The sequence below is a fragment of the Sceloporus occidentalis genome, unplaced genomic scaffold, assembly GCF_023333645.1.
Source record: "Sceloporus occidentalis isolate IW3139 unplaced genomic scaffold, rSceOcc1.0.p SCAF_3, whole genome shotgun sequence".
Lineage (NCBI taxonomy): Eukaryota > Metazoa > Chordata > Lepidosauria > Squamata > Phrynosomatidae > Sceloporus > Sceloporus occidentalis.
Genome location: NW_028316983.1, coordinates 187814887 through 187886975, shown reverse-complemented (window position 1 = coordinate 187886975; position 72089 = coordinate 187814887). Strand labels below are relative to the sequence as shown.

The 72089-nt window shown below is 40.7% G+C and overlaps 1 protein-coding gene across 1 annotated transcript; it reads right to left on the bottom strand.

Moving 5' to 3' along the window:
* Nucleotides 1-21415: 21415 nt before the first annotated feature.
* On the bottom strand, nucleotides 21416-47263 carry COLEC12 (collectin subfamily member 12). Its single transcript, XM_089518360.1, has 9 exons — nucleotides 47218-47263; nucleotides 45715-45837; nucleotides 42968-43066; nucleotides 40301-41347; nucleotides 36170-36631; nucleotides 32133-32269; nucleotides 28096-28205; nucleotides 24672-24817; nucleotides 21416-22020 (listed from the first exon to the last, which is right to left on the bottom strand). Exons 1-9 carry the CDS (start codon nucleotides 47261-47263, stop codon nucleotides 22001-22003), a joined length of 2190 nt encoding a protein of 729 aa, XP_089374486.1. The 3' UTR covers nucleotides 21416-22000.
* Between the last annotated feature and the right edge of the window lie 24826 nt (nucleotides 47264-72089).

The window sequence follows — 72089 nt, the reverse complement described above, 5'->3', positions numbered from 1 at the left end:
CCATCTCGTGCCATCTTTCCGAGGGCCATTGGCATAACTTCGCCCTCTCTTGCGACGTCGGTGAGGCTCCTTAGCACATATTCGCCCTCTCTTGCGACATCTGCAAGGGCTTTCTGCAAATCTTCGCCCTCTTGTGGAACCCCTGCCAGAGCTGCCCATGGTTTTTTTCCGCCTTCTCCCAGTCTATTTTTCCGTGCCAGCCACATCACCAGGAGTACAGTTAGTACCGACAAAATTAAAGATGTAACTGAAATTATAAGAATGGGTAATTCCATTGGGGATTGGGCAACGACATCATTGTGGCCCCATAAACGGGTAAGTGGGGATATTACCCACAAAATAAACTCTAGGAGAGAGTACCCTTCCATTGATTCAGGTCTTCATGAAGGAGGGACTCTAAAATTCTGTCGGTAAAGCTGCTTCTTCTCAGGACGGGGGACTCCAGGACCAAAAGACAAGCCTGCTTCCAGTCCTGGTAGTATGCAGTGAGCTAAGAGCACTGTTGCTATGATAAACATTCTGTATCTAAAGGCTACCTTCATTATGGTGTCATCACCATGTTATGACCTGGGTTTCAATTTGGAAATATTTTCAAAGCAATGAGGCTTTAAAATACACACACACACACACACACACACACACACACACATATGAAATGGTATTTATGCAATGAGAAGGAACGAAAGCTTAGGCATGAAGGAATGCATAGGGAAACCATATCCAGTGTTGCCAACAAGCCTCGAAGATATTTCCCCACACGTTTGACCAAAACACACCGAATCCCTCCCCCACATCACACCAAATATTCAGTCAAAATTCCCAGAAAATTCCCATAATGTTAATATGGCGGATCTTTTGCAAATAAACGTAACCCTAATTGAATAAAAATAATTGTAACTTATTTCAACTCTCAAAATTACCACTGAACCAAACAAAGAACCTTTCGTTTGTTCTAATACTTTAAAGATATTTCTTTTGGCATAAAGGGGGTCCAGGAAGCTTTGTGCCAAATAGAAAAGTCTTAGGCTGCAACCACACTGCAGAAATAATCCAGTTTGACACCCCTTTAACTGCCCTGGCTCAGTGCTAGGGAATCCTGGGAATTCTAGTTTTGTGAGACATTTAACCTTCTCTCTGGTGTGACAACAAACTACAATTCTCAGGATTTCATAGCACTGGGCCATGGCAGTTAAAACGCTATGAAACTGGATTGTCTCTGGAGTCTGGAGTGAAGATGCAGCCTGAGTTGGGTCCAAGACACACTGCAGAAATAATCCAGTTTAAGACCACTCAGTGCTAGGGAACCCTGGGAATGGTAGTTTTGTGAGACATTGAATTTATTCTATCAGGAAGAGCTCTGGTGCCACAACAAACTACAATTCCCAGGATTCCTTAGCACTAAGCCAGGAGAGTTGGCTGAGCTTTTCCTGAGGGCGGGGGCAACCACTGTCCTCTCTCTGATTGGCTGTTAGTGTGACTCCCAACAGGATTGGTTGCTCTGTAGCCTCGCTCTCAAAGGGAGTCAGGGGCTGAGAGAGAGCTTTTTCTGAGGGCAGGGGCTCGGCCACTCTCCAGTCCTCTCTCTGATTGGCTGAAAACTTAGTGTGTGACACTCCAAAGGATTGGTTGCTCTGTAGCCAGCCTCACTCTCAGGCTGGAGCTGAAATGTGCAAAAGCCACCAAATCTGCACCGAAATAGAGCCAGACACCAAAATCACACCGAAAGCTCTTTAAAACCCTCATTTTCATGTGAATGTCACCACACTGGCAACACTGCCTCTATGAGACCTTGTCATCAACAGCCATGCTCATGTCTTGCAATCTCAGGACCATGGCTTCTTTGATTGAGTCAATCTACCAGTGCATTGGTCCGCCTCTATTCATACTACCTGTTACATTTCACATCTGATGTAGCATACTATTGACAAAAGGTCCTGCAGTAAAGAACAGTCGGCCCTCCGTATCCACAGATTTTTTTATCCATGGATTCAAGCTTCCACATCTTGAAAATATTCCAAAAAAGTATAAATTCCAAATAGCAAACCTTGATTTTCCATAGAGATGCCATTTTGACCTGCCATTATATTTAATGGGACTTGAGCATCCAAAAATTTTGTTATCCATGGGGGATCCTGGAACCAAACCTCAGTGGATAACAAGGTCCCACTGTAATTCTCTCCTTTCCTGAACCTGTGGACTAGACATATTGTGATGGACTGGAAAGCTTGTGCAATGGGAAAAAATGAACTCGGCCTTGGCTGTTTAGTGTTTGTTTTCATGTCAATCCAAAAACCCCACACTCCCTTCCTGTTATTTCAGCTGAGTAGTGATGTGGGGATACTGTGTATGTTTGCTTGTTTAAAGACAGAATGAATGGATCAAAATAACATTTGTCCCTTTCATGGGTATATCTATGGGGAGGACAAAATGAGGTTGTTGACCCTTCTCCAAGTAAGAATTCTGCCCACCAATGAAAATTTCCTCCGTCACCCACATTTCTAGTATTTCAGTAACTTAACATTTCACTTGAACATTTAGAAATATTGTTTAGACAGACAAAGAAAAATAGCAGAGAAAGTTACTAACAGAATTCAAACATAGCAAATATATCATCAATGGTTCTACTCTCCGCTTTGCTACAAAACTGGAGACTAAAGGAAAATTTAATTGAAGGGCAGAATTCTTATTAAGGGGGGCAATGCCATCGTTTTATACACCTCAGGTTCCTTTGGATAACTGTATATCAAAGATGTTTTTACTTTATTTTCCACTTCCCATTACAATAACATTTTGTTAAACTTGTTTCTGAAGTGGTGATCATGCTAGTCTCTAGTGGCAAACACAACAGTGTCCTCTGGCACCGTAAAAGTTCACAGACGTATGACAATATGCTAATGATCACAGAAGATCTGCAAGAATTCATCCTAGATAACAATAAAATTGAAATAATCAAAGATTTCTCTTACCTTGGATCAAACATTGGTCAGAAGGGAAAATGCAGTCATGAAATTAGAAGAAAACTAGGATTGGGAAGGACAGCTATGAAAGAATTGGACAATAGTCTAAAGTGTAAAGATGTAACTCTGAACACGTCCAAGCCATTGTATTCCTCATCACCATGTACAAATGTGAGAACTGGACAGTGAGGAAAGCCGATAGAAATAAAATCAACTCCTTTGAGATATGGTGCTGAAGAAGATAGATGAAGATACTGTGGATGGCCTGGAAGACAAACAAATAGGTTCTAGAACAGGTCAAGCCTGAACTTTCCCTGGAAGCCAGGTTGATGAAACTGAGGCTGTCATACTTTGGCCACATCATTAGAAGAGATGAATCACTGGAAAAGAGAATAATGCTAGGAAAGGTAGAGGGCAGTAAAAAGAGAGGGAGACCACTTGCCATATGATTGTACTTAATCAGGGAGGGCTTGGCCTGAACCTGAAGGACCTGAGCAGAGCAAAGGACAGGGCAGCTTGGAAATGTTTCATCCACAGAGCTGAGGTTGACCTGAGGGCAGTTAACAACAATAACAAGTGGGCTATAGCCCATGAAAGTTGTGTTGTAATGAAACTGTTAGTATTTAAGGTGCCAAAGGATGCTGTTGTTTTTACACTTCTTTCTTGGATAGTGACTGTAAATGGTTATTGTGCCAGTAGGTGTCAGAGTTGACACAGAAGAGAGATGCGTACTTCTTTTTTTGTGGGTTATTTGGGATATGTGGCTGTGTTCTGGAAGAGTTTATTCCTAATGTTTCGCCAGCATCTGTGGCTGGCATCTTCAGAGAGTGTCACAGATGCTGGCAAAATGTTGGGAATAAACTCTTCCAGAACATGGCCACATAGCCCAAAAAACCCACCAAAAAGTATGGATTCTGGCCATGAAAGCCTTTGACTTCACTGAGATGCATACTGCTTGCTTTCTGTTTTCCAGTTTGCATTGAACCTGATGTGCTCTCACATTCTGGGAGATACATTCTGTCTGCATCCTGTGATTTCGTCAGGTCTGTAAAGTAGAGCTCATGCCAGTAGAAACACTGGGTGTGACACTTTATAATAAGTACATCTCAAAAAGTAAAGGAAAAATACAATATTATAAGCTGTATGTGATTTACTCCTGCTTCTAATCCTGTTATTTTTGTTGCTGTTTTGAAACATCTTTAATTCATTTAATAATCTGGAGAAAACCCCACGCAAATCCAGTTGAATAGGTGTTCCCTTCACCCCAGTGTTACAGTGAAGCTTCCTCTCTTTCTACCATTCATCTTATTCTATTTTGACAAAGTAGATTTACTATTCAGATGAAGTCAGAACCTAATTCAGTTAATGCAAGCTAGCTAGTCTTTCCATTCAGTTTATTTCATGATTCATTTCCTGTTTTGCTCCACCCACTTATGAATGATAAACAGGAAAATACAGTCCTTGGTTAGCAAATATGTTTTAAACTTGAAGGCACTGCTACGAAATATGGGCGAACTGAATATCTTCATATGTAAAGTCATTTTATGAAAAATCTAAGGAAAACAGAGTATGTACATCATGGATTGCTCCATTGCCAAAGACACTAAAGAGAGCCCTTTAAAAACATCTTATGTTTAGTTTGGCTAAAGGCAGATAGGATGGCAGTGCTTGCGTAGTTTAAAAAAAGGTTAGTATAGAAAGTCTACAAAGGCACTCTTTCCAAGGAAAGTGCAAAAACATGTTTCAAATAGAAGTATTTACATTTTCTTATTCATTAAGCTCTGAAGCAAGTAAGCAACTGTAGTAGTTTGTATAAAAGGCAACATGATGAAGACAAGAGGCTTTAACTGTGCCAAGCATGTCTTCAGTCAGTTATACTGAAATGCCAATTGTAGGTCTTCTTGGGTAAGAATGATCTACTCTCATGTCACTATTAATATGAAAACTCCAGCCCTACAGCACTTGTGACTTACCAAGCCCAATACCGCATGTAAGTCATTTGTGGTGGTTCATGAACTAACATAAAAGTGGGCTTGGTTTTAAAATTGGCCAAATACCTTGATTTAAAAAACAACAACACAACAACCCAATTCCTTGACATTGTTTTCTATGAAGGCTTGTGTAATAATGACTTAATTCATGAATCTATTCAGGCTCATAATAAATGGATCTTTTATGTCAATCACTTTTGGAGATCAGAACTCGTATGTTAATAATTACACTAAATTGCATGGGGAGAGGAGTAAGCCATCTTTTTTTTTAATAAAGTGCAATTTTCAGAACATTTTAAAGAAAACTATATAGGATGGGGACATTTCATTAGCTACATTATTCCCCTCCTTGCTATTACCTCTAGCCTTCTCATCTGACTTTCACTTTTTAGGAGCTGTAGGAGGTAAGTGAGAGCCAGTGTGGCTGGCATGGTGGTTTGGATGTTGGACTATGATTCTGAAGACTGGGATTTGATTCTCAGTAGTTTCAGCCATGAAAGCCACTGGATGATCTTGGGCAAGACACATGCTGTCAGCCTCAAGGGAAGGCCATGGCAAACCTCTGAACAAATTTTGCCAAGAAAACCCATGATAGGTTTGCCATAAGTTGGAAATGACTTGAAGGCACACAATCACAACAGGAGGTGAGTGCTAAATGCAACATGGGGGAAAGAATTAGTAGGAAGGAGAAGCAGAAGGAGGAAACCTACAGTGCACTGCCTCACAATGCAGAAGTGCATATGGTAAAAAGAAGCTGCAAAGAGAGAGAGAGAGGTAGGGAAGAAAGAAAGAAAACAGCAGAGAAAGGAATAGTGGAAGAAGAGAAGCCCATCTACCCTGAGGCAAATTTTGGGGATCTGTATCTAGTATTTGATCAGAGACACAATAGGAATATTGCAGATGTACTGTCCCAGAAGTCTCCCTCCCTGAGGCAGGGAATGATCTGAATTGGAGGAGGTCAATAAACCAATTGTCAGACCTGGGGTTCACAGTATTGCTGACAAGTGAAGTTGGGCTTGGTGGTAGTAGACTCTTCCTGAAGGAGTGGAGAACCAATTAAGAAGGATCATCCCAGGAGACTTATGGAATTTGAATTGCTGAATGCTTTTGAGGGATTTCCTAGCTGATAAGGGCTGATTATTCATTTGAGGCCTTGGCTTCACTCTGAACTCATGAGATGAAAAGAACCACAGTAGGATAGTTCCCAATTCTTGTTGGATCCATAAATTCCCCTGATTTACAGAAGATCTATGGGCAATGAAACAGGCTGGATGGTGACTCAACTGCAGGTGGCATAGGTCTTGAAGCAAGTATGATGAAGATTTATAAGGGGCTTTTTGACGTATTTATTATGTAACAAAGAAGTTGGCAAAAAGATTTTATATTGCTTCTTTTGTCTCACCCTTAGTGCATTGTCCAGGAGAATGATGAGGAGCCTAATGGGTTGAAGCTCAGTGAGTATAGGCTTTAGCCCTTGGTTATCTGCTATGCTAAATGTGCTAGCTATTTTGAGGAGAAAATAGTTTGTATCGGTTTAGAACTAAACCCACAATTATTGCAGCATCTGGATATGTGTCAAGTATCCCATCAGGTGAGGTTTGGTGGGATCAGTTTCATCTGTTTTTAGCCTGATGAGATGGACAAGAGAGTTGAATTATCCCATCTCACCACATGCAAGCCTCTCCTTTGCCCTTCCTGGCTGATGAGATCTAGTCAAGATGGACTGACCTGCATCTACACTGCAGAAATAATGCAGTTTGACAACACTTTAAACTGCCTTGGCTCCATCCTAGAGAATCCTGGGATTTGTAGTTTTGTGGGACACCAGGATTCTTTGGCAGAGAAGGCTAAAGACTTTATGAAACTACAAATCGCAGGATTTCATAGGATGGAGCTACAACACTTAAAGTGTTTTCCAACTGCATTATTTCTATGTTATAGATGCACCCAAGGTGGTGGTAAATGCCTCATTATGAAAAAGGAAGTGCCTGCCACTTTAAAAGAAGCCATAGTAGACCCTGTCCTGAAAACTACCCCCCTGAACACAGAAGTATATGAGAACTATCCATCATCAACGTTTACTTTTGGAGCAGAGTGCTTGAGCGTGTGGTGTTTATTCAGGTTCAAATATTCTTGGAAGAAACTGATTGTCTGGACCAATTTCAATCTTGTTACAGGCCAAAGTGCTGAAAAATATATTTTTAGTACTTGATGATTGTGGGTGGGGCTGGGGTAGCCGGCTGCATAATGAGCGTACTTCTTGGGCTCCTCCCTTTTAATAAGCCTATTGGCGGAAACAAACTTACAGGCACGTTGCAGACAAACCAAACTTTTAATAACAGTCTCCAACTTTTTCCCAAACTACATAACCATGGGCTGGGTCCCAGCTTGAAAGAAAACTATAAGTCCAGGTAAGACGCAAGCAGCCGCTTTTCCTCCTTTAGGCGTCCTCCTCGGCCTCTCGGCTCCCTTGTGAGGGTCTTCCTCCGGAATGCTTTTCCAGGGGTTCGAGGTCGGCCTTCTCTTTCTCCCGGGGTTCAGGACCCGTCTGCCACTGCTCTCCCTTGGGGTCCCACCACGCCCCTTCCAGAGGGTCCTCTCTTCCTACACCCCAACTCTCCGCGTCCGGGAAGGGAAACTCCCCTTCTACTCGTGGGTCGCACAGGGAAACTTCCTCATGGGGTCCCTTCCGTCGCCCCCCGGACCTGGTCTGTAATATTGCGGGCCCCCCGTCTCTTATCGGCTTGCGTTTTACCTCTGCTCTCCCTTCTCCGACCGCAACTCCCCGTCCTCCTCTTCCGCCACATGTTCCTCCTCCCGGTCGCCTTGCTCCTGCTCTTATTTCCCCAGGGCTGGCTCCTTCTGCCCCTTGCTCCGCCTCCTCCCTTTCCCGCTCCACCTGACCTTCATTAGCCCCTTCAGCCCTCTCTCTTAAGGGCACCGCCTCGCTACAATGATATTTCCAGTTTCCTTCTTAACAACATTCAACATTAGCTTATTCTGCACAATCTGCCTTACAAACACACTCTCACACACTTGTTTGACTGGAAACTGCACACTGGAGACCACCTAATTAATTTACTATAAGCAGCTTACTCTGTATTTCCAAGGTGGTCATGGAAGACCCATGCAAATGAAAGCTTTTTATCCTTAAAGAAAATTAGAATACAGTCACCCCGCATTTTTCATTCTCCTCCATTCATCCCTCACGCCTAAGCAAGGGACACAAGTCTGAAGACTGTGAGAATGGAGGGAGGACTGTATTTGACGCACAAGTCACACTTTAGAAGCCTGATTTTACCTATGATCCTGCCGGCCTATTTGTACTTTTATTTGCACAACTTATTACAAGAAAAAAAAAAAACCCTCACATCAGCATACATGTAAACTAGATCTGTAAAATAAGCTTTAAATGACAGTATATGTAGTAGAGCAGTGTTTCCCAAACTTTGGTCCTTCAGATGTTTTGGACTTCAGATCCCAGAATTCCTGACTGTTGGCCAAGTTGTCTTGGGCTTCTTGGAGTTGAAGTCCAAAACACCTGGTGGAGCAAAGTTTGGGAATCACTGTAGTAGAGTATTAGATCTGGCCTTTTTTGGTGCTTCAGAGATAACACTCATTTTACAAATGATTGTAATAATAACTCTCTATATCACCGTCTTTCTGTCTATATGGAATTGTGCCAGGCACTGAGTTGATCTTGATGATTCAGTTATGATTTCAAATAAAACAAAAGCATCTTTAATCTTTAACAATTTGTTCCATGCAAAATACAGACAAAGGCCTGAAAAAGACAGGTGTGAAAAGCCAGCTTCTGTGTGGCTTGGGAGCATGGTGTTTAGATGATGTATGCCCCCAACCTATGCAGAAGTTGTGCTGGGCTGCCCAAGACAGGCCAACCCCAACCCCAAAAGGAGCAGATCTTTTCCATACCTTGCTGTGGTCCATTTGGGCCTGTGGCAGGAGCTGGTATTGGGACCATGGCATGGGGTCCAGTAGAGCTCTGGCTGCTCCTTTCTGCCCATCTGTTCCACCCCAAAGTGTCCATTTTCTGGTGGGGAATAGTCGAAGCTGATTATCTGTTGCAAACCCTCAATAAAATGTTTGGAATGTCAGCCTAAGTCTAAATATTAAAAAATGGTAAAAATCAGTCTATAAAGGAATAGTTTAAGTTTTTTTTTTAAAAAAAGTACAGAAACCTGAAATGTATGGAAGCTAACTGAAGTAATTGATGGACCAAGTTTCACAGCTGCCTGTAGTCTTCAGTGTGGCCCGTTACATTAAGTTTAGTGATTCTGTAAGCAACCATGTAGATTTAGGGTGCATCTACACCAGTAGTTTCCAAACTTTGATCCTCCAGGTATTTTGGACTTCAACTCCCAGAAGTGCTAGCCAGCTTGGCCAGCATTCAGGAATTCTGGGAGCTGAAGTCCAAAACATCTGGAGGATCAAAGTTTGGAAACCACTGGTATAGATGCACCCCAAATCTACATGGTTGCTTACAGAATCACCAAACTTAATGTAACGGGCCACACTGAGGACTACAGGCAGCTGTGAAACTGGAGGACCAAAGGTTGGGAACCATTAATCTACACTGTAGAAATAATGCAGTTTGACACCAGTTTAACTGTGATGGCTCTATCCTACAGAATCCAGATACTTGTAGTTTTGTGAGGCACCAACACTCCTTGGCAGAGAAAGATAAATATCTTGTAAAACTACAAATTCCAGGATTCCATAGGAATGATGTCAAACTGCATTATTTCTACAGTGCAGATGCATCCTTGTTTAGTTGCTATATATTTAATAATTGAATTTATATCCCAAATTTATTTAGACCCATTTCAAAATGGATTCAGGGCGGGATATGGAGTTGAGACTGCCATGGTTGCCTTAGTTGATGATCTCCGTCTAGGCATCAACAGGGGAAGTGTGACTCCATTGGTGCTCTTGGACATCTCAGCGGCCTTCGATACCATCGACCATGGTATCCTTCTGGAACGCCTGAGGGAGCTAGGAATTGGAGGCACTGTGCCCCAGTGGCTCCGTTCCTACCTCTCGGGCAGATTTCAGATGATGAGGCCAGGGGACAGCTGCTCTTCTAAAAGAGAGCTGACATCAGGCGTCCTTCAGGGCGTCATTCTGTCCCCCATGCTATTTAACATTTACATGAAGCTGCTGGGCGAGATCATCCAGAGAAATGGAGTGTGGTGTTATCAGTACGCTGATGAAATCCAAGTATATCTCTCTATGTCTCTGACTGGTACAGTGACTAGGGATGGCACCTCTCCTCTGGATGCCTGCCTTGGGTCAGTAATAGGTTGGATGATGGAAAACAAGCTCAAGCTGAATCCAGAAAACGGAGGTACTAGTGATAGGTACTCCAGGCCCGGGGATGGAGATTTGTCAACCAGTCCTGGGTGGGGTCACACTTCCCCTAAAGGACGAAGTCTGCAGTTTGGAAGTACTCCTGGATCCATCACTACAGTTGACATCTCAAGTGGATGCGATGGCTAGGAGTGCTTGGTACCAACTTCGGTTGATACACCAACTGCATCCCTACCTGGGCCAAAAGGACCTTGAAGCAGTGTTACATGCACTGGTAATCTCTCGTTAGATTTCTGTAATGCGCTATACTTGGGGCTACCCTTGTACCAGGTTCGGAAGCTCCAATTGGTTCAAAATGCTGCAGCCAGATTGGTCACTAATACACCTAGGTCTGACCATATAACACCAGTGTTGAAATCCCTTCACTGGCTGCTAATCGGCTTCTGGGCGCAGTACAAGGTGTTGGTTATTACCTTTAAAGCCCTACATGGCTCAGGCCCGAGTTACTAGCGGGAACGCCTCTCCCTACACAATCTGCCCCGCACACTCAGAACATCCAGGAAGAACTTAATGGAACACTATAACACCAGGTTAATAACAACTTCCCATAGAGCATTACAGCCGCAGCCCCTAAATTGTGGAACAGTCTACCAGAAGAGATTTGTCTTATTACCACCTTAGATGCCTTTAAGAAGGCACTTAAGACAGTTCTCTTCCAGTAGGCATATCCACCTGATTCTGTATAAGACTATGATAAATGCTGCACCCTTGATGATGATTGTAGATGATTAGATATTTTAAGGAATTAATAGGAATGTTGTGATTCAGTATTAGTATTTTATAGTTGTGTCTGTACTGTATTGTATTTTTAATTATGTAATCCCACTTTGATCCTTGGGAGAAGCGGGAAATATAAATAAAATTATTATTATTATTATTATTATTATTATTATTATTATTATTATTGGATTGATAGCCAACGTTCAATGTAGAAATAATGCCTGTTTCAAAGGACAGTTTTGGGCAGTGACCTCCTGTTATGATTTATAACCTCAGTCATTCCAGACTCAATAAAATATGTAAAGCAAACATTTCAGAACGCATAAGATTTCAGCTCAACAAGATAGGTAGATTATTAAGATCTCCTTATGAATAGATAACAATTAGATATCTACATATTGTATAAAGAACAAAGTAACGTATTGAAAAAGGGTGTGAGATAAGAATGTATTATCTTTTATGCAGCCTCAACCTTAAATACAACAACTGTTTGTATGTAGCTGAGGCATTAGAAAATTGTCACTTCATTCCCACTTAAAGGTTAAAGGACTGGAAACTGTTCATTTAATTTGTTCTTAGTACCTCATTTAGCAATGTAGATCTTCCATTTGGCAAAGAAACTTGTAATCCTTACAGCAATAAGAGGCAATCATGAATGTTTAGGCACACATTCATATTGCCATTAAACATATAAGCTTAACCATTAGAATTTTATGTTTATAAAATCCAAAAACTTTCTCATAAAATAACAAAAGCTTGGGAAACCGAATCAAGTCCCATGATTGGTGCAAATGCCAATGATAAATTTAGGCATTCACTCTTATTTATATCAGCTTTATCTCCAAACAAATTTGGTGTGGGTTTTAGTACATACTCCAACACACAGAAGGAATGATTGGACATTAGTCTTATTACTAAAAGAGTATGGTTTTTTTTTGTCACATTTAGTTTGCATTGTGAGTGCAGGACAGAAGGAGGAATGGAAGAAAATTTGGTTTGGTCCTCACTTTTAAGAGAAGAATATGAATAATGGAATAGAATAACAGAAGAGACAATGTGCAAATCAGAATATAAATGTATCCTGAGAGGATGGCTGGAGAAGTGTAGCTTCGGTTTTGTGGCCCCAAGCGTGTTTTTGGAGCCAACCCCTCTCCCTCTGCAAATTGCCTCAAATCCTTCCAGGACGATTAACTTTTTAAATGTTGCAACCACTGGCCCACATAAGCATCTCCCCCCAATAAAATGCAAACAGCTGGACTCTTCTGGTTTGAGTTGGTTTCATTTCATTTTGGGGCATTTCTGGCATTCTTTGTGGTCCCTATTGAGGATTGAAACAATGAATGGAGTTGAAGAGGACAGACACTTGTAAGTAATAAGAATAATGTCCAATGACATATACCGTGCAATGGAGTACATGCCAAAAACCACATAAAACAACTGTGTTTGGAGATGAAGCTGGTATTAAGAACTACCATAGATAGAATGAACAGAGATGCTTGTTTTCCTGGACATGTCCTACATTTCAACCTTATGTCTGAAAGTCCAGGGGGAATTCCAAAATGCCCTCTATTTGGAGCCATAAAACCTGCCCTTGTTTCATCCATTGCCTCAGCAAGCAAGCAAGAGCTGAACAGATTTATTACTGCCTTTGCTGCTGCAAAGGGCTTGCAAATTTTCACCAAGCAATAAACAACCAAAATGTTTAGCCTGCAACAACACACCCCAAAGACTTCAGAATAACTGTTGAGTGGCATGATCCCAGTGTATGGGGAGAGAAGAAGGGGTGAGAAGACTGTTGCTGACTATGGGATTGGTGCGTTTGTGTGTGTTTGTGTTTTCTGATGGAGGTATGGAAAGGAAAGGAGGATCAGTGGTGAGGAAACCCATGCCATCAGTATATAGATGGGCATGACTCTGGCCAAGATGGCTGATAGTTACCAGCACATTTTATAGGCTGCTCTGGCTTTACAGGATTTGTCATTGACCTTAAGCATATAAAGATAAGGAAGGATTCCATGAGGGCAAAATTGCAGACTCATGGATAATCCCAATAACCCCCAGTCGGTTTGGGAATTGTCTGGTCAAGATGTGAGCCCTGGAAATTACAACATTCTCTGCTGCAAAGCTGAAGAATCATTAAGGGTTAATTAAGGTTGTCCATGCAGAAGCTTCTCCAAACAACAATATTATTAAAGGACCTTGAATGATCTGTGCTGAACAAGGAAGGAGATTGCCCTCCTCCTTGGCTGGTGATTTATTATGCTTGAGTGAGTACCAACAATTTGCATCGTAAATATTGAAGCCTGTCTCCACTTTAAATATTTGAAAACCCAAACTTAGTTTGGAGGGAGACAGACAGAATAAAGCGTTAAAAGCTGGAAAATAAAATAAGTGACAATTTGAACTGGAAATAAGGAACAGATTCAGCATTTTCAAAATTTAAACATATCAAAGGTTTATACAGAAGCCAAAATATTTAACAAAGAAAAAGAGAAATAAATAATGTCACTGACACTAGAATTTAAGCTATTCCTATTGCCAAGAACCAGTAGAATAAATGTGTAATGTAAAGTAATAAGTACCTAGAGAAGAATACAGAGATGAAACTGGACACCTTTAGATCAAAGATTACAAAACTAGTAAACTATATAAAATAATGTGTTGAAAAAGAGTTCTGAGATCTGAATGTATTTTTTGAATGTATATTATCGGTTTTAATTGAACATTAAATTGTCAGTGTTGAAAGAAAGAAAATTGTGTGTGTGTGGATATGATGGAATAAGGACAATGTAAGTGTCACATCTGGGCTGAAAGCCAGGTAGTAGTCTAGGAAGCCGACTTTGTTTTGATATATCTAATGTTGCCGAGAAGGCTTAATCAGTACAAACACAACTTCTTCCAAAGCAAGAAGATTACAGATGTGGCAAGAGCTGGCTGGACAGAGTTGTATATTAGACTATAATTGGCATACTTGCAAGTTGAAGTTTACATAATCATTACACAAATTTGGCAAAAGAAGGTATTCTGTCTCCAAGTTAAGTTGCCATACAATGTTGGCAAGAGGCAATACTAATGGAATTACTAACAGATTTTTGAAGTCCTTTCAGTACATTCTTTTTGTTACTCAAGAAAGCATAAGATGTTCATGGCTGAATCAACACTGTATTTCAGTTTCTACATTTGATGTCACAAAAAAGTTTATATGACACAAACAAAATCAAAACATCATTTTGAACAATTGTTTTGGAATTTTAAAACATTTTTTATTAGGATGATAATTGACTCCCTTCAAGAAGAGACACTTCATATTGTTTTTGCAACAATGTTGTGCCATTCGTAATGAGCTCACCTCAATGGAATCATCCAAAAATAGTGCAGTGTTGAGAGGCAGAGGGTTACTAGAAGAACAGAGGATCTAAACCCAGTACAACAGGGGAAGAGCCCGTAAGAATCAGTGAGGAGAGTTTGAAGCTGTTTCCCCAAGATCATGATTTGTGTCTCTGCTTTAATCAAGCTAGTTTCTTGGAGTGATTGATACATAAAAATATTGCTCAGGATATAGTGCTATCAGTACTCAGATTGTCACTTTTTACACAACACAGTTATTGCATTTTAACTTCTATGATTTCATCCCATGGCTGAAATTATGGGAGGCACTATAGTTAATTGGCAGCATTCCATATGCTAGAACCATAGCATTTAAAGAGGAATCTTAGGACTATAATTCTATATTGTGAAAGGGCCCCAGATTTAGGGATTTTGTGCTAACTACAACAGGTTTTGCACTAAGAATTTGATAAATGTGTGTTTAAAAAGAGAGCAACAACATCATTATGAATACAGATATGTTTATTAACTCCCTGTTGATTTTCAGTCAGTATTTCCATATGTTCATACCTAGTGGTGGCACTGCTGTCAGTGGGGTGTTAAATCCATCCTGGGTTTTAGTGTGAACTTTAAAGGAGCTGTTAAAGATTTGGACATCTTTCTCCAAAATAAGTTCAGAAGCTTGGACAGCTCCTTTAAAGTTCAAACTGAAACCTGCAATAGATTCAACACCCCCACTGGCATCGGAAATGCCAGCTGCTGCTGTTTGAAAAATCATTGTGGATGCTGATGACATGTGATGAAGTCAGGTTGAATCAGCTTTTAAGAAGCCATCATCACTGCATTGTTGCAGTGCTAGTGGTGGCTGAAGACGTCTGAGAGTTGTTACCCAAAGAAATACATTTTCCATGTAGTGACTTAGTACACTACAGGTCAGATGTGCACCGGATTATATCTGAAAGCAAGCAATTTCTCCCCCTAAAAACACTCCAAGCTCAGCAGGAGGAACCATTCTTAAAAGACAGGACATCATGCAAGTTGTCCAGGATGTCATTCCACACTCTCCAACGTTTCACAGATGAAAACTGGGACAATGTGGCCAAACAACATAAGAGCGTGATAAAGATGACAAAAGTTATTAATGAGCAAGAAAACTCAAGCAAGGATAGGCAGTAGTAGTTTACTTTTGCTAAGTCCCCATCTGCCCCAAGTAATTTTTTAAATGATTAGTTTGGCCTCTGTATCATCAGCATCGGTTCTAGAACTGTTTGTACAAAGCAGCCCAAACATTTTTGGAATGTACACTTATTTCACAGTTGCCCATTGTTTCCTTGTTTAAACTGGTTAGCATGACTCTGGAATGCACAATGTTGTAACCCCTAAAATAAAGAGGAAAGAAAATCTAAATATATCCCTATTTTAAAAAATAGGATTCTAGTGACAGTTGTTGTGGGAAATACATTATACATTTATTGCTTTTATCTAGTGCTCTACAGTTTCGAAATGCAAGGCCTACAGGACTGGAAAACACAAAAAGATGGTTAGCAGAGCCGCTCCTTGCCAGTGATATGTATTTAGGTCTAGCTTGTTTTCAGACCACAGGTAGTGTCCTACTGGGCAAAACCTGGAGTATCTTTGACCTTTGGAAGGCAAAGATCAAAGGCAGAGTAAAATGCGCAGCCAAGTGCTTTATCTTAGCTGCTGGTTAGAACACAAGATTAATCCAAATGCTTTCTTAGCAAAGGGGCTTCCTTTGGGGTTGCCAGATCTCAGGGCCTGACATCTCTTCTTTGTCCTCAAGGTGAAAGAGAGGAATTTCAGGGTGAGAGTGCTGCCTTGAAGAATGTGTTTATATATCTCTTCCTCCTCTGTTAGATTTGGCATTTTTTAGATTGTAAGCCTGAGGGCAGGGAACTGTCCAATTAAAAAGATTGTATGTACAGCGCTGTGTAAATTTACAGCGCTTTATAAATAAAGGTTAATAATAATAATAATAATTGTTTATTTGAGTTTTAAATACTTTGCAATTGTGGTTGATACTTAATGTATCATGCTTAATGGCATCACCAGGAACCTCCCCTGTGACATTGCAAGTGGTTGCCCCTAAGTCTAAGGTTTTGGCATTGAAATCACAGGGCCTGGGCAATCATGGTGTGGTGACTGTATTCTATATATATGACATTATCACTCAAAGATGTTGCACAAATATTTCCCCTTTCCTTTTAAAATGGATTTACTGCAGCAAGCAAATAAGCAGCAGACATGGAAAAACATGGAACTCACGAGAGTTACAAATAGAATATGATTGTATCTGGGTTCAAGATAAAAAGAAACTGTGAAGGAGAAAGGGAGAGTGTATACTAAAGACCTCCTCTGGGAGCACCTTTTGCGATGTGGCTCACATTCCTCCTTTGCTGATTTATAACCTACTTGATCTACATTCTACCTTCTTTCCAGTTTGCCAGAATGGCTTCTTCCTGGCACTTGTGTCTATTTTGTGGCTTCAAGTTGTTTCCAATTTATGGTGATCCCAAGATTTGTTCAGAGGAGCTTTGCCATTGCCTTCCCCTGAGGCTGAGAGCATGTGACTTGCCAGTGGGTTTCATGGCTGAGCTGGGAATCGAACCCTGGTCTCCAGAGTGGTAGTCCAACATTCAAATCACTACACCATGCTGGCTTTAAACAGAAGGAAGGTTCCCAGATTAGATAAGGGATGGTGCTCCTGTAACTTTAATCCTTAATAGATTTTTGAGCAGGACAAGGTACTGTGAAGCTCTGTCAAGCGGGGTGAAGATACCTGTCTTCCTTCAGCTCCCAACCCCCCAATTTTTAGCTATCATTGACCCACTGTAGGAGAGTGGAGGGGATTACAGAGGAGAGCATGACAAGAAGAACAGAACTGGATGCTTGAACCTTGATCTCCAGAGTCAGTGTCCAAAACTAAAACCCGCTGCATCATGCTGGCTCTCATAGTATGGCTACCATACACCAAATGTCACCTGGTCCAGAAATAAATAGACCTATGAAAAACTTAATACATGGGGAGGTTTAGTAATATCACTAGCAAAACTTGGACAACTATCCACATATTGTTTTCTCCTTAGATTCAAGCATCCACGGGTTGAAAAATATTCTTAAAAAGAATAAATCCCAAATAGCAAACCTTGATTTTGCCATTATATATAGAGAACACCATTTTACTATGCCAGTGAATTTAATGGCACTTGAGCATTCATAGATTTTGGTATCCACGGGGGTCCTGTAACCAAACCCAAGTGGATAACAAGTGCTCACTGTACTTTTTAAACTACAGCTATTGATTCCACAAGTCATAGTTCAAAAAGTAACATTTCTAGCTCTTCTAATTAACTGCCATTGCAGTAGTATAATAAAGATTAGAATCTGTTGTAAAATAAGCTATAGTTGCCTGGATCTAAGCACCTTACATATGTGCTCTATGCTAGATCTTTTGGTGATATGATCTGTTGAGGATTTCCCACAAAACTTGAAGAATTAAAATTAAGGTCACACATCAGGAGAAGTTAATGCATCTATCCAAGGGCATCCATCCTCAGGTTAAAAGATAACAAGCATTTAAAGCTAAATAAAGGAAAACACAGTGTGCATGTGTGTGTGTGTGTATAAAAAAGTTACCCAGTAAAGAATAAGGCAAATGCCAGGACCCAAACAAGCTGGGACATTGATGTGGTGTGATACAGAGAAAGAAAGGGAGGAGGAAAGTCACGTTCAGAAAGAAAAACTGTTTTTGTGTCACTGTATATATTTTTATTTGTATGGAAGCCAATGTACGTACACACAAACACACGTCTGTTCCGGAAACTGCATTTTGAAACATTTTTGGCTGTTTCGTACAGCTGCATCATGAGCAACAGTTTATTGCAAAATTTGTGTGGGCGGGAAATAAGTATGACCATAATTGACAAGTTTATTTGGTATGAGTTTCTGCTTTTGCTCTGAAAATGGTTTGTGGTTTAAAGAAGGGATTAGATTCAGATTACAGTACATTGTTTTAAAATGTTTTCAAGAAAGACACTTTTCCCAACACTGAATGTTGCTGTTGAAACATTTCATAAAACACACTACAGATCTTTCATATTCTGTTCTATGTACCCTACCCTGCCTCAGCCTTCAACCTTGTTTTTGAGCCATACTACTCTGAAAACAGGCAAGTGAACAAGCTGGCAGATAAAGGATGGAGATTTCCATTCTTCCTCTGTGTGGCTTGTCTCTATCAGAGATTGGAAAAGTTACATTTGGGGACAAAATCTCCCTGAATCCCCCAGCCAGCATGGTCAAAGAGCATGATGGCTTTGGAATTCTGAGACTCCAAGTCCAACAAAGTGACTTTTCCAAGCTATAGTCTCTTCAGTGCTACATGTATTGGAAGCTGGATTTCTGTAGTGGAAATTTGCCTCAATTTTTGTAGGGTTTTCCCTCACTATGGAGCCCAGGCAAATCTGAGTTCTAAATTGTACAGGGACCCCACAGAAGTAGAACTTGGTCTAGGCAGTAGATGTATCTTTCTAGTGCATGGAGTGCTTTGGGAACAATGTGCAGAAATGAAAGGGAAGTGGGGGGACCAACCTTTACTTTTCCTGTTTACAATCCTAATCTCATGGGGTAAACTCTGGAACAGGACTTGTGTGTGTGTGTGTGCCTCATCCCAACCATTTAAAAACGTCACAGTTCTATGCAATGGTACAAAACAAGCCTTTAAGGGTAATGATGAGGTAGAATGAGTAGCTGGTTGTTTACTATCATTTCTGGATTCTTTGCTCAGCAGTCAGGATGAGATACTTGAAAATATTGAGTTTAGCTAAAATTTGTTTGTTGTTGTTTTTTGTTTTGTCTTTCATTCAGCTGAGGCATAATCATCCAATCCATCCATGGGGCTCCTTCTCATGAACTTTAGGAGCTCCAGCACTTCTGCTTTTGCACTCACATAAGGACTTTCAACTATTTGGTTCAGACTGTGAGGAAATCCCACACTTATATTTCTTTGCATGACCAGAACAGCAACAACCACTACGGTGAGTGGATGAAATCTGTGCCTACAGGAACACTTTATGTGTACTGGAGTGCTCCTTTTTTTGATAGACATTTGAAGGCACACTTCTTCATGCTCAATGGATAAGAAGTGTGGCATCACAAATCCAGGTTCCACCTAGATCTGTAGCTGCAGATAACTGAACACTCCCTAAGTCTTGAGTTGTGTGCGTGGAGCACCCAATCTGAAAGTTCAAGGAAGAGCCATGGATGTTGATTACATATTCAGAAAAGCACCAGTATAACATATAAAAAGTGTTTGCATGTAAAATATGTAAATGAAGTCATGTAAAATGCTCCAGGAGAATGACCATTCCCAAACACCTGGGAAATCATTGCCAGCAGAGGTAGGTATCAGTTGGCCCTCCTGATGTTGTTGGATGGTCACTTCTGCCAGCTTCTGTTAGCCAGCCTGGCCAGTAGCGAAAGGTTATAGGGGTTGCAGCCCAGCAGGGTCTGGAGAATCACTTGTTTACCAACACATAACACTCAGTTTCCCTGTTAACAAGACAGCTGATTACTCATGAGCCATGACAAATACTGAGGGAAACTGGAGGTGAAAGCGAAGAAATAAGTTTTAGCACATGTTATCTAACTGAAATGAGGAGAGGGACAAGTGATACTAATGTTGAGTAAACTGTATTAGAGTTTCCGAGTTTGTCAGAGATGTGGCAGGCGTTTAGTTCTGTACATTCATTTGTTTCCTTCCTGAATGCCAACATTCATTGAGTTGGATTATGTGCCTGGAACCTTTATCAAAACTGATTGCAGACACTTCTGCCAAATGTAAGCGACATGAACACTCATACAGTAAATTCAACACAGAGATTTCACATAACTCTCACATACTCCAAATGTGAGATCTGCTTTTTATTTTGATCATGTTTTTTGGTTTATGCACGATTTGTTATTGAAGATGATACTGGTACAGAAAGTCTTAACTGCCAGTATTTGTGCCAACTGAGCACCAAATAAGACATAATATGTTGATGAGTGTAATTTTCTTCCACTGTCATTTTATCCTGCCCCTCTGCTCTTTTGAACTTTTGAGTGGTTGACAAGAAGGAAAGAAGTAACAATAGCGAGGAGGCGCTTTACCCATGTCACCAATCCATTTTTCCCAGGGAGGGTAAGGGCAACAGCTTAGAGGGACTGATCTGCAGCAGAAAAAAAATGTCTATCAGTTAAAGGATAAAGTATCCTCATGCTGCTCCACTGTCATTCTTCAAAAAAATGAGTCAAAAAACAAAACACCAAAAGATATTGAAGACAACATACACATCTGAATGAAATGTCTATTTCAGTTGCAACCTATTTGTTAGTATTACACAATCCAATCATCAGTTTGGTTTATATGCCAATAGAAACCATCCAAATAGGAAGGATATAATAAAACATAGGTATCTTCTTTATACTAGGTAAGACTGTTGTGGTCCCTCTCACCCCAGTATTTATGCACACTGGCAACAATCCTCCAGGGATCCAGGGAGAAGTCCTTCCCACCACTTGCTACTTTAACTGGAAATAACTGTCTTTGAACCAGTGGCTTTCAGCATGCGAAGCATGTATCCTACCACTGTGTTCAGGTCCTTCCTTTCAAGTGCAATGCCTCTTCCCTGAAGGCAGAGTAATAATCATTGTTCCTGAGGATAGGATAGGATTGCTAGGCTTCCCTCACTTCTCAATAGAGGTTACTCTGCCATACTTTGGAGTCATCCCATTGCAGTCAATTGGACCAACTGATAGGGAAAGGAGATTTGAGGACTGCAGCATATCTTTCACTGGGATCACACCATATTCTATGCTTTTGTGGAATACTGTGAATGGCAATTTTAATCAGCTTCACAAGTTATTAGATGATGGCAATTTATCTGGGAACTATATGAAACCAAAATACATTTTTATAGCTAATGAGACTTATACCTGACAATCATTTCTAATGAATGATAAGTAGTGTCACTGCTATTTTCTTTGGCATCAGTATACTATATTTATATAAAAAAGGCAATTAAAAAGATCAATGTAATAAGCAAATATTTTGTACAAAAATACAAAAAATTAAAAGCTTTAAAAAGTATATTCTATATTACTGATCAGGACTGGACTATATATATTTTTATATAAAATTTATATATATTTATAAATGTATATTTATATAATTTGATGATATTTGGGATTTTAGCAAGTGGCTGTTGCATTTACACAGTAGCTTTGTATTTCCCCCTTCTTCCTACAGTGGAAAAGTCATTATTTATAGTCAGTTTGGCACAGTTCATTGACTAATAGTAAATATCTTCAAGATTTACAAGTAGCATGGCTGAAGAGGATCTACATGTAGTTCACTCCAATTGCAATTTCCAATCAATTCTTTTGTGCAACAAGTTGTAACACCCCTGGAAGATTAGAAGATGTGGAGGACAGATTGTGCTGATGAAGTATGTTTATCATAAAGTTCTCAGTGCTCCCTTTCTAGGGTGGGTGATGATTCAGTCCCAGAGGATATTTCATCATTCAGGTCTCAGTTTCTTGTGTCTCTTAGTTCACAGCCTATTACAATCCTGGAGCCTGAGCTGCAAAGTGAAGTGGAAAAAACTACATTAAGATGCAATACAAGTAAAATCTGGTTTTAAAAGCCTATAAACTAAGAACACCTTCTGCTTTGAACAATTACTTTTTTGAACTATATTGCCCCTGACATTGCCCCATTCCCATACTGATGAGGGATTATGTGAGCTGTAGTTCAAAAGTAACTATTCCAAACACTGATTTGTCACCTTAGCAAGCACTGGTGTCCATGCCAGCTAATATAAAACAAATATTGGGATGAGGAAAGATGAGTAACTGTAGCAAAAATCAGTGGGCAGTAAGTGTGTGTGAGTTTTACTGGGGAGGATTCAAAAGTGAGGACAAGGTGTAAAGTATTTGGTTCCCTGCAAATATCACTCCTGCAATGTCCCACTTTCACTTTATGTTATAAGGGAAAGACAGACTGCTTACTGCAGTTGTTTGTTTAGCTCATAACATTACCACCCCCATCACTATCATAATCACCATCATTTGCACCCAGCCTTTACCTCCCATACTGAGACTCAATGTGGCTTACAAATTAAAATAAGTACAATATAATTAAAACATACAAAAAAGCAAAATTAGAATGGAATTAAACTATTAACAACACTAACAACATATAGGTAAAATGTCAAAAAACAGTTTCAAAAACAGTACCAGTTAAAACACTATACCATGCTCTTAAAAACAAGTTCTCAAAAGCCTGTCAGATTAAAACAATCTTTGCCTGCTGATGAAAGCACAAATGGGGCCATCCAACTAGCCTCCTTTGGTCCGGTACAAACCAGCAGGAAGCGGTGTCCTGGAGGCGATTCTAGTGTTAGGGAGCGCACACCAACAGCATGCTCCCTAACCCTAGCATGTCACTGCAGCAGCATAATGGCGACCTCCCATCCACACGGGGGCCACCAACATGATGTAAGTGATGCATAGTATATAGACATCTCTGTGCATCGCTTGTGATGTCCGCACAGCGTCCCAAGAAGAATCAATTTTTTCGGGTTCTTTTTGGGGCAGAGGGATGCCGTGTGGTTTGGCTGCTGTGGCGTCCCTCCAGAGGAAAACTGGGTGCCTCCAGCCTGCCCTTTTGCGGCAGTCTGGAGAGCCCTTTCGTTCCAAAGCCCAAGGGTATCTGAGAAGGCCCTATCATGTGTCTCCACTAATTGTTAATGTAAAGATATTGGGGTTGAAAGAAGGGCCTCTCCAGAGGGTTTCAAGGACTGTCAGGCTCATGCATGGAGATACCTTCTGTTAGATAGCCTGGAAGTAACCCATATAGGGCTTTATATAGATCATAATTTGCATTTTGAATTGTAGCTGGAAACAGATGGGCAGCCAGTGAAGTGTTGTAGCAAGGGAGTTGGATCTGCATGTCCTGTTGCAGCATGTTGCTGTGGTATGCAGACTTGTGCTATGTAGTTTAGATTCTAAAGGATAGCTGTTCTTATTAACAAGGTTAAATGTTGGTCCATACCAAAGAACCTCTTACCTGCAGAAATATTAATCTGTAATGCATAATGTTAGGAGCCAGTGTGGTGTAGTGGACCTAGCAAAGGTCACAAAGTTGGGATTGCCTTGAAGGCATATAGCAACAACGCTAACAATAAATATTTGCTCTATGAAACTCATAGGAACATTTTATCCTGATGGCAATCTTGTAAGTTAGAAGAGGCTGTGGGGGCTGGGAAAAACAGCAAGCAAGCAAATGAACTACTTATCCAAGACCACCCAATGAACTTCATGGCTGAGTGGGATTCCCCTTATCCAAACTAAAAACACTAGCCAAGTCTTTCCAAACCTGGTGCTTTCCAGATGTCTTAGATTTAGGAGATTATTGCATTCAGTTTAAAGCGTCGTATCCCCGACGGGATAAAGTCACATTTAATTTTAAAAGAGGGTATTATCGCCATGGTCAGGTGAGTGCAACCCATCTGCAGCCCGGATCCCAGCCGTGCTTATCCAGTGGCTTTTCAATCGCATTTAATTTTTAATTCAAAAAGAGGAGCTTATCATTTTTGAAAAGCCACTAGATAAGCACGGCTGGGATCCGAGCTGCAGATGGGTTGCACTTGCCTGGCTGCAGCTGAATGCAATAACACCCGCTTTTAAAATTAAAATTAAATGCGATTTTATCCCATTGGGGATAAGTCGCTTTAAACTGAATGCAATAATCTCCTATGGCTCCTGTATTTGCTAACCACAACAGTTATTAGCCTGCTGATTAGGCATTATGAGTCTGTAGTCCCCCCCCACCCCCACCCCAACACATCTGTAAGGCACCAAGTAGTAACAGCAGCTTAGCTGTCATGGCTATTGTAAGTACATAGAGTTCTAACTAATGACACACACATATGCAAATACACACAGTCCTACAGTATTATTTAATATAATGTTTAAAAGAAGACCAGCATAATCACTGAGTTCTTGCCAGAAGCTTGAAAGTTCCATGACCTGAACAGCACAAACAGAACTAGGAAGAAACTTTGATCTGCACACAGCTTTTTGTATTGGTGGGAGTGCTCTACCAGGAGCTTCTAAGAGTCTGTCCATAGCCACGGGGAACTAGATTCCCCCTTATGCCAACTGTGTAAAACTGGTTTAGGATTTGGCCTTTGTGGCAAATGAAAATGTACTCATCAAGTCTCTAACATACCTTTGTCTGTCTCCTGTTCACAAATAAAACTGTTAACATCTTCACAGTAAAAGTCATTCCAGAACCCGGCATGAATTAAACCAGCACAATCTTCCCCTGGTCCATGGCCATGTTTCCAGTTATCAGGCTGCCCAGCACTCCAGTTTCTTTCAACAAAACAGAAAATGGATCATTCCACAAGACAAATAGCAAACCATCATGTGATTGTGTGACAGAGGACATTAATAAAACTGTAAAAACAAAGCAAAATACCAAACAATCTGTTCTGAACAGAAAACATACTCTTTAACAAACAATGCATGACTCTTCCTGGAAATGGAAAACAGCTGGTCTTGAGGGAAGGGAATCAATTGAACAAACTAAAAAAGTTCAAAAGCCTAAAATTAGACTTATGGCTTTATTCAGAATTGGGTTTGCATTTAGTACATGAAGAAGACGTGGGCAAAGTCAGTCCATGGGGCTGCATTTGGCTGCTTTGTGTACAATTGCAGTTTAACTATGGAGACATGAAGACGTCTTCCTGTTGGAGTTACATATGCATCTCCAAATCAAAGTCAAAGAAATAGTTTTGTGTTATCCAGTACACAGAAAGAGGCAGGGCATGAAATCCAAGGCACATTTGTATGTTAACCACCCAACACTATGTATCCATACTGTATAATTATGGCACTTTGTCATTACTTTAGCTACCATGGCTCCATCCTCTGGCATTCTGGGATCTGTAGTTTCATGAGGTACTCAGAATTCTCTGTGCTATAGCTCTGGGGAATGTACTAGAAAATTCTATGCCCCTCCTCAAATTACAAATCCCAGGGCTCCCCATGATGGCGCTGTTGTGCTTAACGTGGTATCCAATGGATATTACTGTACGGTGTGGATACACCCTTTAAGGACAATTCCACAAGGACTATTCTGCAACAATGTTTCTATACCAGTTTCTTCAGCCTTCTTCTTCTGGACTGGAAACAATACTACAGAATTTACCTAGCTGCTTGTACCTGGAATTATAAATGAAGAATGGTCAGGTCCTTAAGCCTGCAGTCCTTTATCTACTTTCCAGAAAGTAAGCCCTACTGAACTCAAGGGGAAATAAAATTGAAGTTTGTGAAGTTGAAGGCTTTCATGGCCAGCATCCATAGTTTTTTTATGGTTTTTTTTTTGGGCTTTGTGGCCATGTTCTGGAAGAATTTATTCCTAACATTTTGCCAGCATCTGTGGCCGGTATTTTCAGAGAATGCTGACATGGAAGTGAGTGGGGTATATATATTGTGTGACCCTTGATTGAGAGGAAGTGATTTACATGTTAATCTGTATGTTGGTCTCTTGTTGAATGGCAAGGTCTCAGAGTGTCTATTTAATTAGTGGTCCATTGTTTGCTGTGAAATGGAAGTTTGGTATCTACTAAAGTTACAGTCTCTCAAATTCAGATAATAAAAACAAATTGGCCCTCTGTATCCAGAGATTCTTTATCCACAGATATAGCCATTTATGATTTGAAATACTGTATACCAAAAGCAAATCTTGATTTTCCCATTTTATATAAGGGTCACCTTTTTATATGTCATTGTATTTAATGAGACTTCAACAACCACAGATTTTGGTATCCACAGCAGGTCCTGGAACCAAACCCCCGCAGATACCTACTGTATTAAGCTTATTTATTTCCATAAACTGCATGGTGGGCCTCACATTTCATAAACCAGTTCACTATACTAACCAGGATGATGGCTTCACTCTTCTGCAGCTGAATGCAATTTAGGTACAGGCTTTTTGCCTCTGCAACAGCTATTTAGGCCTGGGACAGACTGCCCCCAAAGGGCAGGCTGGTGGCAGCCTGTTTCCCTCCGGATGGACGCCGCAGCAGCCAAATGGCACGGAGTCCCTCTGGGCCAAAAGGAACCCAGAAAAAATGGATTCTTTTTTGGCGCACGGGGATGACGTCATCAGTGCACCATTGGCCCACTGTGACACGTCCAAGATGCAAGCGCAGCACCTAGAGGTGCAGCCGTGGTGCCACGCCTACGTCATACACACACATCATGTATGGACAGCGCCACGTAAAGATGGCGCTGTCCATACGTCCATGCAGATGCTGCACTTTCCGGAACACTAAAATTGGCCCCAGGCCACTGCAAAGCAGTGGTCTGTACTGGGCCTTAGTTAAATTCCCAACCCTACTTGGACTGTATATTCGTACTCTCTTTTTTAACCTCTCACACAATATATATGCAAAATTCAAATTCACTGATTTTGCTTTCCAAATTCCACTTTCCTCCTATTTCCAGCATGTGTCATCTACTGAATATTTCTTTTCACCCATTCTTTGTCTATTCTCCCTATTCTCAGATGTATATGTGCATACTTCACATATTCTCAGAGATGGAAGTCCAATTTTTTTCCCCTGAGAATTCAGAATTTCATTACATTTTGGGACATATGCATTACAGAAGACAGCTTGAGTTAAGTTCTTTGGGATTCATCAAGGTAAGACAAAACTATTCAGTTGAGCAAGTGACACTTCCTTACCTCAGAATTCTACATCAAACAGATCACCCAAGTTACTAAAGAAGATGGGCCTAATTTCACTTAGTAAGAACTATTAATTTTAGTATTTCTGGTCCAGGTTTGTTCCTAGGTGGACTGGGTGACTCCAGTTCAAAGCAGCTTGGCTTGCTCAACTTGTAATATACTTCAATGAAAAAATGAAAATGTAGCAATTAGCTACAACTGATGAAAGTAGACATGAGCTCCATGTCCATCCATGTTTAGATAGCTCATGACCTAACTTTCTAGATTTTTTTCTTGAGGAAAAAATATTGTTTCTCCTGGAGCAATACATTTTTAAAATAAGCTGAAGGCTCCCCTTCACTGTTTAACTTTAAACATAAAAACCAGAAAGGGACCTCAGGCCACTTCCAGATTTTTTCCCCCTGGCATTTTTGGCAGTTTATGCAGCCCCTAGAGGGCCCTAGGAGTAGAAATGTGTCCCCATACCTGCCACAGTTGCCCACCTCTGCTATAAAACTGTATGTGCTGTCAAAGTCTATACACTTTCTCCTTATGGGTGGCTGTACTACAAAATGAAGAACACACACAGGCACAAACCGAAGAGGGGGTAATCTGTAATTTCTTAATCCCCAGTTTGTAATAAAGTAGTGTAATAAACATTGGCAAACTATGTGGTTCTATAATTATTTTTTACAATAGTGCTTTTGTTTTTCTCAAGAAAACAATGCTTTGTGAAGGAAAAGAACATCAGAGTATAAATAAAAAAGAGACAAAAAATAATAGCAGTTCCTGATGAAGCACCAATATATAACTTCATGGCAACATTTTCCATTTCCATCATGTCTATATGCTGACTGGTTTTTTAAAATGCCAACAGCAAGAACAGTGGCAAAAAACAGATCTCTTCTATACATACACATATTCTGGTAAGGTTCCATCCAACCACCGCCATTCATTTTCCTTCGCTGCATCTGTGAGCCCAATCCAGAAGCTGCCTTTTGCAATAACCTGTTTTTTTAGCCATTGCTGTGAACAGAAGAAAAGACTGGTTGCATTATTCTGCATTGCAAAGCACACAAAAGCTTTGGGTATAGATGCGGTTTACCCAATAGCTTCATTGATTTATTGCAGACATGAAAGGTCTGTGAACATAAAAGCAACTGGTGGTGAAACATCCCACCCCGTGCACTAACAGACTCCCTAGCCGAGCTGACACAACTGGTCTCGGAACTGGTGTTGGAGTCTCCTAGGCTTCTTGTCCTGGGGGACCTCAACATCCCTTTCGAGGCCAGTTCACAAGGACTAACGGGTGCGGCTCGGGAGTTCATGGCTACCATGACTGCCATGGGCCTGTCCCAATTGGTCTCAGGGCCTACGCATTGCGCTGGTAACACACGCGATGTTATCTCTTGTACGGACATGGATGCTCTGTGGGCAGAGGTATGTAACACCTCTGCCCTTTCATGGACGGATCACTTCCTGGTTGAGGCTCGACTAAAGGCTTCTACTCAAATCTCCCCCGGGGGTGGAGGACCTATTAGGATGGTCCACCCTCGAAGGCTGATGGAACCCAAAAGGTTCCAAGAAGCCCTAGAGGGTTATATGGTTGGAACTGACGGCGATTCTGTTGATGCCCTCACTAACACCTGGGATACAGATCTCTCCAGGGCTATACACAGTATTGCTCCTAAGCATACTTTCCAGCCCGCTTCTAATAAACAGCCCTGGTATATGGAAGATCTCAGGGAAATGAAGCGGGCCGTGCAACGACTAGAGCGCAACTGGCGAAGACACCAGCAGTTATCCGACAAGACACTCCTTGAGACTCTTTTGAAGTCTTACGGAGTGGCAATAAGTGCAGTTAAACATTAGTTCTATGCTGCACATATTGCGTCTGTGGAGTCGCGTCCAGCAGAGCTGTTCAGGGTAGTGAGGGAGCTGACACAACTGCCCCCCTCCCTGAATGCTATATTAGAACCATCTAAAGCCTGCTGTGACGGTTTTAACAACTTCTTCGCAGATAAAATTTCTCGGATAAGGGCTGGTCTCGACGTCAGTATTTCTTCAGAACCTATAAGAGAGGCATCCAGAGCCTCCGTGGACTCTATTAAACTGGATCAGTTTGAGTTTGTAAGTACCGAGGAAGTGGACAAGATTCTTCGAAGTGTTAGGAAGACAACATGCTCTCTCGATCCCTGCCCTTCAAGGCTGACGGCACAGGGGGGAACGGAGGTAACATCCATGTTACGCCGTATAATTAATTCATCTTTTGGTGAGGGACTTTTCCATCGAGTCTAAAATTAGCAGTAGTCAGACTTCTGCTAAAAAAGCCCTCCTTAGACCCCCTGATACAAAATAACTATCGACCTGCCTCGTTGTTGCCATTTTTGGGGAAGGTGATCGAGAGAGCAGTTGCTTTCCAGCTTCAAGCAATCTTGGATGAAATGGCTTTTCTAGACCCGTTTCAAACTGGCTTCTGGGTGGGTTATGGAGTTGAGAGTGCCATGGTCGCCTTAGTCGATGATCTCCGTCTCGGCATGGACAGGGGAAGCATGTCCCTGTTAGTGCTTTTGGACATCTCAGCGGCTTTTGATATCATTGACCATGGTATCCTTCTGGAACGCCTGAGGGAGTTGGGTATCGGGGACACTGTGCTCTAGTGGTTCCGTTCCTACCTCTCGGGTAGATTCCAGATCAGGGGTAGGCAACCTTTTTGAGCCGGGGGGTAGGTTGTTGTCCCTCAGACAACTGGGGGGCCGAAGCCAGGGGGTGGAGCTTCCACCCTCTGGGGGCGGGACTGCATGCCGGGGGTGGAGCTTCCACCTTCTGGGGGCAGAGCCGCATGCCGGGGGCAGAGCTTCCACCCTCCGGGGGCCAGGCCTCCTCCTCTTTGCTGGCCCCTGACGGGGCCCCAGGCCCTGTCAGAGGCCGGGAAAGAGCCGGCGGGGACCACCAGCGCTGGAGGCCTCCCCCTCTTTGCCGGCCCCTGATGGGGCCCCAGGACCCATCAGAGGCCGGCAAAAAAGCCGGTGGGGGCCGCCAGCGCTGGAGGCCTCCCCCTCTTTGGCAGCCCCTGACGGGGCCCCAGGCACTGTCAGAGGCTGGGAAAAAAGCCAGCAGGGGCCGCCAGTGCTGGAGGCCTCCTCTGGCAAAAAAGCATCCGGCCCGCGGGCTGGAGGTTGCCGACCCCTGTTCCAGATGGTGCAGCTGGAAGACTCTTGCTCCGATAGGAGGGAACTCACATCTGGTGTCCCTCAAGGAGCCATTTTGTCCCCCATGCTATTTAACATTTACTTGAAACCACTGGGAGAGATCATCCGGAGATACGGGGCGCGGTGTTATCAATACGCTGATGACACTCAAATATGCTTCTCTGTGTCTCTGACTGATGCAGTGACTAGGGATGGCATCTCTCCTCTAAATGCCTGCTTGGAGTCAGTAATGGGCTTGGATGAGGGAAAACAAACTCAGTCTGAATTCAGAGAAAACGGAAGTACTAATGATAGGCTCTCCGGGCCCGCGTAGTGAAATTTGTCCACCTGTCCTGAATGGGGTCACACTCCTCCTGAAGGACTCAATTCGCAGCTTGGGAGTGCTTCTGGACTCGTCGCTCCAATTGAGATCTCAAGTGGATGCGACGGTCAGAAGCGCCTGTTATCAGCTTCGGCTGATACGCCAGCTGCGACCCTACCTGGGCTGGGGGGACCTTGAAACTGTGGTACATGCTCTGGTAACCTCTCGATTGGATTTCTGTAATGCGCTCTACATGGGGCAACCTTTGTACCATACCCGGAAGCTTCAATTGGTGCAGAATATGGCCGCGAGATTGGTCGCTGGTTGTTCCAGGGCGGACCACATAACACCCATCCTGCAAGATCTCCATTGGCTGCCTATTCAGTTCCAGGAGCAATACAAGGTGTTGGTAATTATCTATAAAGCCCTAAATGGCTTGGGCCCAGGTTACTTGGAGGACCGCCTCTCCCCATACAATCCGCCCCGCACACTCATGTCAGCCGGGAAGAATCTGCTAAGGGTTCCGACCACGAGATATGCGTCAACCTCGCAAAGGGCCTTCTCTATCTCAGCCCCAAAAATTTGGAACATCCTTCCCGATGAGCTCCGCTCCACCACCTCCCTGGATCTCTTTAAAAAGAGACTTAAGACCTTCTTTTTCCACCAAGCTTCCCCCCATTTATCCTGATATTATATGGTTCCCCCCCCGCCCCGATATGTATCTGCATCACTGACATCAACTCAGCTGGCTTTGATTTGGTTATATAGCTTTTTAAATTGTAATTGGTAATTTGTTTTATTGTTCTATTTTATTGTATGTACATACTGTATTTTTAACGTGTATTATTGTATTCTCTGTATTTTTGTGCACCGCTTTGATCAATGTGGAAAAGTGGTATATAAATAAATTTTATTTATTATTATTATTATTATTATTATTATTATTATTATTATTATCCCCACATTCCCAGATCAACCTTCCCCAAACTGGGAAATAATTCTTTTTATTTCCAAGATAATCCAAAACTGGCTAGAATTTGCCCCACTGTTGACAGCCTCCAGCCTGTTCCCTCCAAGCCGTATACTAAAACTCTTTTCTCTTCACCCTGTATGGCTCCCTGGTCACATCACTGATTGATATGATATTTCAGTGGAAGTAGTACCTCTGCAGCAAGCCATGGGAAATGGAAAGGGAAGATTCCAGGTTTCATGTAGCCTGTGGAAAATGGAGTTTGGCTGTGCAGTAGGGTCTGTGAATGATGTATATATGTGTGTGTGATTACAACTCCCTGAATTCCCAGGTGGTATGGTCATGTCAACTGGGAGATTCTGAAAAATGTAGTCTAAAATTTAACTTGTTGATTTCTAAGTTGTGAAGACTCTCATCCTAAATTCATTTGAAGCCTCTAGCTCACTGGAATATCAGATATAGTTCCATACCTGCTCCTCTTTATTATTTATGAAAACTAAATGTGATGCTTTCTCTTCGCAGAAAAGCCTTGCATCTTCAAAAATGGCTCTTTCTGTTGAAAAGTAGTAACAGTTCCCTGAAAAATTCTTCCAGTAAATGGGACAACCTGAAACACAAAATATTTTTGTTAAAAGGGTGAGCTGATAAGAACCAAGCATCCACAAATGTCTTGTCTACATGTTATGTACTTCTTTATTCTCCTACAGTGGTAGCCAACCATTTAGGGGCTCACTGAAGAGAGGAAAAGGAAGAGGCATAGGAAACACGTTATCTTCAGAATATAATTTATATGAAATTTCCATTACTTTTGGAATTGCAGCCATCTTGTACTACCACTGTAATCTTTCAAATAGGAAACATATTCAGGGGTAGCCATCATAATTCCTTCTAATATCAAACCAGAGTAGTCAGTCTGGGAACAAATTGCCCTATTAGTTTATTATATTTATTTAATAGCCCACCTTTTTCTAAGAAGAGACCCCTCAAATGGCTTACAAATTAAAGCAAAGTACAGCTGAACAGAACAGAATGGAACTGTTAGTACAGAAGTTTAAAAAGGGAATTAAACAACTCTATTAAAAACAAAGTTAAAACAATTTAAAACACATTTGAAACATAAAAACATAGCACACCCTGTTAAAAGCCCCTTGTGTCTTTGGGGCTGTACAGACTGCCTTTAAGGGGTGGCCTGTAGCCGCCCCTTTTAGCGCCAGATTGGGGCTGCGGCAACTACATGCCATGGTCCTGATCTCATCTTTCCATGGCGCAAAAAGGAGCTGCAAAAAGTGGCTTCTTTTTCTGCTCTGGAAAAGTCACGGTGCTGTGACTTTTCCACACTCTTTTGGCACTGTATCATGTAGACTCAGCACCAGAGGAGTGTCATGATGCCACATGCCATTTGATGCTGTGCGCAGTGTCATGCCAGCCTGGGGCGGAATCGGGGCCTGCATCGTGTAGACGCCATGCCCTGATTCTGCCCTCAGGCCAGCCAAAGGTGCTGGTCTATACAGACCCTTTGTCTCCCAACAGAGAGGGAACAGAGAGGGGAGCCAAACAAACTCATGGTGGAGAATTCTGCAATGTGGGAGCAGCCACCATGAAGGATCTCTCCCATGTCCTTAGCAAATGAGTCAGTGATGAAGGTATAACTGAGAGAGAACTGTCCCCAGAAGATCTTACAACTCAAGTAGGTTTATATAGGGGACTCAACCCATATAGGGCTTTAAAAGTCACAAACATCACTTGATATCTGCCAGGAAACAGACCAGTATCTAGCAAAGTTGTTTCAGCAAGGGTGTTATTTGTTCCCTGTAATCAGCCCTGTAGCATTTTGGTCCCACAGAAGTTTCCGAAGGCAGCCCCACGTGTTCTTTGTGCATTTTCTGAATGCTTCCCCCATCCTTGCTGCTGTGAGTCTTGTTGTTGTTAACTGGTGTCAATTCGACTTAGACTTATGGTGACCCTATGAACGAGAGACTTCCAAATCACCCTATCATCCACAGTCCTCCTCAGTTCTTGCAGGCTTAGAGCTGTGGCTTCCTTGATTGAACCTATCCATCTGGAATCCAATCTTCCTCTTTTCCTACTGCCTTCTACTGTACCAAGCATTATTGGTTTTTGTATTATTTATTTATTTAAGAGATTTATATCATTTCTCCCAAAATGGGATTCATTTTTCTAGTGAGTAATGTCTTCTCATGATATGTACAAAGTATAGTTGGCCCATGGTATCCAAAGGGATTTGGTTCCAGGACCACCACCCCATTAACATCAAAATCTGTGGATGGTCAAATCCTATTATATACAATGGGGTAGAAAAATGGCACATGGATGAAGAACCACATGAAGATGAACCCCACATTTTGGAAAGTGAAGTGGAAATGGCACTCAAAGAAACTGGAAATAATAAATCACCAAGAACAGATGATATCTCAATTGAACTGCTTCAAAACACACAAACAGAATCAATTTCAGTGTTAACCAACATATGCAAAAAATATGGAAAACAAAACAGTGGCCAACAGATTGGAAATGATCAATATACATTCCCATTCACAAAAGAGAGACACAAAAGACTGCGACAATTATAGAACCATAGTATTAACTTCACAAGCAAGCAAAATTCTGCAACATAGACTCCAAGCACATATGGAGAAAGAATTACCAAATTCCCAAGTGGGGTTCAGGAAATGAAGAGAAACTAGGGACCATATTGCAAACATATGATGGAGTGAGTGAAAGCCAGAAAAAAAATCATCATGTGATTTATAGACTATAGCAAGGCAGGCTCCTCCTCCTTCTGGCCATGTGGCAATGGGGAGATTTTGCAAAGTCCAGAAAATTTAAAGTCCATTTGCATGTCACCATTCCAGTGAGGTCACAGGCCTCTTTGTAGGTAGAGAATGATGGATTCCTCAAGAAGTCTCCATGTTTTTGCAAATGGACTTTACATTTCCTGGACTTTGAAAATCTTCCTATTGCCACATGGCCAGAAGGAGGAGGACCCTGCCTGCAAAAGATATCCTCCCCAGCATACCATCTTTATTAAGGACTGAAACAACATGCAGGCATCTGATTAACATCTCCAGTTGTTTTTTCCTCCTGTTTGGTTTGTAACATCTTGTCTGATGAAGAAGCCCACGGAGTTTTAAAGCATGCAACAAATATATTGTGCATTTTGGTTGGCCAATAAAGGTATCATTGATGGATTTTTGTTTGTATTTGCTAAATGGCCAACACAGCTACCCCTGCAAATATTATAACAAGGTTGCATAGATCATGCCTGCATAGATCATGAAAAGCTATGGAATGCTCTTAAAGAAATGGGAGTGCCACTACATCTGATAGTCCTGATGAAGAATCTGAACTTAGGACAAGACGCTACAGTGAGAACTGAATATGAAAAAACAGAACGTTTCCCAGTTGGCAAAGGGATTAGGCAAGACTGCATTTTATCACCCTATCTGTTCAACTTGTATGTAGAAAATATCATACATAGAGCAGGTTTATACATGGAAGAAGGAGGAAGGAACTTCAAAAATCTGACATGCAGACAACAGCATACTACTAGCAGAAGCATCACAGACTTGCAACAATCACTAAAGAAAGTCAAAGAAGAAAGTGCAGAGGCAGTCCTAAACATAACGAAAACAAACAAACCAACAACAACAACAACAACAAAAAACCCCATGGAGGATGTGCATAAATTTAACCTAGATAATGATGCAATTGAAATATTAAAAGATTTATCATATCTTGGATCAAACATTGATCAAACATGTCTATCACAGTTATACAGACGTAAAGTACTATATGAATTCAAAAGAGGAAGAAAAGACTGAATGCCAAGGAGGAAGAAGAAAATGAGGGAGGGAATGGCTTGTTTGGACTTATAATAATTATAATCTCCTGCAATTAAATTTGAGAGAGATGTGTGTCAAGATGATAAATCTCTTCAGTTTCCAGAGGGAGAGGTTTCAGAATAAGACAAAAGAAAAATGAAATAAAACTTGCCCACTCTTTAGAATCCTTCCTCCTCACTATGTAGTAGTTTGGCTAGCAACCTGTCTTGAGCCTCTCAACATTTTAGGCCTATATTATACAGAAGGAGAGTAAATCTGAAAGAAAGATATACCTTTTCTTTTCTCTCTCTCCCTGTTCAAAACCTCCCTCTCATAAGTTCAAATGGTACAGGGCTCCTGTTTAGAGTTGGCTAGAATCTTGAAAAAGCACACAAACAGTTAAGGTCTAGTATACACCGCACCATTTTCTTACAGGCATTCAGTCCAATAAATGCATCTGAGGAAGAAGACTGAAGTCTACGATAGCTCATGCTGCCAACTTCTTTTTTTAGTTCATCTCAGAAGTGCTACAAGAACTCTCTGCATACTGATTCTACAGACCAACATGGCTATATCTTTTAATTCAGTCCTATATGGTATTTAATACAGTACCAAACAATATACCAGTGATGCATGCAGAAAACTGGTAGGGAAGCATGTCTTACCATTAGCTTCACTCTGTAGTGCCACAGGTATTCCTGGACCTGGTGGTCCAGGAGGCCCAGGCTGCCCTTGTAGTCCAGGTGCACCAGTCAGACCGGGTAATCCACGAGGACCAGGTAGTCCTGGTACCCCAACAATTCCTTGTAGGCCTTGGGGTCCAGGTGGGCCTGGAGGACCTGGGGGGCCATCCTTCCCAGGTGGTCCAGGTGGTCCTGGGTCTCCGCTGGGTCCTGGCAGACCAGTCTTCCCTGTTGAACCTCTTTGACCTTTGGATCCAGGTGAACCTCTGGAGCCTTTCCCACCTTTTTCCCCTGGGGGTCCAACTGGTCCACTTGGCCCCTTTTCACCCTGAGGTCCTGGAGGTCCTGGTTCACCTTTTTCTCCTTTTTGTCCTTTGGGCCCAGTAAGGCCAATAGGACCCTGGGGCCCTCTGTCACCTTTGGGACCTCTTGGACCTGGGGGACCTAAAATAATTGAAAAGGCAGGGGAAAATAGAATTATAGTGAGTTTTGTCTGTCACAGTCAAATTATGGACACGCACACACATATCAAAGATGCCACCTGAGGAAGTAGGCTCACGTCTATGAAAGAACAATGCTACCAACAAGTGGTGTCACTAGAGGGGTGCAAGGGGTGTGGACTGCACCAGGTGTCACCCTATGGAAGGGTGACACCACTGCTCCTCAAACACCTACCTTTTGGCAGAAATGGACTGTGGCATTCACCTGCTTCCCTTTAAAATACTTTAAAACATGGTGGGAGTGGGGTCAAGCTCAGTGTGAGAAGAAAGGAGAGGCCCTAGAATTTTTTAAAATTAAAAATTAAAAAAAATCTTTTAAAACTTTCTTTAAAAACATCACATTTTAACCAAGTTTTCACTATATATATGGAAATACATTTAGGTTGTGCATATGATATGTGAATGTATAATTTTAATTTTGTAGTTTTTATGTCACAACTATTAGCATGATATTCAGTGGTATATGAGAATTACATTTTACAAAAAACAATAGTGCAAAAAAAAATTACTAAGGATTCTGTATGGTGTGAAATGGGAGTTACCACACCGGGTGACACCAACTATAATGATGCTACTGCTGCCAACTTATTTCTTTCAGTTAGTCTCAAAGGTGCTATAAGATTCCTTTGCATACTGATTTTCCAGACCAACACAGCTATGTCTTTTAATTCTACATACACATCAGGTATGTACAAAATTGTGGGCAAACAAGGGTATTGCTGGAAAAATCTGTTTGGCAAATGCCATGCATTTATGACTGGCTCTCTCTGGAGGGAGAACGGAAGTACTACTATGTCATGCAGGAAAGTAAGCAAAAAGTTGTTTCTGTCTCACTGCCTCTCATCTTTCTTTTGTAATGCGATAAGGCCCAAAGACTACTAGTTCCAATATGTGAAGTCCATTCATCTTGGGAGGCACTTTTCCCTTAGAACACCATGTCAGGGTGATGGAAGTTCAATGTGGCCTGCCATGTTGCCTGTGTGACATGCAAGATAACTTTCCATGTCACTCTGTAGGCTGTATCACAAATGGTCAATAAACAATTCATACATTAATGGCTGTTGCTTCTAGTAACAGTTTTTCACACCCACTACAGTTAATACTTCATTAATGAAACATTAGCATTTGGGCAATGCTTTCTATGCTTGCTGGGCAGTTATAACCTGACCTTTGCCCTGCTGTCCTTCTTCCAATAATAGACACCCTTTTTGGACAATGTTTTAAATAATGCAAAATATATGCATCTCCTGTCATACAGATAATAATTTGGGATTATCATTTTCTGATATGTGTCTGTGTATCTTCAGAATGTAAAAAGAGCTGTACTAGATCAGACCAATGATTCATCAATGAACAATTACCCTTCCATAGCCCAGCATTCTGTTTTCACAATGACCAACCCATTGCCCTTGGGAAGTCTTCAAGTAGACTTTTCATATCTCTGAACAACTGGTAATGAGGGGTAATTTACTGTATATCAATCAGAGACTAGTAGGAATTTATTGTCTTATCCTCCACAAATTTTTTTGATCCTCTTTCTAAGTCATTTATGTTGGAGACCAACTCTACATCTTGTGGTAGTGAATCCCATAGTTTCCAAATTTTGCTATAGACTTTTCAACTAACTGAAGTTATTTAGCTCCAGCTTTTTAACCAATTATATGATTGTCTGAAGGATTGGACTTCACATTTACTCTTTTATTTCCCATCATTGTACTATATCAAGTCAAAATAGACTAAAAATGAGGATACCCTTAAAATATGCATTACTAGATGTAGGCCTGTGTCAAATATCTGAATACCTCTCCCTTCTTTTGACATTTCAACAATTTAATAGGCTGTGTAAAGAAGGTTTGTGTAGTTGTTTTCATGTATATTGAGTACTTTGGCATATTTCAGCTACTGATACCAATAGTAAACAGGGATAAACAGATACATAGCCAAGTTAATAAAGATTCACAGTCCTAACACAACCACAGATCCTGTGGCATTCCAGATACTGTAGGATTTCAAATTCCATCAGCCCCACCCAGCCTGATCTATGCTGATGGATAAGGGAAAGTAGTTCATTAACATCCCTATTGGCCTGTTTAATAATAATAATAATAATAACAACAACAACAACAATTTTTATTTATATATCCCGCTCTCCCTACGGATCGAGGCGGGAGAACAGCACATATATAAAGTTACACATAGTTAAAATACATTCTCATTATACAATGCAAAATTTAAAAACACATTACAATACCTGTACATGTGCAATATCAAAATCTGATTCCTCATCAAGTTCTGAGTGGAGTATCATCTTAAGCTGTTAAAGCAGGTCTGGGGGGTAGGCTCGCCGGAAGAGATCTGTCTTGATTGCCTTCTTAAAGGCATCTAAGATGGTAATGAGACGGATCTCCTCTGGCAAGCCATTCCACAATTTGGGAGCCATCACAGTGAATGCCCTATGGGAAGTAGATCTTAATCTAGTCTTCGGACAGTCCAATATGTTCTTCCCTGTAGTTCTGAGAGTGCAGGGCGGATTGTGTAGGGAGAAGCGTTCCTTCAAGTAACTCGAGCCCAAGCCATATAGGGCTTTAAAGGTAATGACCAACACTTTGTACTGCGCCTGGAAACTAATCGGCAGCCAGTGTAGAGATCTTAAGATTGGTGTTATATGGTCAGTCCTAGGTGTACCGGTGATCAGCCTGGCTGCTGAATTTTGTACTAATTGAAGTTTCCAAACTTGATACAAAGGTAGCCCCATGTAGAGCGCATTACAGAAGTCTAAACGAGAGATTACCAGTGTATGCACCACTGCTTCAAGGTTCTTTCGGTCCAGGTAGGGACGCAGTTGGCGTATCAACCAAAGTTGGTACCAGGCACTTCTGGCCATCGCATCTACTTGAGATGATAACTGTAGTGATGGATCCAGAAGAAACCCCAGACTGCGCACTTTGTCCTTTAGGGGAAGTGTGACCCCGTTCAGGACTGGTTGACAAATCTCCATGCCTGGACTTGCTCTCCTCCCCCCAGGCATCTTAGCAGAGAGTGATGGGATGTGATTCTTTTCCCCTTAAATTTTTTTTTCAGGCAGCTGCACTCTGCAAGTAGGATTGCCAGCTTGAAACCTGGAAATTACAGCAGGTGTTATTTGTTACCTTGTTGCACAACAAACAACAATCTATGAGGTTCTTTCATTTTCCTTTCCAGGTTTCACTCCAGCAATCCTGTTCTGCAGTGAGGTACCAACTGCAGAGGGTCCAGTTTTAGCCACTATCTTCATTTTCTCAGTGTATCTACAAGATGCCCAAAGACATTCTGGTGAATTAAAGTTAGTAGAAAAAGCTGGAACCTTGGCAGCAGGCATTTTGCTCTGCCCATCAAGTGCCAATACTGCACTCTTTTTTTGCTGCTATCTGCACCATATTTGCTGCTACTATCTTCTTTGCAATTGTTTTTTTTTTTTGGGGGGGGGTATTCTGCAAGACGCTGAACTTGTGCCCCAAAATACAGCCTTGGCAGAGACATTGGGAAAAACAAACAAGGAAGACACACTAATACACACTTGAGCTATACCTAGGTTCTACAGACAAAAAAAAAAAATTATCAAGACTTTTCTTACCTTGCAGGATTGTGAAATTCTTAATGAGCTGTCCATGTTTGGAATCCACCAGCTTCATTTCTTCCATGATTACTGATAAATTGGCTACCTCAATATCTAGCCTTGTCCTCATTACATCTTGTTGCATTCTAAGAGCTGTAGCATCCAAGCGAATATTTGCTAATGTGTTGTTCATAAATGTCAGCTCATCTGTATGTTTGCTAAGAGTATCCGTGCATGTTGTCCTGACGTCATTGAGATTGCTTGTCAGTGTCCGCAAGTGATGGGCAGTGTAACTAATATTGCTGATAATGTTGACAATATCTGTCTCAAAGCTCTGAAATCGGTTTTCTTGCTGGTTGAACTTGGCAGATGTTCCATTTTCATATTCTTTATGACGTTCCTGGAGCTCTTTCAAACTTTGTTCATTAGCTTGGGCAATGGTGGTGATATTCTCCATCTGTCCACTGAATGAGTTCAGCTGACTATTCATATCCTCAAGCGTATCGTTATTCGCTTTGGCTAAAACTGAATTGTTGGCTGCTAACGCCTGCAAATTCTGCACTTTCTCTTTAAGCCAGTCTGTGTCCTTCCGTGCTTGGAGGACAACCTGCTGAAGGTTTTGAAAGTCACTTTTGATTCTCTGGATAGCTTGACTTGTATCATCCACAGATCTTTGCAAAGCACTAATAAGATCTCTTTGCTGAACTTGCGTCTGATTGAGATTGTTTAGATTCATGATGACGACATTATGTGAACGCAGTTGGCTTTGCAAAGTGGTTTGAATGTTGCTTGTGTCTTCTTGAAGATCATTGATGTAGCCATTGTAGGCCTGAAGTGTTCTGTTGACACTGACGATCATGAAAGAGTTGCTATCCAGAACGCCTTTCATTTGGCTCTGCCGATCATCCAATACATTACCAGACTCCTGTAACTTCTCCAGTGTATCTTTGTTCTTTGCAGTTTTCTCTGAAATCTCATGGAGCTGCTGGCGGAGGGCCAGGATATCATCTTTGAAACTTGAAAGCTCTGTGTTGGTGCTCATGGCTTTCTCACCAGCTTGGTAATCTGAAAGGAAAGGAAAAATGCAGAAAATTTTAGAGAATCGTCTTTGTTTACCATTTAGCAGAAGAATGCCAATTTAATTGAGTTTGAACTGTTATAAAATCAAAGACCTCCCACACAGACCCATAATTCAGCTGATGAGACATGCTAAGCATCTTTTGTAATACAACCTGTTTTTAATTCTGGAGTAACAGAATTACCATTGCATTGGCACAAATATCTGAGGATTTTGGTTTGGTTAAGAAGTCATTCTAGAATTCATACCATTGTGAATAAATATTGGAGCTCAGCATACTTCCTCTTTCCCCTCTTCTCATATGCAAACTTCAGATTGAAGATCCTGCCTTGTACTACTACTAGTAGTACTATTAATGTCCAGAATTCACTTGGGCACTTACGAATGCATAACCTAGAGCTATGCATTCATAACTGTTTTGTAGTCACAATCTCTGCATATTCCCTGGTCTACCAGATATGTAAGGACTGTGAAAATCTCCCACAGGCTTTGCAGGACTGCAGCCACCTCCATCTTCACCAAACTGGGACCACAGCGTGCAGTTACCACCACCTCAATTCATTTATATCCCACATTTCCCCTAAAACTTGGACTCGGTGTGGCTTACAAATGATTAAAACTAGTATAGATTAAAAACATACTGAAATATCAATAAAATATAGAGATATGATAGTTTAAAATATATATTTTAAAAAAATAACAAAATTGTAAAACATTAAAAGCCCATTGTAGTCAGTTCCTAAAGGCCTTATATTACTATATATACTCATGTATAAATCTAGAAAATTTGGTGAAAAAATTGACCCCAAAAACCTGAGTCAACGTATCCACAGGTCAATATAATTTTCAATGGGGCTCAAGCAAACACGGTATTTGACTTATGCAGGGGGTCTGGAACAGACCCCCTCGTAAGGCAAGGGAGCACTGTATCCCTGGTGAAAAGCATCAGTGTAATTTGCCCCCCATAAGGCAAGGGAGCACTGTATCTCTGGTGAAAAGCATGAGTGCAATCTGCCTTGGAAGCACTGACCTCTCATCCACTCTGCTCTCTCATCCATCCAGCCTTTACTGTAAGCACAAACATTTATGCCTGCAGGCATTTTGTAAATTCTTTGGCATTGTTTTCCTTTGGTTCATCCTTTGGCTCCATTGTAACATGCCCCCACGTTTTACTCTTGGCTTATCCATGGGCCATATAAAAATCCATTTAAAAAAATTCATCTATCTGAACAGGAATTTGGTTAAGCAGAAGTCTGAATCTTAGTGCTAAAAGTTTGAATCCATCACCATACACAATATCACCCTGGGTATGAGAATATACAACATAGTTCTGTATGAAATGTACATAATAGTTGGATATTCAGCAAATTAGGGAACTCTACAGGTCTCCTACAAGTCAGAGTAACTTGCGGTATCAAACACAAAGATTTCCCTCCTTTCTGGGAATGCAGGCAACACTGCAGATTTTTCCTTGCCCAAGAGAACAACAGCAATCTTGTGAAGGCCTGAAGCATTAATTAATGAACCATCAACGAAGCCTGATAAATCAGTAAATGGAAAGAGCCAATAATTGATGTATTCTTTTTGTATGAATGTGTATGAGTTACCCAGTTTCTTCAGGTCACTCTCCACTTCTGTAAGTTTCTCACTGTATCTTTGATGCGAACTTTCCAGGTCACCAGTAACATTGTCCATTTTTTCTACAACTGGAACAATCAAAACAATATCTTAGTAACAATTCATTGCAGAAAATAACAGAATACTATAAAACTTGCTGGGATAAACCAAGAACAAACAGGATCTCCCATTACCACCTGATAGACAATATCCTTATAAATCCAGATATTCAGTGAATCTGAACCATCAGCACCCCTTGAAAGCACACAGTGAAGTAACATCGCTGAAGCTATATGGCTCTCCCAGAACTGTGGCTTACAACTGGACCTGACCTGGACCAATATGCTTCCTCATATTGCTAATGGCAATTGTATACATAGTACCTACACAGAGTTGGCCTCTCCCTGCTGTCCCTCCACCAGCAAGTAACAACCTTTTTACTTAGGGAAGGATTTGGTTTTTAGTATGTTGTGGTAGGTAGTGCTTTTGATGGAGCGATGTTGTTTCTATTTTATTATGTTTTAAATGTGTTTTTAAAACTGCTTTTAACGTATGTTTTTTTAAACAGAAGCCTGGTAAGTATCCTATTTGATATCCTCACCAGCTGTGCCTATGAACATCATGGGATTGAGAGATGACCTAGACAGGCTCATATGGGGAGATTTGATCTGTCAAATAGCCTAGATATTATTATATAGATTTTATAGATCACAAGCAGCACTCTGAATTGCTCCCAGAAATAGACTGACAGCAAGTGGAGATATTATAGCAAGGGAGTTATTGGTTTTTGTAACACCCTATCCATGCAGAGGAGATTGAGTATTTTGTTTTGAAAAAGTCTGGATTTGAAGTTCCCCATCTTCAGCTGTGTTTGTGGTTTGCCACCTTGATTATCTGCAATGCTCCTTATCTTTCGTGGCTAAATGATGGTTGAGGAAAAATTCTACTGTGGGAGAAAGCGGAACTGGCTTCCCTTGTAATACTTCATTTTTTCTTCTCAAAGGCAACAATGGCTTGGGGGCATGGCATATGCATGACGCCCTCATGATGCCCAGAAGCTGGCTTTATGCCACCTGGCTGCCTGCACGGCTAGAGAGCAGTAAAGCCGTGGCAGGGCAAGAAAAGACGGCTTTTTGCTGGCACAAAAAGGAGCGGTGTTTTGCTGCTTCTTTTGGGACTGTCAAAAAGGAGGATTGGGGCCATGGCATACAGTTGCCATGGGCCTAATCTGGCTTTCTCAGGTGTGGCTTAAATTTGCCCGTTCACAGCAGTCTATTTTGCCCCAATGAGTAATTTCAGCAATATTTTTCCTGCTATGAGACAGTCTTCGAAAACCACAGTTTTCAAAGGCTAGTTGAAATATGGGGCTTCTTCTGCACAAAATTGGTTGTTTTGTTCAGAAAAGAGAATTTTCTGCATGGGAAACAATATTTTCCGCATGGAAAATAATATTTTAATACAAATATTAATTCCTGTGGAGAAAATGTTATTTTCTATGCAAATTGCTCATGTGTGGTTTTTATGTAGAATAAACTTCCAATCAAAGCATTTTTTTGCAGAGGAATTATTATTTCAGCATTGAAATATTATTTTCATGAAGAAAGTGTTGTTTATTGTGCAAAACCAACCATACATAAATTTTGCACAGAATAGTCCCAAATTTCGAAGATTCTTATCAATCCCAGAATTCTTCTCGTCAAGAGTTCTCAACACTTGAAAAACATGTTTTTAGACAATTTAAAATATATTTTCCAACATTATTTCCATCTCTAGTGTAGGGTCTCACATTGCCAGAGCTGGCCTGGATCACATTTCCGGAAAGGACAAATCCATTTCTCTTTTTCTGGAGGCTATTTGTCTGGCTTGATCACCCCTGTGAACTACTCCAGGTGCCCCAACACAGTGCCTATTCAGCATTGCATTAAATTGCTGCATTTGATCCCCTTTCCCCTCCATTTGTGAGACAGACTTGCACAATTCAGATTAATGTTTCAGTTCTTCTGCAAACGTTGGATATTATATTACACAATAATTATTTAATGTTGTCCTGTTTAGAGGATTTAAACCATTACTTTAAGTTGTTACCTACTCTGGGGGATAAGGAAGGTTATAAGAACCTTAAATAGTGTTGACAGTTTCATTCCCTCAGTATATCATGACATCATAGCTGCCTAGCTAATTGCTGACAGGTTTCACCATCAGAAAATCCATTAGTTTGTTACAGTAAGGAAGGTTGGGTGTATAGTTTCCTTATGGAATGTACTATGTTCATTTACCTAAAAGTCAGTTATCTTGCAAACATCAATCCATAATATATTTATTTCCTAATCTCTCTCCTTGGGAATTCTGAAATCGGTAGGGCACTGGATCCAATTTACCAAATGCATAGAGCATAATCTGTCACCAAGGATATATACATTTTCTGTCGGTTAAGACTGAAGCAACTAAGTGAATGTGCACACCAATGGCAGCTCTAATGTTCTACCCTGCAGCAGAATTTCTGCATGAAATAGTCCCATAAACTGTCAATAACGTACTAATACACTTGTACAGTATGCAGTTATTGTTCATTAACAAATAATAGAAAAGCACATTTCTAATACTGATAGTAACACTAATACATCAGCATAGCAGTATAACATGTTCTGTAATCACACTGCAGTTGAATTAATGCATTGTTTTGAATTCTTTTCTTGAAATCCTGCTAAATAGGCAATACTGCAGATGACACACATACCTTTGTATCCCAGAATGGCTACAGTGATTGTTAGCAAGGCACATAATATATACAAAAGTATGATGGAAAACTTCAGTGCCCAGTTACTTTTACACTTGGTACATTGTGTTCCTTCTTGAATACCTGTAAAAGAAAATTAAGATTTTAGTTCTAGCTCTGTGTCATTTTCTGTATTTGGTTCTTCTGACAGGAAAAGTTTTTAAGTAAAGGTATGTACATGGCAAGAACTAAATAAGGCCTACAATTTTTGACATACCACACAATAATTTGAAAACAAAAAGCTGGCTCATACATGTGCCAGTACAGACACACAACAACAACAACAACAACAACAACAAGACTTTCCATAGGGTGGTTTATAGTGCAATTGTATGCAAGGTGTTCAGAAAGAAGACTCACTGTTTTCAATTCAGCTTGTGTGTTGGTTTATGATAGTTTAGGTTTGGTGCCAGCATTGTGTAGTGATTTGAGTGTTGGACTATGACTCTGGAAACCAGGGTTCGAATCCTAGCTTGGCTATGGAAACCCACTGGGTGTTCTTGGGCAAGTCACACTCTCTCACTCCCAGGGGATGGCTATGGCGATTGGCAAACTCCTCTGAAGAAAACTGCCAAGAAAACTCCGGGATAAGTTCAGTTTAGGGTTGCCATACATCAGAAATGACTTGAAGGAACACAACAACAAGAAGCCCTAACTGACTGCATTGCTCATCTCCATGCTCTGGACATGCTGTTAATTTTTCTTGTGTGTGGTTTCATGCTGGGAGACATTTAGTTAAAGTGTGGCAATTAACTGGAATGGACATCTGTCACCTTTAAAAAAACTGACTACAAATATATATGTTGATGAATAAAAAAAGATATGATTAAAAAAACCAAGAACAATGCATATCAAGCTATTTGATGTGAGATAATTAATTTTTAACCAGTGTGCCAGGTACCCAAATCATATTTGTGTCCATTGCTTTCTTTCATGGAAATTTGCCAGGGACTGGCACAGTAGCATCACTAGGGAGGTACAGGATGTGTAGACCACAGCGTGTCACCCTAGAGGGGGGTGTACATCTGCTGGGACTGGCATAGATGCTGGGCGAGTGAGAAAGAGTGTTGTGTCCCTTTCTCACTTGCCTAACAGCCATGCTAGAGCCCAGGTAGCTGTCCTGAGGCCATGGCACTGCTCCCTCTTGCAGCCTAGGTTGCTTTCATTTGGATTCTGGTGTGGCTGCAGCCATGCTGGATCTTAAACAGCCCTCCAGAGGCTGCAGCACTCCACCCTCGACTACCTCCCTGCACCAGGTGATACAAATCATAGGGACACCACAGGACTGGCAGCCAATGGTTTGGGGACTTGCAGTAGTCTGTAGACCACCACTTTGAATAGCACTGACCCAGAACATCATTCTGAATGAACCATAGAGGCTTATCACACAGGCCCTGGAATGGGCCTGTCGTGTTACAAAATGGGATGTGATGGAAATGGGAGGTGGCATAGAACACATCTTACTGCACAGGAGAGCGCCACTGCCGCCACCGCTGAAAGTTCCCATCATGTTCCAGATGCAGGAATGCTTCCAAACTGTTCCTGAAAATCGCCCCCTCTGGGATGCATCCAGGACGCTATGGGAACTTCCGGTGGCAGTGGCAGCGTTCTCCTGTGCAGTAAACAGCATTCTATGCTGCCTCCCATTTCCATCACTCCCCCTTTTATAACCTGACAGGCCCGTTCCAGGGCTGGTGCGATAAGGTTCATAGTTTGCTTTTATAGTTGTTTTCTAACATTTTCAGGAGAAGCAAAGTGGGGGTGGAGGATGGGGATAAACAACTTTGGGATGTCACAGCACTTTACAACAGTGTTACTCAAACTTTTAACCCTTGGGGCCCCCTCCTTTACATCTACACGTGGACATCACACCACCCCATTCAATGTATTATATGAATAAAAATATTTTATTTAGTGTGTGTATTTTCATTTGCACATTCTTGTAGATTCATATTGTAACATTCTATAAGGAAATAACATTGTTAAAATTAGAACAGTTTTATTTAAATAAATTCAATATTTAACTCAACGCATATGTAAATTGTACACATAAAAAGTTTGGGAAGAAGGGGCAGAAGAGGAGGAGGAGATGGGATCACAGCCTCCAAATCTCATATCTCCCCTTGAACAAGTTCCCTGCCCAGAGGGTCCCACCTCACCATTTCAGAACCACTGCTTCAGAGAACCAGGTTAGGCTGCAAATAAGGAAAATTGGCTTCTCCTGTGCTTGATCTTTAAGGCAAGATTGCACATACAAAGAAAATACGATGAATATGTTTCTACAGAAGCCGTACTGTTCAAAGTATTTTCCTCTGAATGCACCCTCTTCTTATCGCTTGGTGTTTCATCATGATCACAGATCTTATTCTGAAAGTGTTCAGAAGGTTGCAGAGATTGTGTCTCACTTGCCTAATTCATCCCAATGTGCATTAATCTTAAAGACTGAAATAGCCCATAATATTCAGAATAGAACAGTCTGTCTGATAGAACTCTTTGAAAAACATTGGTTGCATCTACATGTAAAGCTGGTATGACGGAGGATTAGTGCAAAAGTCTTCAATTCCCTTTTTCTTTTTGGTTAAGTCTATTTATTGATGGCTGACTAAACTGATTTCTTGCTATATCTGAACCCAGAGAAAATGTGGCCAGACATAGTTGCAGGTGTTTAGCTTTTGAGAGCACACTAAACTGTGGTTAACCTAAAGGGGATGCAGGGCCTTATAATGTCCTAGCAGCTGCACGGGAGAAGGAAAGAAATGAGTTTAAAGAGAGACTGTGGTCTAGAATTATGTCCAAATATCACTAATTAAATTGCAGCGTGGCACAAAGTAATTATATTTACTTTTATCACGGATGCAAATACCCCCAAGGTTATTATGCCTATGAAAATGACATATTCCTGTCATGGATTTTCTTTATTGTCTGCACATCCTATTAAAATGTAGGAATTTAAACATTCACAACTGGTGTAGGCCTTCATTCTATGATTATTTTTGTTATGATGAAAGCAGAACACAATTAATCATATTATACTTGAAATTTCTGACAGCGCATTAGTAAGTAATGCATTAAAACTTTGTAAGATTAGTACTCCATACATTTTTCACTGAAGAGGTCATATGTTAAGTCATGCAGAACTGAGGTTGGTCTGCATCAGATTTTCATTTGTTGTTATTGTTTCATGGTTTGCGCACTCTGTTATGCAATCTGAGCACATGGCTTTAATGTTGAGCTGCTCCCAGACTTTTGACACTGGTTGAGCATACCAGAGAGCCAGGGTCACTTTCGGATGTTGCACATTTCTCATTGCTGACTTAAACAACATTCAATGAAAATCAGATGGGACACAATAGGCCTCCTTTCACTTGACACACTTTTCTGTTTCCTGGCTTATTATAATAAAAGCTCTGTTTTTCCTTTGTCACTGTTGGGAAGACATCTGGCTAAACAGACTGGAGCTCAGTACAAAGGGATCCAGCTGGTACACATGTTTTGGGGACCCCCTTTCTCCGGCAGCCAAGATGGACACAAAAAAACAAGCTAGAAAGACATCCTCCTGTTACTAGCCTTTGTAGTATTTGTTTTTCTAGTATTACATTCCAGTGACTGAGGACTTTGTTCTCATGTGGGGGGTCTCCATCTGTAGATCCCCCCCCAACTACAGACAAACAGTTTTACTACTGAAAAGTGAACAACCATTCTTCCCTCCCTCTTTTTGGTAAAGAGAAAAGAGAAAGTTAATCTATATATATCATTACTTTAAAGATATGAGCTGTATATTTTTCATGATGTTAAGAGAGATCTGGTGTTTTGATGAGACTTGTTTCACTACAGTCATCCCTCCATATCCATGGATTATTTATCCATGGATTCAACCATTCACGATTTGAAGATATTCAAAAAGAATATAAATTTCAAAAAGCAAATTTTGGTTTGGCCAGTTTATATAAGGGCACACCATTTATAAAGGCACACCATTATACTGTGCCAGTTTATTTATTTAATGGTATTTGAGCATCCATGGATTTTGGTATCCATGGGGGGGATCTTAAACCAAATCCAGTGGACACCATGGGCCCACTGAATTTTGGGTAAAAGCATAAAACCCATCACTAACATAAAACAAAGTTGAGAAACGACTTATGCCTAAATACTACTGTTAGTTATAATTTGAGTAGGCCCATTTAATAAATTAACTGTCATATGTGTTGTCTTGCCATATCCCATTGGATTTACACTTTGAAGTGGGGTGGGATGGGTTTGTAATGTTTTTGGACTGCAGCTTCCAGCATTCTTCATCACTGATCATGCTGTCTAGGACTGACAATATCTGAAGAATGATGTGATTTCCATCCCATTCTAAGGATTTCCTTTAACTAGATGCCATCTGTTATCAAAGGCAAAGCCCCAAACTTCATAGCTGGTACAATGATGTATAATTCTAGGGCAAAAATAGTTAGGAGGAATATGATCATCTTCACTGAATTAACTTTAGATTTGGGTCTACTTTTTCTGAAAAGCAATTATTGCTATGATTGCAAAGGAAAGGGTGTTGGGAGAATTCTACTTTCTTTATCACACGGGGTTTATCACACGGGGGAAACTGGAGGTATAAATGGTGACTAACCTGTGATTAACTCACAATTGTGCGAATGGTTTTCACACGACGTCACATGCAAAGCGCTATTATCCTGTGAATAACATGTGATTAAACTGCAATTTCGTGCAATTACATGAATGGTTTTCACACGACGTTGAGACAAAAAGTGATTAAAGTGCCCTGATCCCGTGAATAACCAGGAAAGAAACAGCAGTAACTCATTCATGGAATTTTCCCATGAATGACCTTTTGCTGTTTCTTGTCTGGTTATTCCCTGGTTCTTCATGGGATAATGACACTTGCGTTAATGTCATTTTAAGCATATTTTAATGTCAACTGCACGATTTTCATGGGTTTTCTCCTGTGTGATAAACTCCTTAGTTTGTTCTCAGCCAGTACGATGTATTAGTCTCAAGCCCATTGTTAGTCCCAGCTATAAGAGACCCACTGAATCAACTCCTGAATGAAAATAGTTAAATAGTATGTGGTTCAAGCCATTATCCTGTTATTAATATGCAGGTGTAAACAGCTCTGCACAGGTACAGTGATGTGTTTGGACAAAATGTGCAACAGTCATATCCAGCTGATGGTGGCGTAAGTGAAGTTGTGCACATGGGGCCATTGCGGATGCAGTAGCATACAGAGTAGAGCATGAAAGTACACAGCCTCCATGATTTGCTTTTGCACACTGTACATTTGCACAGTATGCCTAGTGACAACCCCATATGGTTGTCACCATGCATACTGAACACCGATCTACACACATTATGTTATGGTGGTATTCAGGGAATATCAGAATTCGGGGAATTCGGAACAGTGATTAAGTATTGCAGAGATATGTAGTGAATGTATTGTTACATGGAGTGACTGGGCACCTATAATCAATGTAAATGATTATGTAAATGTCTAATTTGCTCCAGATATGACAAGCTTTAAGACTATATGATATCAAAGCAATTGTCTGATCTCTTCTTTATGGGTTTGGTAAGTGAAAGCAAATAAAACAAGCACAGTTTGGTTCATTTCCAGGCTTTATTTCCAGAGAATGAAGTGATCTGAAAATGGATACCAGAGAAATTCACGAAAAGCTTTCTGAATCATATCAGAAAAGCATTTTGTTTTCATTTGTACAATTGGCTTGATCCAGCATGGTCAAAAATATGTCCACAATGGACTTGTGTATTCATCTGCATTTGTCTTTTTGACAGTCACTGCACTAAACCAATACCCTTTCTGAAACTTTAGAAAAGCAATTTGAGCAGTGTGTGTATGTGTGAATGTATAAATAGGCTGCAGAAGTGAATATATGTTGGGAAATCTGCCTATATATCTGTGAGTAGTTTAGAAAAGTTGCTTTTTGGACTGTAGATCTCAGAATCCCCCTGCCAGCATATCCATTACCTGTGGGACTCTATGAGTTGTAATCTATAATGTAATTTTCCCAAGCTCTGCCTGTTGGTTATAGGTAAAGGCTGTAGTGCCCCAGAATCTTCCACTGAAATATTTCTGGAGTAAAACTTCTGAACATCTAAGAGAGTGTCACAGAGAAAGTATTTAATGAATTCTAAGAGTGTAAGTCACCTTGAGTCAGATGGAGGGAGAAAGGTGGTATATAAAATAGGTAAGTGACTTAGACCTTTCATTTTTAAGAGACGGTCTTCTTCTTTGCATCCTATTGCTATCTTTCAGACCAAACGAGGACCCATTGAGAGGTACAAGAATTCCTTTTTGTGAAATGCTTTTTGCCAGCTAGTTCTGGAACTTTATGTTTCAGGCAAGCTTTCAAATACACTCTTAATCCATGTGAAATCAGATATATGAGGTGAATCTGTTATATTAGAAGACCTTGAAGAAAAGACCATGAAGATATAAAATCTGAAAAACGAACACAAAACAATATCTTTCCCAACTCAAATCTTCAGGGCTTGAATGGAGAAGACAAGCTCACTCACAAATGTTGAATTAAGAGTATTACTTGTACCAGAGAATCTACTGACATCAGAGGGACTGATGCTAGTGACCCCAAAGGAAGAAATTAACTTTTGAACTTTTAGACAAAGCTGATATTTGTATGTGCCTCTCAGCTTTAAGAGGATTTTGATTCCAATTTCCCAGCAATGCTTTGAAAAGTCATTTGTGTCTTAACCCTCAATACAGATGAAATCTCTTTTGCAAAATCAGCAGGTCATGTGCTCTGCCCCTTCATCATTCCTTTCTTCTGGATTTGACATAATAAAGTGTCCCAAAAGGATGCCATTACTTACTCTGGAAGAGTTTCAACAAAGGAAATACTTCTGATTACACGTAATGTTCACAAACCTTTTCATCAAGAGGGGAAGAATCCCCATTATCCAGTTTGACCATAGTCTCCCAATTGTTTTTATAACCCAGTCATTTTTGCTTATGGCTTTGTTCTTGCTCATCATTGTCAGCCAGAGTTACAGAATGAATTGTTAAAAATTCTAATTACACATTTCAATAGCCATGGTAGTTTAATTATATGGAACCACCAAACAATGGCCTACTGTGATTAAACTCAAAATGAAGTTTCTTAATTGAAAGGACAGAAGACAACATGACTACAATATGGAGAAATAAACAAACAAAAACAAGAACGTCTAAACCGCACGTTGTTAAAATATTAGGATCTTTCAGACTGCTATGGCTCAATCTGAAGAAAATAACAGATTTATTACAGAGCATTGTAAAGCCACAGAAATGTGCTAAGACTATTGAACTCCTGGAAGTGGCACCTTTAACCTACCACTTTAAGAAGCAATCCTTGTCCATTTGAAATCACATCTATGATTTTTAAAGACTATTTTTTAAATAATGCAAGTGAATTGGATATAGTTAATACAACATTTAATTTAGGAAAGCCATTTTAATTAGACAGGTATACTTCAGATGTGCAGCAATGAAGCTGGAATGGTTCTGTGAACAGAATTTCAGATATATTTTGTCAATTGTTAATTGCCAACATTATAATAAAGAAATGAAATTAGACTTTTCCCCTGATCATAAGCAGAATATGACTAGCAATGTGGTACTTAACTTTAAAGTCCTCTTGATGTGAGGACTTTAAATTTTATCATATGCTTCGCTGTCTTCTGCTAAAATTATGTGATTTAAATGTGTTGATTTGGTTGAATCGTAATCAGAACCATCTCTTATGAAAATAGCCAAGAGTATGCAAGCAGTGTTGGTCTGCCAGACAACTACACATAGACAAAGAATGGATGGTACTGTTCATTTGGCCTTCTAAAATATGTATATCTTTTTGAAGCACAGTTTTTTCCATCCTTGTCTTCACATCAGTTTGCTAATATTTTGGTTAAAATGCTTCATGAAAATCCATATGCATTTTTGTATGCATTTCTGCCAATAAACAGAGTTTTGTATGTATTTCTCCTAATGGATACATTTTGTTTTTTCTGCTAAAATGTAAACATTAGAAGAAATACATACAAAAGTCTTTCCATTTATAGGTACAGTTTTCCTTAATGTATGCATTTGTGTACACAATTTTTTTGGCCTTTTTTATTAATGAAATGTATCGCAAAATGAAAATTGCAAAAACTGAAGGATTGCATTCTAGTTCACACATTAGTGAGACAAATGTGAGTTATACACATTGTATTAAAATGCTAACCAAATACATTTCTTCTCATCCCAAGCATGCAATGTTGCTGTCTGCATACATGCAGACATTTACCCAGGAGTTCCCTTTCCATACATTGCCAATACAGAATGTACAAATAATGCTTTTCAGATCTCCTGAGTGATATTGAGTTACAGAAGATTTTTAAAAGAGAAAATGAAGTAAACAGCACAAGATTACCCGTGGCATTTCTCCTTTAAATGGTTCTTTCATTTTTATACTTTTAAAGAGCTGGGCAGTAGCATGCTGTATCAATTACATAGGAATTTGGGAAAGATGTGATCAAATTATTTGTCTAGCTAGTCCAGTACTGTCTATTGCAACTGGCAACAACTCTCTAGCATCTTTGTTTACCTTGACTTCTTAAGCGAGAGATGCCAGGGCTTGAACTAGATATTTCTGTAGATGGTGTACAGTGGGCCCTCGCCTTATGTGGGGATCCATTCCAGATCCCTCCGCGTAAGGCGAATTCCGCCTATGCTCAAGCCCCATTATAAACAATGGGGCTCGTGCACGGTGGTGTGGCGGCACGCAGGGTGCAACGGGCGCATGCGCCCATGCAATTGAATGGGACGTGCCGCCCCGCGCGTGCCCTGCGGCTTGAGCACGTATGCTCAAGCCGCATAAAGTGTGCCCGCGTATGGCGCGGGCGCGCTGTACTATGATTTCATTATTCTTATCTGTACCACTGTACAACAATCAGTTCTGTGAGTACTGTATTTTCTGGCGGATAAGACTACTTTTTAACCCAAGAAAATTTTCTCAAAAGTCGGGGGTTGTCTTATACGCCGGGTGTTGTCTGATAGGGCTGAAGGTTTTGAGCCGGATTGGAGAATCTGCGGTCGCCGCATATTGTGGCAGAAGCTGAAAAACAGTTGCGGCCGCATACCCTCCGTCTGTGGTGACCATATGAAAGCAGCAAGGGTGGCACTGTACAAGTATGGTAGAAGAAAATCTTGGAGACAGGGAAGGCTGGGCAGGCAGGGAGAGCTGACCAATCCAAGCAGGCTTTGTATAAAACAAGTTTTCCTGCTAAATACCTGCATGTCATAAGCATTTGAATTAAAATTACCATAGTTTTTTCTGGTTTTTTGGGGGGCTATGTTCTAGTAGAGTTTCTTTCTGATGTTTTGCCAGCATCTGTGGCTGGCATCTTCAGAGAATGTTTGCCTGGAAGATGCCAGCCACACATGCTGGCGAAACGTCAGCAAGAAACTCTGCTAGAACATGGCCACATAGCCCGAAAAACCCACAAACAACTATGGATGCCGGCCATGAAAGCCTTCGACTTCACATTAAAATTACAATATTGAAATCAAATCTGATGGTTTTTTAAATTTTTATTTGGTGTGCATTGGAAGAGGGGTAGTCTTATACGGCGAGTATATCCCAAACTCTATATTTTAACTGGAAAAGTTGGGGGTCTTATACGCCAGAAAATTCGGTAGATGGATCTTGGTGCTACCACCATATTACTAAGCTGCTTTGATTTTCTATGTGGGAAGAAAGGCGCAATATAAGAAAACACCAACAACTAAGATGAAACATCATTATCAAACTGTTAGAATATCTCCTTGCTGGACACTAATGACTCAACAGGCAGTTTAAGATTATTACTTCAAAAACCTGTCTGTGGCTGTTATTTTCTTCTACTAGCTGAACTCACCTTAATGGTGTTAAATATTTTTCCACCAAAAAGCTCCATACAATCAGATTCTTAGGGCGCAGAAGCCCATCACTCTACTATTTTCTTAAATAATGACAAATAATTGGCTATGTAATATTCACCTCATAACCAATTAAGACTTAACCAATTTGGATTTTTTCACTGGATACAGAAGGCAGAAATCTCTTTCATATAGCCAAGTTTACTATAAGCTACAAAATTTGCATTTTAACAGAGGTGTGCCAGTCTGCATATTAAGCTTTATTTATAAAGCGCTGTAAATTTACACAGCGCTGTACATACAATCTTTTTAATTGGACGGTTCCCTGCCCTCGGGCTTACAATCTAAAAGACACGACACAGAAGGAGAAGGGAAAGATGGAGGGGGCCTCTCTAGTAGGATAATGCATATAAAATACATAGCAATACAGGGAGTGATTCAATAAAACAGACAACAAAAGAATATCAAATAGCATACCTATACTTTAAACAGTGGAGCCTTTGCTGGTCAGTAGAAGACACAGACTTACATTCAATTTAGATTTTCAGGTAGAACAGACTGATCGAGGGGCAAAACAGACCACTCCAAAGGAGAGGATCTGCGCTGTCCCTTTGCTTGCCAGATTGGGACCACAGTAACCACACACAGTGACCCCGATTTGGCATCCTCCCCAAAAAAAGAAGTGGCAAAATGCCACTCCTTTTAGGAATGGAAAAAAGCTGCACTTGCCACCGCAGCTGCACTTTTTGGCACTCCTTTTGGCATGCGTCATGTAGTTGCTATACCACCTGAGTGCTGCACTGCTGCCTGCCATGTGATTGGGTGTGTGCTGTGATGGTGGCTTGGGGGTGAAGTTGGGGGGTGCAGTTGCCACATCCCGACTCTACCCCAACTCCAGCCCTTTTTGCCAGTCTGTACAGCCCCTGAATGAATGGAATGGAATCACGTTCCCATTCCCTATCACTGTTCTCTTATATTTTACAACTGTAGTTTTAAAAACAAAACTTAAGAGTATATTTAATTTTAAACCACATCTACATAAAGTTTCTTCAGAATCCATGTATTCTGATTCCATCAAATTTTAATTTCCAATCTTTGATCATTGGTATAGGTCAGTGGTTCTCAAACAGTGGGGTGGGACCCTCATGGGGGGCACGAGAATTATTCTGATCCCTCTTCCTAAACTTTTTTATATGTAAAATTTACACATGCATTGGATTAAATATTAAATTTACTCATGTAAAACTGTTCTAATTTGAACAATCTTATTTCATTATAAAATGTTAAAATACAAATATTCATGAATGTGCAAATGAAAATATGCACACTAAATAAACAAAATATTTTTAGTCATATAGTATGTTAAGTAGGGAAGGCAGAACATCCACATGTAGATGTAAAGAGTTGGGGTCCCAAGGGCAAAAAGTTTGAATACCAGTAGAGGTCACTAAAGCACAGGTGACAGTTGTTCAGTTTCTATTCTGCAAGATGCATCCTGGAGTACATCTGTCACTTGAGAATCCAAAAGTAAATTTGGCTCTGGACATATCACAACATGCAGACTTTATATGTTCCCATGCATGTCTATTAATTGAAATAGCTAAATCCTGAACCTTAGGGAACAATCCTATTGTGTTCTGTAACCTCAAGATTAAAGATGAAAAATGAACAGTAGTTTGCAGAGAATGGGAGAGTCCCAATAAATGGCATATTTTAAAAGATATCCCTTATCCAGAATTTCAAAATCTGAAATATTTCAAAACCCAAAATTATCCACATGGGTGGCTGAGATAGTAACACCTAGGCTTTTTGATGGTTCAGGGTACACAAAATTTTCATGCATAAAATTATTTAAAATGTTTTGTACAAAATTACCTTCAGGCTATGTGTATAAAGCATATATGAAACACAACTGAATTTTGTGTTTAGATGTGGGTCTCATCCCCAAAATATTTCATCACACACACACACACACACACACACACACACACACACACACACAAATATTCAAAATATTCTTTAAAAAATCCAAAATCCAAAACACTTGTGGTTCCAAGAATTTTTGTCTTTGGGAAACTCAACCTGTAAGATGTTTACTGGCTGAATAAATATGAATTCTTTTTAAAGCTAAAATCAGTTTTTGAACATTAACAGTGTTAACCGTGTTCCTTAGTAACAAAAACACAAACATGTGTTGCTGTTTGGAACTATCCTCTCAGAGGATATTGCATATTAGACACATTCAGGACAAGAAATAGCAACTTAAAGAAATGTTGAAACGTTCTGATCATTGTCAGAAATGGTACATCAAAAACCACCATGGGAAAGGCAAAACTTGAGTATTACATATTCTTCATGCATGATCCTCTGACATTTAATTTGTAACTATTCTTTAACAAACTTATTTCTCAACTGTTCTTTTGACAGATCAGATGGTAAACTTGTCAGAACTGTTGCCTTTTATGGCTCATAAATTCCCTGTGGTTTCTAGAATTAATTACCTCACATTCAGAGACAGACATACTGAATGTTCAAGCTAAAATTCTTTCTGTCTTGAAAAAATAAATTAAATCTGTTTTATGCCAATCTGAAAAGTAAATATGTCAACTAGTCTGCCATTTTTCTCTGAGTAATGTCATTATCTACCTAGAAACTGCATAAGAATCTAATCTTCTGAGTCAGGGCTGTTAACACTAAGCACCAGTGCATTTGTACTTCTCTTTTAAAAAGCATAAAGCAGACTTTTATTTCATACATAGTATTTTCATCCTGTTTGTGTTAGATTTCATCTTTATGAGCAGTAGAAGGGGCTTATCTCTATTTACATCTATTCCATCATAATTAATTTAGTCTTTTTAAAAATGTTCTTCTCTTCTAAAAAGAAGGTTTAACATCCTGTTTTCTTCCACATTTTATTTAAGGGCCCTAGAGAGTCACAGCAAGATAAAAGAAGAAAAAAGACAGGGAAATCATTTGGACAGGCAGAAAAAAACTGGTGTTTCTGTCTGAAGGTATTTCTGTTTGAAAGGCTGTCCATCACCATGTCCAGTGAAGAGCATGGGGTGGTGGTGGTTAAACCTGGATAGCATACTGAGTGGGCACAGAGGTTACCTGGTCACAATCTTCTCTAATATAGTGAGACGTGTTGGATTGTTATGTAAGTCATAATCATTGATCTGAATTATGTTGCTTGTTCGAAGCACAGCAGACCCATTGAATAAATTGAACTTATCCATATGTTGACTCACTATTGATTCAATGGTTCTACTTTATTTTGGGTTAACCAACACTATTCAGGCCATTATTTCTAAATTTCTATCCATACAACAGGTGGAAAACATGTGGCCTATGGAACATATACAGACACCAAGGCTATTTTTGGTACTAAAAATACCCCCTCCAATATCCCCAAGAGGGAATTTCCCCATATTTATTTATTTAGGGATTTTTGGGGCCTCGCTGATGGTTTTTTGGTCCTGAAAAGGCTGTTTTAAACTAGCTGCTAGAGTGTAACCATTTTACAAAGGAAGACAGAGGCGGGATACAAACCGCCATATAGTACGTATTGTATACGTACTAGGGTTAGGAAGGGGCGGTGCTTCCGCACCCCCCTAACCCTAGTACGTATACAATATGTACAAGATGGCAGCGCCCCTTCCACATGGGCGCCGCCATCTTTACGTACTGGACGCATAGCGTCCAGACGTGTCCCGGTGCTAATGACGTCACGAATGGGCTCTTGGCGCTTCGTGACGTCATCAGTGCGCCGCGGAAAGAAGCTCTGAAATGGAGCTTCTTTTTTGCTCCGCGCGGGAGCCGTGCGGTTTGGCTGCTGCAGCTCCCGCGCGGAGCAAATGGCACTGGCGGGGGAACGCCGCAAAGCGGCGGTTTGTATCCCGCCAGAGATTAATTATTGTCCCATAAAACTTATTGATTTAAGCAGGCATGACATAATAAAACACTACTCCACTGCTCCACCTGTTTAGCTGGATGTCATATCTGCACAAGTGATCAATGATCACTCAACTAAGTGCATGATTAAGGTGGTACTGCAGAAGAAATGCCTTGCCAGGGCCATACTAGGTGGTGGTATGTTCTGGAAGGTGTAGTTAAAGAAAGTAACTTTTCCAGTCTCAGTCTGTTGGTGGCAGGAGACAGTACAGGTATTCCTTCCCTCCCCAACTCACATGTGGATTGTCTGGCTGCTGAGAGGGGCCTGATTTGAGAAGCAATCTCTGGAGAGAGAAAAAAAATCTAATTTTGTAGAATGTTTAGACGATAGAATAATGCAGCCAAGTCATGAAGCAACACACTCTTTATTACTAAGCTGTGAATATTGGTTTCAGGTTGTAAAATTGGTATGAATGCCTGGAGACTTTAAAAAATTCTCTAATGAACCATCTATGTCCTACAGACTGGAGAATGGCAGATAGCATGACCATTTGAAATTTCTTGGGTGGGATTTAATGATTGACACCTCTATGATGGTCCTCAGCGAGCCTCTTCACTGTGGTAAAATACCAGGAGGAAAAATCCTGTTGGATGTGCACAATAAGGGAAATGCTCAATGGCATCTTTTTGTAGTAGTGCCCTGACCTCCTATCAAAGGGCTAAGGCAAGGAAGATGCTGGATGGAGGTGGGCAGGTAAACTTGATGGTGAGTACACACAATTCCTGGCAATTTGAAGCCACTTGGTGAGAGGACTGACTAGGGAAGAAGGGTCATGACTGCAGAGATGTTGGTGCAAAGACATAGGCCAAAAGAATGGGAGGAAGGAGCAGTGAAAGGCAATGTTTGATGACTGACAGAGATTTCTTAGTGGCCCAAGGGAACTAGTACTGAGACTACATGCTAAACAGTGAGTGGGGCACTGCTGATTGGAATGAAGGAGACTGGTGAGGAGGAGACCTTGATATATAGAAGGCAGAGAAGGATTTCTTCCAGTAGGGATTGTGTTGGTGGGAAGGACAGGTAGAGTGTCTGAAACCCATCTTGGCTGCAATACACATCTTGAAAAGGGTACCCATGGCCTCATCAGTTTTAGCATTGGAGAACTCCTCCTCATAAAAAGGAAGGTCTTTAATTCTCCTTTCTGTTTTCTCAATTAGACCAGTCAACCATAACCATTCATAGCATAGCAAGCTGATTGATGTTGCAGCACAATCAGACCCATGACAAACAGCCCTGATCTGCTGAGCAGCCAATCTATGTGCCTCCTGTTGGAAGAACGACAACATTTCTCTGGTCATCATGTAAGTATGAGATGAAAGAGAGCATCTTCTCCCAAATAAATTGTTGGTAGCTGACTATACATGCCTAGTAGCTGGCTACCCACATTGGCAACACTGCAGAAGAATAAAACCTCCTGCCAAATAGGTCAAGAAAGAAGCCTTCCCTGTCTGGTGGTTGGGTGGGGGATGGGATTTCTGGATAAACTTGTTGTCTGGGAATGCTGCCAGCAGACACTTGACAGTAGCCGATAACAGAGCCTTAGCACAGTGGAAGTGAAAGTAAAGCAGACCTTGCAAGGAATCAGTCTGAGAGCAGTCCGAGAAAACAAGCTGAGTTCAGAATTCCAGAAGTCCAAACGTTCCGAGAGTCAAGCCGAAGTCAGGATACCGAGAAACAACGTTGGTCAAACAGTCCAAGGTCAAACAGCCAAGAGATAACGAAGTCCGGTCCAAGGTCAAGGTAACAAAGAATCCAGATACTAGGAGCTAGTGCTAGCAGCAATCACGCCGAGAGATCATACAATAAACTCTAGCAACCAGCATTAGTCTGTCTCCCACTTAAGTAAGGGAAACTCTCCCTCGTGTCACCTGAGGCTGGTTGGCTAATTGCCTCTCGGCAATCCTCTGTGATCTGCGTCTGCAAGAACTCTCGGCTCTTCTCTCTTTGAAAGAAGGCACCTGCAGGCAAGCTTCGTCTCCAGACTCACCACTAGGCTGTGGTACCGAAGGAAGCCTCTCTTTGGCACTAGGACCTGGTTGAACCTCCTCCTCTGGGGCTGGAGGATCACAGCTGGGACCTGGCAGGGCAGGAACAGCACCTGGCGTTGCCTCAATCAGCCCTTGCTCTGGAGGAGGCTCATCCTCCTCCTCATCCTCCGAGAGCTGATCTTGGCTGGCCATGATACTTGTACTGGAAGGCCTCTACTGTAATAGAGTCTGGTCTTGGGTGAGTGTAGAGGAAGGAGGTCCCTTCCTGTTGGACCTTGTAAACGTTCTCAACATGCCTCACTGTTGGAGGAACAGAGAAAGGTTTGGACCAGGATTATTTAACAAGGTGCAGAAGATTTGGTAAAAGGGAGAGCATGGCTTGTATATATAGAAATGGATCTTCCTAGGGTCAGAGAAGGAGGGCCAAATCTTGGCCCCCTTGAGTGTCAGGGAGTGGTGTCAAAAAAGCAGATCTGGTGTCCAAAGCTGACAAAAGCTAAGCATGCTTGGACCAACAAAATCTCAGAGAGGGGGCATTTCTTGCAAATCAATGTCAAAGCAATGTCAAAGCCAATTCTGAGTGGCAACATCTGCAACCCTTAGAGACTATTTCCAAAGATAAAGGAGGAGCCAAAGATAAAAGTGCAAAAGTCTACTTCATAGTCCTTGGGTTGTAAACCCTTTATAAATTGAACAAGAATTAACTTAACGGCCTCACCCAGGCAAAACAAGCACTGGAAAAGGCCCTTGGGAGCTGGCAATCTTACTGCCACAGGAGACAGTTTTTGAGAAGAGCTCTCAAGGCCATGCACAATGGAGTAAACGGCCACCAACTAAAGCTGGGGGGGGGGGGGGAGGTGAAAAGTCAAACTAACAATTACTACTTTTTAACCCTTATTTTTCTTTTGTATAAGTAAAAACACTGAGGGAAGAGGACAAGGGGGAGGGGAAACAAGAAAGACCAACAGGAAAAACTACTGAAAACTGGAAGTTATCCAAGAGGTGAACACAATGATGGATGAAAAGAACTGAGAGGGAGTAGTTCTTGGCACTGTTTGTGTTCATGCTAAAAGGGGGTGGGTTCCTGTCAAAAACTACTCAGCTCTGGAACATTCTGTAGATGGCTCTGCACAGGTGCAAGATTCATGTGTGTGATGCACAGAGACCATGATGAAGCACTACCTATTTTGTTTCCAGAGCATGGATCTCATGTGTTCTGGGGTGAAAAATGAGCAAACAAAATCTAAAGTCTACCCATCTCTATACTCCATTTTTTAAATCACTGTCCATGAATAGCTAGGATTGTGCTGACCTCTGGATGTTATTGGACAACTCCCAACATTGTTTGTGATGGCTAAGGCTGTTGCATATGGTGGACCTCATGATTCTCATTCCGATGTACAGCATGATTCCAAACTACTATGAGGTGCCCACCTGTATAGTGCACTGAGAGATTATATCATGTGAAGCAACATATTGGTTTTACATCATGTAAGCCAACATACTGAAGGACTTCAGTGTAGTGTCAATGCAATGTATAGCCTCCAACCAATAATGCTAGAGATGTTTGCTTCATGAGGCAAGTTTCCAAACATGGTCTAATCCTTGGCTCCATCTGCACTACAGGAAAAAAATGCACTTTGACACCACTTTAAATGTCATCACTTAATGCTATGTAAGACTAGGATTTTTAGTTTTGTGAGATATTTAACCTTTTCTGTCAGAGAATGTTTGAGCCACACCAAACCATAAATCTCAGGATTCCATAGCATTCAGCCATGGAAGTTAAAGTGGTGTCAAACTGCATTATTTCTGCAGTGCAGATGCAGCCCAGGATTAGACCATGTTTGGAAACCTTCCTGTGAATAAAATTATGTAACACATTTAAATAAAATGTGAATATCAATCATGGGTGAAGTTTCAGTCTTTCAAAATTTAAAATTCAGCGTGCAGGCATATTATTAAAACACTCCAACATTTATACCACAAATAACATGAAATTTGCATGATCTGGTTTATGATATCAATGAAAAATGGCTTTCTGTGTGTTTTTGAGATAAGCACCTTGATAAAGTACCCTGAACCCATATACAATTTCTGAACTCGTGGGTTTGCAGGAAAGAGGTACTACAGTTCCCCTTGAGTATATTGTATCTATATCTAAAGCATACACTAATGTCAAAATCATTTACAATTTTTCCCTTGAATATATTCTCTATATCCCTAAATGTTACACCAGTGCCAAAAGCATTTACAATGGGAATTATATCATGCCTACTAAAATCAGAGTTAACAAATGTTTACTGCAGCTCCCCTTCTTGCCTCCTCTCTCTCCCTTGAAAAGCACTTCACATCTGCTTGTTATCAGTAGCTATCTCACAGCATGCTTCTGAATCATTTTGCAAACTCAAACCACATGCTTATGCCTGCTGAGGAACCAGTCATTACTGGGCTATTTACAGGACCTCTGTGACCTGAAGCAACTCTACATGAAGTAGAAAACTGCCAAGAATTTTGTCTCAGGGGTTTTCCTCCACCATCAGTTTTAATCACTTTACAGCTTTTAAACCAAAACGACCTGTTCTAGAGTGTCAAACTGTGCCATGAAGCTGCCTTGAAATGGTCTCATGAAGGAATCACTAAATGACACTCAGGAAGCCTGTCAGTCAATCCTGTGGTCTTCCATTGCATCTTACAAAAGCCAGTTTGCTGTCAGTTTGCTATTTATAGTCCTCATGAGTTTGGAAATGACAGGTTCCCCCCCCCCCCCCCCGTGTGTGTGTGTGTCCATCTCTATGTGTGCTTGGCATAAGTTTCCCATTGGTTCCACCCATAATTCTATCCCTATAATGATAAAAATCATTAGCCCAACAGATAGACCTCCCAACTACTTTAGTTTTTTTTTAAATAAAAGAACATATTAAAACCCCCAAAAAGAAATGAAAATATGTACTGTCAACAAATGGATATCAGAAAGAAAGTGTGTATGTTTGTGACAGAGGAGTAGGAGGGTGGGAGAGAAGGTATTAAAATCTGAGCTCAGTAGCATGCACACCCCTCTCATTATCATTTCTTACTTTTCAAAATAGCATGACAGCATCAAACTCATATAATGATACTTCTCTGAATTGGGTGAAACATGCCAAATAAATTCTTCTATGTACCACCACATACATATAGATGAATATAAAGAAGGAAGTGTGCAGTGAAGTTCACAGTAAATAATTGCTATTTTGCCAAACAATCAGTGTCACTTACAAAAGCTTAGGACCTTAAGCTGATACTGCATGAGGGCTTAACAGTGCGGTGTCACTACTATTATCTGAAAAAAGGGAAATTCTAGATATCTGGAGCAGATTATCCTTCTCCCCCGCAAGCCTCCTGTGGTCTCTACTCTACCCATTACTGCAAAGACCCAGCTTCTTTATGCAACTTCTTCCTCCTTCTCTTTGATTTGAAGACTTTTTCTTAGTGCCTTCTTTGAAAAAGTGACATCTACCAGTGTAAATAATTTCTTCTCATGCAGCCATAACGTTCATGGAGTAACTGCAGTTTTTTTAAAAAAATAAGTTTATATCATACATTGAATTGCTAGTTCCAACTAGAGTAGAACCACTCAATTAATGGACTTACATAACTATTGACTTATCAAGTTTCTCTTGTTTCAGTGGCTCTATAACCTGAAACAGATAGGCCAAAAGGACCACCCTCGTGCCGTGTTGGGGATGTGGCATTTACATGACACATGCTCCAAATGTGACCGGAAGCTGCACTGAGCCAAACCCAACTCAGAAGAGCTGGGCCAAAAATGAGTGGGGGAAAATGCTGGTTCTGGACTGTGGTGGAAGCCGGTTCAGGACTAGGTATGTGCAGTTGCTGCAGTCCCACAGCCATTGAGTTAGGAGCGGCCTCTGGCTGATTCTTTTGCCCCATCTGCTTGAGGCCTATTTGAGATAGGACTAACCATTGGGACTAACTTTATGAGAGCAACTTCGCAATTACGTCATGAAAGTCTAACTAAAAAATAATAGGGAATAGCTTTAATTGCAAAGAAGAAATCAAATCAGTAACTAAAGCCCCCCTGCCTTAACAAAAATCAGAACTGACAAATGATATACCAGTTCAGATATGCTGGGGGGGGGGGGGGGGGACAAGGAATCAACTGATTGTAGGGGAAGAAATGTCCTTAAAATGAATGAGCAAGTAGAAATTAAAAAGTACATAAAGGTGGGAGTGGGGAGGAAGGAGACACATCTCAAGATGGGGAGAAAAAAGGAAAAAGAAAAGAGAGGCTGAATAGATCAAATGTCAGATACAATTTGTATTGATATTTTAATGTTAAAGAAGATGTTTTCAGAAATTTTCGATCAAAAGAACTCTGGCTGCATCCTCACAGCAGAAATAAACTAGGTTGGCACCAGTTTAACTGCCATGGCTGAATACTATTGAATTCTGGGAACAGTAGTTTTGTGAGACATTTAGCCTCCTTTGTCTGAGAATTCTGGTGCCCCACAAAACTACAGTTCCCTAAATACTATATCAGTGAGCCATGACAATTAATGTAGTGTCAGACTGGATTTTTTCTGCAGTGTCGATGCAGCCTGAGGCATTATTTACTAAGATAGCAAATTATATTTGGGTTCTGCTCAGAAACATCTGCAGACATTTTGTTTGACTTCCTGAAAGTTAAGCTATTTTAGCTATTAAACATTATTTTTTAGCTATTAAATATCAATTTTTTCAGTATCTTGAGATATGCTTTATTTGTGTATGTGGTTTCTATTGGATGGTGTTCCAGCCCTCCCCCCTTTAATTAAAATATAACTTTGCCCATACTGAACATGCTATCACTGCCATTATATTTTAGGACTAGAAAAATCACTATAATCAGATCTAAAAAAACAAAGGATGGACAACATAGAGTCTTATCACATGGAGGTTTTCGCAGCTTTTTGCAGCTCAGATCCGACATGACAGCAGGTCCAATGATGTGAATTCATGTTATAATATGAATGTTTTATCAGATGTGATTCCTTTCTATGGGAGTTCCTTCCGTGGTGCTTCCGCAGTGAATCCAAAGTGACTCCTCATTTTGATGAATTCGGAAAAAAGTGAATTCACAGAATTCGCTTTCAAGCTCACTTTGATTTCACTCCGAATTGGTCTGGTGTGGAATGCAACTTTGCTTCTGCTCTGGTACACCACCGGAAATCCCCCGGGTTGCAAATTTCCCATGATGCAGCGCTGCAACTTTCCCCCATTTCCTTTTGGTGGTCCTTTCACTTTCAGGGCAATTCATTTTTGGGGAATATATATATGTGTTTATGTGCATGAATGTGAATATACAGATCTATCTATCTATCTCTATCTATCTATCTATCTATCTATCTATCTATCTATCTATCTGTGTGTTGAAATTGCTGAAATGGAAGGGAAAATAAAAAAGGGGGGATGAAGAAGACACAGAAATATTCACAAGGCAAATATTCACATAATCACACAATTACGTGAAACAGGGAACAAGAACTTGCGCCCCTTTTCACCCTGGAAACGTACAAGGTCACATTGCGTTCATACCCCCACTGAGCATGTGCAAGGTTGCCGGTTCGAATAGTTGAATCCCACCAGTATAGTAATACAATTTGCACTCACTCCGCTTTGCTTGAATCCACATCACGTGACTTGCCTTGGATTCGATTCCCCCTCAATTTGGAAGGGCAACAGAAGGGCAACCAGGTGTGATAAAACATTCACGTTATAATGTGAATTTGCATAGCTGAACCAGGGGTCACCCTGGATCTGAGCTGCAAAAACCTCTGTGTGATAAACACCATAGAAAATTCCAGAATACAATGATCTGTACATAGTACATTGACTCTCTGTAAAAAATTACATAAATGTCTGACATTCAGTCTGGGGGAAATATCCCATGTAGATGCAAAGTTAAAATTAAAACAGCTAAGAAGTTTGTAAACCTTGTGTTTAAGTTATCAAAGAAAACATATAAAATGAATCACTAGATTTTCATGTGGTCTTTCACCTTATGTACAAGCAACAATAATAAGATCAATTTGACCAGCCCTGGAATAAACAAACAAACAAACAAACACAAAACCAGCAGTTTTAAGCCCTCTTATTTATCATAAAGATTTTCACATTCCCATGTGGGAATAATCTGCACTTGACATGTTTAACCACATGTCCTATTCAGTGCCTCATTTCATGTCACTGGGGAGCATTTATGAACCCACTTAGAGATTCCTTGTACTCAAATAACATAACATAGAGGTTTACATAAGTGCATAAAGGAAATTCAGTATGGATGGGTTAAAACCTTACATTAAGTTTAATCCAAATATGTCTGAAGTTCTCAATTTTCATTATCAATTTAATACAAAAGAGTATCTTTAGATAACACTAAGCTTCTTGCTTTGCACATCCGAGCTGATGAATACCAAGGAAATACTAACATCTGTTTCATCAACAGAAAACGTCATATTGAAAACAAAATGGGAGCTATTGAATAAAGTAATATTAATGTGTGTGGGTGTGTGTGGGTGTATTCATTTAATAATTTTCTATATTATGTATGCCAACCATAAGTGCATGTATAGAATAAGCAGATATAAAGCCTTAAAACCTGCTCACTTAAACTGATGGGAGATGGAGAACAGCATCTGTATAGCTGTAGATTTCTCATCTCTGCATTAGATGCTGACTGCTCAAAAATCTAGGCTGAGACCACATGAATGTGTCATACCTTCTGTTGATATATCTTCTACAGGAATTAGAGCACTGAATTAGAGCAGGTGAACCTTTTACTACTGCAATGTATCTCTAAGGCTGCTGTCACATTGCAGAATTAATGCAGTTTGAGACCACTTTAATGGTCATGACTCCATCTTAAAGAATCCTGGGATTTGTAGTTTGTTGTGGCACCAGAGCTCTCTCACAGAAAAAGCTAAACATTTCATAAAATTACAAATCCCAGAATTCCATAGCATTGAGTCATGGCCGTTAAACTGCATTAATTCTGCAGTGGAGATGCAGTCTAAAGGCAGTGGCATCATCAGGCTAGGTGACACCTGGTGCAGGGGGGCTGAGGGGGAGTGGCAGTGGCTTGGGGAGGGCGGCAGTGGGGTGTAAGAGTAGCTGGGAGCAGCAGTGGGAACCTCTGGCAGTGCCCTGGGGGGCAGGAGTGGCTTGGGGAGCAGTACCCCCCACTGCTTGTCCCTTGTGACTTCATTGTCATCCCAGTTCCTTAGGGAGAGAGCCAGGCCAGCAATGAAGTCACGAGTCACATGCCCTGTCATCCAGCAGAACCTGGAACCTGGAATCATGCCTGCAAGGAAAGGAGGCTGGCTGAGTAAGCAAGCAAGCAAGTGAAAATGAGCCAGTGTGTGCTCTTGCATTCCTGCATGGTTAAAATGTGCAAGCTTCTGCCTGTGCCAGTGTCACCACCCTTAACTAGCAAAGCAGGGCAGGGAGACTGTGGTGAGAATCTCTCAAAGATGACAATGATGATGAGGAGCCACTGCCCAGCCAGGACAAAGCCACTCACCCCTCTGCTGCCACCTTGGCTCCCTTCCCAGAGAGAGAGAGCTGCCTGGTGATGAAGCCATGGGGGTGCACTCGCTCATCTGCGAAACCTATCAGGATGTCACCCTTCCTGCGGGGTGTCACCTAGTGCAGTCTGCACCCTGCGCTCCCTGAAGTGATGTTACTGCCTAAAGATATTCCTTTCCATCTCATTGCACAGCAGTGGATACAAGAAACTGACAATGAGCCACATGTAATCAAAGAATCAGAGCCATCATTCAAGATCAGATTTGTAGATAAAAGCAGGGATTTCTTTTTCCCTCCAGAGGAGATTCCTAGCAATAACTATTGCTGTTCTATTTGCTTTTTGTTTTGTATGTATATTTTTTGGAGTCTAATCTGTTCTGGATTTGATCATTGTCAGTTTGCTTCCCTCCTGTTTTTCAAGTTGCTGTTTTCTAGTCTCAGCTATATTGGATTCTTACAGCATCACTCTTTTTAAAGGAGTCATGAGTCTGAACAATATTTATGTTATGGTTAGGGATATCTACAACCTAGTGACTAAAGATAGTACTGAAGTTTATGGATGTAATTAAACTGATTAAAATTAATGTATTTTTAAAAAAAACAACAACAAATAAATCTGAGAAAAACAGCTTGAGTGTTCCATTATTACACATGTTAGTTTTCAGAAGTCTAGGTTTTACAGGCTTGGTGTTACGACAGAAAGCCACACTCACATTTATTATTAGTACCATTGCTCATAAAAATGAATATACAGTAACTCCTCTGTTTTCGCAGGGGATCCGTTCCAGACCCAGCCCCGCAAAAATGGACATCTGTGTATATTCAAGCCCCATTGGCTTGAATGGGGGCACGCTCCCACAGGCGGCTACAGGCACACCCCCATTGATTCCCCCTCCGTTTCCCGCTCGCATATATGTGAGGGGTGTGGATCTCAAGTCCATGAAAATGGAGGGGTGACTGTACACTATTTTGTTCTTCCAGTTACCATTTTTGTTTCACCCTTTGTGTAATCATTTACATATCAAATGTGAGACTCAGTTGTTTTTATATAACCATCTTCTGTTGGTTTTCTTTATATAACCTTCTTCTGTAACTTTTGTAAGCTATAATTTTCCAGTCTTGGTTCACTTTAGTAGCTTTTCTTTATCTAACAAAAAACACAATTCAGAGAAGGACCAAAAAAGGAGGATAGTATTGATTCCTACACACCTGTACCAGGAGCTCAGTACAGATGAGGTCTTCTGTACCAGCCATTTCACCTTTAAGAAACCATTCATACAATTGATAATTGTGTAAATGGCATCTTATCTAATTAGATCTTTAGCATGACTGCATGAGTGAAGATACATTGACATAGGAAGATGCCTGTTATTTTTTAAAAAATTAAACATGTATCCCTTTTCATATTAAAGGAACAAATTGAAAAGATGATATCTTCCATTTTATATTTCAGGTTTTTATATAATCCACTTTGAAATATTATAGAGCATTTTGTATTCTAAGAATCTTCTACCGATAATACTTTAACTCTGAGAACTGTTTACACTGTCCATGGGAATAGATGCAGAAGCAGACTTTGTCTTTGGCTAGGTGGTGTTTTCTGTGAATATGACACAATGCAAGTAAAGTGAGTAACTCATAGAAGTTAAGGCTTATAGTGGAAAGACTGACACACAACTGAAGATCAGTTCTACTAATACAAGCCACAGGTCCTTTGAAAGAAACGGCAACCACATCAGTTTATACTTCCCAACTGTCCTCATTCCTGTGGTTTGTTTGTTTGCTAGGAATGGTTCGTAGAAGTTTGGGAAAAGATGGCAAAAACAACAAAAGGCAATCTATGGTTGTGATTTGTTAGCCTACTGTTTATAGTACACAGAAGGCAATACCATACATTACTCCAAAATGCCAAAATGGTCCAAAATGCTTTGGCATTGTTTAAAGCCTTTAACCGTCTGGTAGCAATTTATATACTTGGGGTAAATGGTGGAGTTATAAACATTAGACTCATGACCTTTTGTTTCATCTCATATTACAATATTTAAACAATGCTCCATACCAAAGATTCAGCAGGATGTTTTCCAGATAAATCCAAGTTCCTATCATCTTTAATAAAGTATATGTAGGTCCTGAATTAAATTCTAGTGAAATGTCAGCATTTGATATTTGACTCTCTCACCACAAAGCAACCACAGAACCACAGAACTGCAGTGATTGAAGAGACTTCAAGTCTTCACTCCAAGGCAAAAATCCACTTATCATTTCACAGATCAGCCCACATAATTTGGACCACAGTTTTATTATGTGTTAAGTTATTTGTCCAGGGTTCATTAATAAAACAGAATCAAGATTATGTTATGCTTGAAGCTGTAAATCTGAAGGCACTACTTGGCACATTTTAAACATGCCAACATCCCAAACATGTGGGAAAGAAATGTTGTCAGGTTTGGTCAGAATGAATATGGTACACAATAGTGATAGGATAACTGGGAAGAAGCTCCAGAAGGTAGGGAAACTTAGGGAAAAGGAGGCCAAGATTTTAGAAAAGGTATGGCAGAATAGAAAAGGGGAAAGGAAGAAATAAAAACTTTTTACTGAACAGTTATGAAGAGGCCAAGCAGAAAGACAATTCTAAAGTACTTAAGGTCAGGAGGCAGAGACATGCTGTGGAGGATAGGGAAGGAAAAAGCAGTAGTAGTTAAGCAGATCAAGAGACAGTGGCCAAATGAAATACATATAGAATCTATTCTATCAATTGAAGATTTGACCCTTGGCACTGTTGTGACTGGGCCATCATGAGGTGGCAACAATGGTCTGAAATGCATGGCCCAAATAAAGCAGCTTTCAACCTCTTTGAGGGTGCGGTGTTCAGATGATGCATGCCTCTGAAGCAGCTGAAGCC

Excerpts from the sequence above, each read along its gene's own strand:
- COLEC12 (XM_089518360.1), bottom strand. The coding sequence starts at position 47,263 with ATGATGGGAACTTTCAGCGGTGGCGGCAGTGGCGCTCTCCTGTGCA. Across the intron at positions 45,838-47,217 it reads CAGTGGCGCTCTCCTGTGCA|GTATTCAAGAAGGAACACAA; the intron begins GTAAGATGTGTT and ends TTTCTTTTACAG. Across the intron at positions 36,632-40,300 it reads GAATTTCACAATCCTGCAAG|GTCCCCCAGGTCCAAGAGGT; the intron begins GTAAGAAAAGTC and ends CAATTATTTTAG.